We start from the raw sequence: 72,089 nt of genomic DNA, 5'->3' as shown, positions 1-72,089 counted from the left end.
TAGAAACTCACCATGGTATAGCCTTAGTGCAAACTATGAATGCGCAGTGGTAGAATGTGCAAACATTACAAGCTATAAAATAACAATTTCTAAACTAACATATTGTGCATAAATACTCATGCAAGCAGTGCAATAATGATATACACAATTTGCACCAGCTGTAGGCCATCCTAAATATACAAGGGAATTAGGTGCAGAATTACAGCAGTACTACAAATACAAATGTAGGAAAGTAACTATAAGCAACTATAAATAACTAAGCCTCTCTAAACAGCATAAAACTCCCAGTATAAGAGTGCGTGCATCCAAAATAGTAAGTTACTATCTTGGATGCACGCACAAAGTTCCAAGAGTAAAGAGTAAACTTGGTCACCAAAGCCTGTGTCCTCTTCTTGTGTCAGCTACAAAGGGCAGGTGCAGTGTCCACATGCGTGTCCAAGCCCACTGATTGGCTGAAAACGAAGGGCTGTGAATGACAGCTGTGATGGAGAGAGATCCACCCTTAAGGGACTGTGGGGAAAGTCCCGTGCATAGGCATGGCCTTTTTTACAGCTGCCCTTGGATTTCTTATAGAAATCCAAACAACTTGAAAAAGGCTGCACTGGGGGGCTTAGTCTTTAACCCGTCAGAGTCTTAGCCCTGTGTACTCCACGGGAGGGGGGGTTCTACTAAGCTATATGGAATTGTTTTAAGGTCATATCAAGGATCATTTAGCTTTTTGATTTTGAGTTTAAAACCCCTTGAACTATAAAAAAGAAATATTAAACAATTATTTAATAAATTATTTTGGGTCTTACTACTATTAGCACATAGAAGCACATTGAATAACAGATAGTCCCCCAAAGATATCAAAAGGAAGTTTGTTCTTAAGTGTCTCTCCTATATCTGAGAGAGATAAGAAAGATCAGGAAACATTATTATTTTTTACATGTATTTAACCCCATATTTTTGGCATTAAACAGTCTCCATATATAGTACCAGTCAGAAGTTTGGACACACCTACTCATTCAAGGGTTTTTCCTTAGTTTTACTATTTTCTATATTGTATAATAATGGTGAAGACCTCAAAACTATGAAATAACACATGGAATCATGTAGAAAACCAAAAAAGTGTTAAACAAATCAAAACATGTTTTAGATTCTTCAAAGTAGCCACCCTTTGCCTTGACAGCTTTGCACACTCTTGGTATTCTCTCAAACAACTTCATGAGGAATGATTTTCCAACAGTCTTGAAGGAGTTCCCACATATGCTGAGCACTTGCTGGCTGCTTTTCCTTCACTCTTTTGTCTAACTCATCCCAAACCATCTCAATTGGGTTGAAGTCAGGTGATTGTGGAGGCCAGGTCATCTGATGCAGCACTCCATCGTTCTCCTTGGTCAAATAGCCCTTACACAGCCTGGAGGTGTGTTGCGTCATTGTCCTGTTGAAAACCAAATGATAGTCCCACTAAGCGCAAACCAGATGGGATGGCGTATCGCTGCAGAATGCTGTGGTAGCCATGCTGGTTGTGTGCCTTGAATTCTAAATAAATCACAGACAGTGTCACCAGCAAAGCACACCACCACCTCCATGCTTCACGGTGGGAACCACGCATGCAGAGATCATCTGTTCAGCTACTCTGCGTCTCTAAAAGACGTGGCGGTTGGATCCAAAAATCTCAATTTTGGACTCATCAGACCAAAGGACAGATTTCCACTGGTCTAATGTCCATTGCTCATGTTTCTTGGCCGAAGCAAGTCTCTTCTTCTTATTTGTGTCCTTTAGTTGTGGTTTCTTTGCAGCAATTCGACCATGTAGGCCTGATTCACACAGTCTCCTCTGAACAGTTGATGTTGAGATGTGTCTGTTACTTGAACTCTGTGAAGCATTTATTTGGGCTGCAATTTCTGAGGCTGGTAACTTTTTAATGAACTTACCCTCTGCAGCAGAGGTAAGTCTGGGTCTTCTTTTTCTGTGGCGGTCCTCATGAGAGCCAGTTTCATCATAGCGCTTGATAGTTTTTGTGACTGCACTTGAAGAAACGTTCAAAGTTCTTGAAGTTTTACGGATTGACTAACCTTTATGTCCTAAAGTAATGATGGACTGTATATGACATTTGTGTACATTTGTCTTTGCTTGTTTGAGCTGTTCTTGCCATAATATGGACTTAGCCCAATTTAGCCCCTTGTCACAAAACAACTGATTGTCTCAAACACATTAAGGAAAGAAGTTCCACAAAATAACTTTTAACAAGGCACACCTGTTAATTGAAATGCATTCCAGGTGACTACCTCATGAAGCTGGTTGAGAGAATGCCAAGAGTGTGAAAAGCTGTCATCAAGGTAAAGGATGGCAACTTTGAAGAATCTCATCTCAAATATATTTTGATTTGTTTAACACTTTTTTTGGTTACTACATGATTCCATATGTTATTTCATAGTTTTGATGTCCTCATATTATTCTAAAATGTAAAAAATTAAGAAAAACCCTTGAATGAGTGTGTCCAAACTTTTGACTAGTACTGTATATTAGTGTGTAGCCCAAATGGTTCAGACGTTACAGACAGAAGTTGTTAGATCGGCTGTACCAACATTAGACGATCCGGAGGCAGGCTAGGCCCCAGAGACTGTCAGGTGCTCTCCGAGTTGCGACGAATGGAGGGTCATCCAGTGCAGGAGGTTGGCGGCCCTCCAGAACTGGAGACAGCAGCCACCCTGGGTCAGGGAATGGTGGGTCCCACAGGTCAGAGGGCTGAGGGCCTAGCACAGGAAACTTGTGGCCTAGCAGGTCAGGAGGCTGAAAGCCTGGCCAGCTAGGGATCTGCTGGCTGAATAGGTTTGGAGACAACAAGCCCAGTGCAGTTAACTTTGGGCCTAGTAGGGCAGGAGGCTGTAAACCTAGCAGTCTAGGCATCTGCCAACTAACTTGGGCATCTGCCGACCAACTAAGGCAGGAGACTGCAGACCTGCAAACGGGGCAGCTAACTTAGGGCCTAGCTCTTACAGGGGCTCTAAGCCTGGTGGGCTAGGGAGCTACAAGAGCTCCCGACCTGACGGTGGAGCAAACATGGGACATATCTGGGTAAGTTGCTAAGGGCTTGGCAGAGCAGCAAACTTAGGGGCCATTAGTGCAGGGATCATAGTGCTTGGCCCCCAGTCCTATTCCATTCTAAGGCAGAAGTCCCGGAACCTAAGTCAGAACAGTGTGAACCTGCAACTAAGGTCAGAGACTGAAGGCCGGGTAGGGCTGTAAACTGAGACACTACGGGGGGGTATGTGTAAGGGTACGTTTGACATACCAAAGGGGCATGATACTCAAAGCCTACCTGAGGGGCAGGATACTGCTAGGAAGGAAGGGAACTCTGAACCTACCGGGAACAAAGGACACTGGATGTCTAGGTCGGGGGATATCAGGGGTGACTTCTGGTGGGTCACCAAGGGTAATAGTTGGCGAGTCCCCCATGGAGAGGACTGGAGGGTCCCTTGAGGCGAGGTATTGGGGTCCTTGAGGCTGGTGCTAGCAGGTGGGGCCAGCTAGCACCCACCAGCCATGGGCTGACGGAGTGGGCCAGCAGGAGTGGGCTGAGTCCTGGGCCTTGACAGCACAGGCTGAACTTCGAAGACCGGATGGGGCTGATCCCACCAGGCCATGTTGGGAGAGGCCCCAACATTTGAACTGCAGGCTGTTTCTCCATCCTAGGCGTGGATGAATAATCCACCGCTAGCTTGGGCTCCATGTCAGGAGCAGGAGGGGGTTGGTGACTTTGTGGCTGAAGGTTTCAGGGCAGGAGACAGTCGAGCCTCGGACACCCAAGCGTCTGCCTCGACCACCAGGGGGTCCCCACTGCGAGTAGAGGACTACTCTGAAACGGCAGTCAGAACAGGCCCCATGGCAGCACTACTGGAGCAGGAGTCTCTTCAACTATGGCTAGTTGAGGCTCTGGCTGAGGGGGGTGCAGACCTTGGTGTCGTGGACTGTCCACTCCGGAGTTCAGTTGATCTGATGTGGAGCTAGGCCGCTCTGAAGAGCAGAAGCGGACCCGGCACTCCGGTGGCTTTGGTCGCGGGACCTAGCGAGACGTCGGTCAGGGGAGCAGCTGGGCCACCTCTGTGGGGAAGTGGCGATCCCGACACTGGTACAGTTGAAGACGGGAGTTTACATACAACTTAGCCAAATACATTTAAACTCAGTTTTTCACAATTCCTGACATTTAATCCTAGTAAAGATTCCCTGTCTTAGGACAATTAGTATCACCACTTTATTATAAGAATGTGAAATGTCAGAATAATAGCAGAGAGAATGATTTATTTCAGCTTTTATTTCTTTTATCACATTCCCAGTGGGTCAGAAGTTTACATACACTCAGTTAATATTTGGTAGCATTGGCTTTTAATTGTTTAACTTGGGTCAAATGTTTCAGGTAGCCTTCCACAAGCTTCCCACAATAAGTTGGGTGAATTTTGGCCCATTCCTCCTGACAGAGCTGGTGTAACTGAGTCAGGTTTGTAGGCCTCCTTGCTCGCACACGCTTTTTCAGTTCTGCTCACAGATTTTCTATAGGATTGAGGTCAGGGCTTTGTGATGGCCACTCCAATATCTTGACTTTGTTGTCCTTAAGCCATTTTGTCACAACTTTGGAAGTATGCTTGGGGTCATTGTCCATTTGGAAGACCCATTTGCAACCAAGCTTTAACTTCCTGACTGATGTCTTGAGATGTTGCTTCAATATATCCACGTAATTTTCTTTCCTCATGATGCCATCTATTTTGTGAAGTGCACCAGTCCCTCCTTCAGCAAAGCACCCCCACAACATGATGCTGCCACCCCCATGCTTCACGGTTGGGATGGTGTTCTTCGGCTTGCCAGCCTCCCCCTTTTTCCTTCAAACATAACGATGGTCATTATGGCCAAACAGTTCTATTTTTGTTTCATCAGATCAGAAGACATTTCTCCAAAAAGTACGATCTTTGTCCCCATGTGCAGTTACAAACCGTAGTCTGTCTTTTTTTTATGGCGGTTTTGGAGCAGTGGCTTCTTCCTTGCTGAGCGGCCTTTCAGGTTATGTCGATATAGTAGTCGTTTTACTGTGGATATAGATACTTTTGTACCTGTTTCCTCCAGCATCTTCACAAGGTCCTTTGCTGTTGTTCTGGGATTGATTTGCACTTTTCGCACCAAAGTGCGTTCATCTCTAGGAGACAGAACGCGTCTCCTTCCTGAGCGGTATGACGGCTCCGTGGTCCCATGGTGTTTATACTTGCATACTATTGTTTGTACAGATGAATGTGGTACCTTAAGGCGTTTTGGAAATTTCTCCCAAGGATGAACCAGACTTGTTGAGGTCTACGACTTTTTTTCTGAGGTCTTGGCTGATTGCTTTAGATTTTCCCATGATGTCAAGCAAAGAGACACTGAGTTTGAAGGTAGGCCTTGAAATACATCCACAGGTACACCTCCAATTGACTAAATTATGTAAATTAGCCTAATCACAAGCCATGACATAATTTTCTGGAATTCTCCCAGCTGTATAAAGGCACAGTCAACTTAGTGTATGTAAACTTTTGACCCACTGGAATTGTGATACAGTGAATTTTAAGTGAAATAAACTGTCTGTTAACAATTGTTGGAAAAATTACTTGTATGATGCACAAAGTAGATGTCCTAAACGACTTGCCAAAACTATAGTTTGTTAACAAGAAATTTGTGGAGTGGTTGAAAAACGAGTTTTAATGATTCCAACCTAAGTGTATGTAAAGTTCCGACATCAACTGTAGATACGCCTCCTGCCGTGGGGCCTGAGTGACGACAATCTGGTAAATAACTGGGTCACCTCTGGACATAGTGGAAGTCCCAATGGTCCCGTGGAGGTGGCAAGTGCTCTGGCTGGAGAGGCCTGGAGTAGTGTGTCTCATGGAGTAGTGAGCCTGGCTGAGTAGTGAGCCTGGCTGACTCGGGGAGTATAGGCTGTGTTGGCACTCCCAAGGTGGGAACAATGGCTTTAACCGGGGGGCCTATAGTGGTGACGGTCAGGAGAGTAGCGGCAGTAATGGTGCTCCCGCGGTGGTGAGTACACCCTCCTGATCTCTTCCTGCACATGACGCAGGTCCTCGTAAAAGTCTGGGTATCGCCCAACCCTAGTGTGGTCACTCCCTGACCGCTGAGGAGGCCTGGAGCTGGGTTGGTCGACTGTAGGATGTGAGAGGTGCGTAAGGCCTCGCAGCTCACTGGTACGCCATCACTGTAGCCAGGTCACAATCCCAACGATTCGAAGGACCATGAAAAAACGTCTAGCTGTAGCTCGTCTGAGCAGTCGGCTGTGAATTCCCTCACCGCTAGTACGTAGTGCTGATTAAGGTTCTGACTCGCTACAGGCTGTCAGGCAAGAACAAGGCAGATGTGTCCTTATCCAGAGTTGTGTTGTCTCTTGATCACCACCACACAGTTGTGCGCACACACATATCATAGGGGTAATCTTTGTGTTACAATTAGGAATGGACTTGTATAGGGGAAAGGATGTGGCCGACCGCTTAGACAAGCTCCATCTAGCTGTTTTTTCACCACTACTGCAAACTGAAAAGCCCTCCAAGCCTTAGCTGGCTTTGTATTTTAGGCCTTGTCTTTTCCTTACAATGTTTCTGCTTTGCCTCTCCTTTCCCATTCTCAGTACTGCGATTCTTCCTGGAGTACCAGTGGTTGATTGACTTTGCAGTGTATGCCATGGGCATCTACCTTTTCACTGAGGGCTACTTTTGTGTAGTGGACCCTGCCAAGGAGGTCCACATTGGGGCCATCTGGTGTGTGCTGACTGTTCTCTGCTGCCTGTATCCTTCAGTTCACCCTCGCGCTGGAAGCCCAAAATTGTATTACAATTTTGAAAAAGTAATATTATGAACTATTCTTAAGAAAACAGCTCTAAGTACTGTGTTACAATGTCAACTTAGACTAACTGAAGTTGTACTCACTGTACTTGCCAATGTTATTATGTAAAAACTGTGTTCGTGTCACTTTCTACAAAGTGGGACCCTGGTAAATGAATAACCCAAACATGTACTGTGCCAGAAAAATACTCAGATGCATCAATATTGTGCTGCTCCTTGATTGGAGCTGTTTTGTTTCCAAAGGACTGTCCGGTGGTCCCTGTGTTTCCCTTAACTCTCACAGGAAAACCCTCCACTCCCTGATGGGCCACTACTTCAGGTCTGACGAGGGAGGCGAGCGCTCGGTGTGCCTGGCCTTTGGATTCCTGTCTCTGCTGGTGGCCATGCTGGTGCTGGTGGTCAGAGAGGACTACCTGGAGTTTGGCCTGGAGCCTGGTATGTCCACTACATTAACCCCTACTATGGCACACCCTATTGGGCTATGTATAACACATTTATTTAGTTAATTTGATCATTTCAGTTTGGGCTTTTTCATGCTTTTGTATTGCAGGTTTTAACAGTCTTTTTGACAACCTTGAGGTTTTCGCAAAACATCAAGGCTTTGCTGAGTGGTCGTAAGTATCTTTTAGTTGGACAGTTGAATTTTTTTTTTTTTTTCAAAAATGAAAATCACAACTTGGGTCCATAGAATAGTAGCCAGTCATTCATTGACTGACAATATGCTTTTAGTGATCTGTGTTGGCAAATGTGCGCCTTTTAATGTTTGCTATTATATTTGGACTCCCATCAGAGTCCCAGTGACCAAGCTGACTGTGAAGTTGGGTCTGGCTGCCATCTGTGCTTTTATTGGTGCTTTGCTGGCCTTCCCTGGCCTCCGTCTAGCCCAGACCCACCTGGACGCAGTTCAGATGAACTCAGACCGCCCATTCATCCAGTAAGAACACAAACACTTATTTAACTGTGAAACCAAATAACCAACTGGTTACACTCACTTGTAGTGTCTTACTGTTTGGGTATTGTGCTGTTTTCGGCTTCCCTTAGAATGCTGTTGCACATGAGCTTCCTGGCCCCAGTGGTGGTGATCGTGTTGTGGATCAAACCCATTGCTAGGGATTTCCTGGGGAACGCTCCAATGGGGAAGACCTCAGTCACCCTGTAAGTGTGTGTTTGTTTCCTAGACTCCAATATTACAAATGTGACCATTTGGCACCCTTGTGCTGATTCCTTCTGAAAGTGTTAACAGATCTCCTGTGTGTGTCTCTGTGTGTGTCTCTGTGTGTGTCTCTGTGTGTGTCTCTGTGTGTGTCTCTGTGTGTGTCTCTGTGTGTGTGTCTGATATCCCAGTATGTCAAGCGCGGTGTTTGACAGTGTTCGTCTGTGGACAGTGGTGGTGCTGTGCTGCCTGAGGCTGGCCCTCACCCGCTACCACATGCAAGCCTACCTCAACCTGTCCCAGAAGTGGGTGGACCAGATGAAGAAGGAGGCGGGGCGCATTGCCGCCATCGACATCCAGAGGAAGGTCCGACAACACATCTAAATCGCAACATTTTCATGTTAAAGGAATTATTTTGAGTTGTTTGGAGAACCAGATGAGACCTTAAACCCATGAGTCTTTTGATGTTGTTGTCCTTCCAGGTGACCCGTGTGTTCTGCTACCTGACCATAGTCACCCTGCAGTACATGGTCCCTGTTCTACTCATCCTCTTCTCTACCCTGGCTCTGAAGGCCCTTGGTAAGACATGTACAGTACCTAGCATGGCAACAACTAGCTTTGAGGGAACATTTTTTTTATTCATCACTTTTTCTTATATTCAAATAATACTTACATTAATTATACACACTTCATATTTATTTATATACTGGATTCTTCACATATCTCACTCTAATATCTACTGCTGTGCCTATCATTCTTAGCTGTTGTGTAAATTCCACTGATGTACATTTGCATAGATTGCATTTTGATACTGCTTCAGTGGTATTAGGGTTGTTAATTGGATTCATCCTGCCGTTCTTGAGTTCTTGCCTTTTTTTTGTTATATTTTTCTTTACGTTTTAGCTGCTTGACATTTGACTGCGTTGTTAGGAGCTAGTAGCGTAAGAATTTTGGTACACTGCTATAACAGCTGCTAAACTGTACACGAACAACAGATTCTCGTTAGATTTTTAGTGAGGCCTTAGGTGTCCCTCCGTAAATGCTGAGAATCTGCATTCTATAATTTAACAATATGGAGTTATCATAATATACCAACAGTTTCATCACAATGCTTGATCCATGGAAATGTAATGTATTTCAGTTGTCTTTCAAATGTCTTGTTGTAACACCCATTTGTTCCTACTGTTTTTTTTGTTGTATCTTAGGTGACTTCTCGTGGAGTGGCGCAGAGCAGGCTCTGGGGGTGACCCCTGCCCTGGTAATGCCCACGGTCTCTCCCGTCCTGCCAGGGCTGGAGGACGATGAGGAGGGGATGGAGGACATCGAGGAGGACATCCAGGCCACGGTGGCCCGTCTGACCGAGGGCTTCTCGGCCCTGCGCTCCGTCCTCACCCCCCTCTTCTTCAGAGGCCTCTTTGCCTTCCTCACCTGGTGGGTGGCCGCCTGCCAAGTCATCAGCAGCCTGTTTGGAATTTACTTCCACCAGTACCTCATGCAGAACTGAAGAGGACTACACTACCCACAATCTCTAGCTAACACCATCCCAGTGTTCCAGGCAGGTCAAACTCAATACAACATATGGACAGGATGGGTGCTCCTGTCTGTTACTGTAACAAAGGTGTCACCGATATCAAAAGGGATGTGATGGTTTCTGACATGCTGACACCTTGTTGTCCTGTGGGCCCAGTCAGACCCTTAGACCTGGGCTATGATGAAATGCTGTATTATGTGGACTGGATTCTATCCAACTGCTATGTATGACATTTCTCTGTTTTAACAAATGCATTTGAAGCCAGTGTTACTTTTTTTTTTATTTTATCACATAGTATCAGGAAATGTTGCAAATGAGCTGTTTCTTGTAGGAAAAGGTACCACTACTTCCAGCCTAGTTTGCTAGTAGAGGCTGATTTCAGAAGTGCTTGATGCTTTATTTATTTTCGTCCTTTAGTTCTGCTGTACCGTACTGATTGTAATGAACCCGTGGAGTTCAGTCTATTCAGCAGTCATCACCACTCGACCGTCCATTCTCCTTAATCGTTAGTTACCCACCTTTTAAAACAAAGCACTGAGGATATTTTACTGTGTTTAATGGAGGTATTCAGTGAAGAATTCTAAGTGCCTGGAAACTCAGGGATTTTGAGTCAATGATAAGATATCTATTTCTTCTGCAAAATAGTAGACTGGTGATAACAGCGGTCTATCTGTAGCATGGAATAACACTCCAGCCCAGCCTGGATTTGGTAAATCTTACCTGTATTAGCATCCATCTTTCAGTCCCAACAAAGTTTGTCAGTTGAATTTGTTTGAAGAAAGTATTTTCTGTGATTTTGTTTTGCTGCCAAACAATCATTTACACTTAAAGCGTCAATCAGTAGTTGAAACGATAACAAAGCAACCTTCCCCGCCCCTGTTTCGGTAAAAGCTGAGGGATGGGGAGGGAGAAATGTAACCACTCTCAAATGTATAGACAGCTATGGATGCAAGGACTGACCATCCATGATATCAAAATTATAGTTTTAACCATGTTTTGAGGATATATATTAGTTTTTCTATACACTTTGTTAACAAACATTGGAGTAAAACAAGCTTATTTTGGTTCTGATGGGGTACCACAGTTGAACTCAGCTCATGAGGCATTAATAAGTTATATCTTTCAAGAATCTGTGGGTACAATTTATAAGTAAAAACATTTTATGTAGCAACTGCAGATTGCCCCTTTTTAGGATGTAGGCTTAGAACAAATCTTGCCTAAAACTTAAACCTGGGTCAGAAATGATTTGTAGTGTCAACGGTTTGTTTTTTAATTTACTTATTTATACTCTATTGCCTCTGATCATTTTGGAAAGGTACAGGTGTCGTGCTGTTGGACTTTTGGGTCGTTTTGTTTTTGGAAAGTGATTTATGCGTTTAAAAAAATAATAATAATCTGAATGATTGAATGTTTGCTAATCATTTTACGTTGTGTGGTTTGTATGAAATGTTTTTTACAACAAAAGACTTATGAATGCATGGTTTGAACTTTTAGTTGTATACAAAATGTGTTTTATTCTGTTGTCTGTGTGGCAAATGTTACTGGCTTATGAAATTATTAAACTCTTGTTTTAAATCTTGTCTTTTAAATTTTTTTTTATTATTGATGATTAATCACACCTTAGTCATTCCAATACCACATGTTTTAATTATCCCAGCAAAATGTTTTATTTTTAAATTTCAGCTTTTCATTTCTCCCACTGACTTATGTCTTGTATATCATATAGTGTGGGAGATAAGGAAGATAAAAGAAAGGGCTTCCTCAAAGTTAATTCACCATTTGACAAAATACATCATGCATGACAATGGTGTCTAGCTGCTGACTTGACCTTCACCTCTGACCTTAACCTCCAGAGTGGATAATATTTTAATCGTTGATAATTTCACTGCACTTATTCCTCCAACAATCTGATATATTTGCGTTAAATATATTTTGATTTTAGTGTGATCAATTTCATTTAGCTTTTTAGCAATGTGATGTAGCGTCACAATGTAACATTATTCTGCATCTCAAATTGTATCTTTATTCTGGATATCACTCCTACTGTGGAATAATATTGTTAAAAACAGCTTGATATTGTACAGCAAACCTCTGTCAGATATCTCTGGCAATAAGTAACAAAGTCTTCCCTCAGATGTGTCACAGCCAGACTGCAGCCTGCAGGGTGTTAATCAGAGCTGACATGATTTATTGTAGATATTATTTGACTTCCACATCCAGTCAAAACCCACAAAGATGCCCAATTTAGAGAGGGACGGACCCTTGTCTGAGCCTTTATGTGCTGGTGAGTTGGGATATGCTTCAATGGAGGAAATTGTGCTCAAACACTGAGAACTTACCTGAGAGGGGACCAGTTAACACCTTGGAACCTTGTGTATTATGGATGGCTGAGATTCTGATCCTAAATGTCTCTTGCAATAACAGAATAGTTAGACTGTTTAACAATAGATTTTTATATGATGTGCTGGAAAACTTTGAGTGAAATGTTTAACAAATATTCCCCCTCCCTGTTTTATCTCATCATTCATTTGCCTTTGTGATGCTTTTGAAATCATGGAGCCTTTTACAATGATGGCAAAACAGTACTTTGACTTCATTGGGAGAATTTTCTCCCTGACATTCACACCAAACCCCCATTCCGGATTAAGAAATCATAGGCCCTGGGGCTTTGTTGTTACAGCCCCCCCTTCCCAGTACACCACCATTTTCTGTAAACAAATCTGTGCACCAAGATGCAATTTGATGCTGGGGTAAATTTACTGTTGAAGAAAAAGCCCCTTTATAATAAAGCCAAAATGGGACAAAATTCATCCACAGCGATGTGAGAGACTGAACAAAAACTCCAGGAAGCGTTTGGTTGCAGGACTTGCAGCTAAAGGTGGCACAACCAGTTATTGAGTGTAAGAGGGCAATTACTTTTTCACACAGGAATATTGGATGTTGAATAACTTTGTTAATTAAATAAATAAATAAAGTATTCATTTTTGTGTTATTTGTAAACTCAGGTTCTTTATCTAATATCAGGTTATTTATCTAATATCAGGTTCTTTATCAAATATTAGGTTCTTTATCAAATATTAGGTTCTTTATCTAATATCAGGTTCTTCATCTAATATCAGGTTCTTTATCAAATATTAGGTTCTTTATCTAATATTAGGTTCTTTATCTAATATCAGGTTCTTTATCTAATATCAGGTTCTTTATCTAATATCAGGTTCTTTATCTAATATTAGGTTCTTTATCTAATATCAGGTTCTTTATCTAATATCAGGTTCTTTATCTAATATCAGGTTCTTTATCAAATATTAGGTTCTTTATCTAATATCAGGTTCTTTATCTAATATCAGGTTCTTTATCAAATATTAGGTTCTTTATCAAATATTAGGTTCTTTATCTAATATCAGGTTCTTCATCTAATATCAGGTTCTTTATCAAATATTAGGTTCTTTATCTAATATTAGGTTCTTTATCTAATATCAGGTTCTTTATCTAATATCAGGTTCTTTATCTAATATTAGGTTTTGGTTGAAGCTCTGATAACATTCAGTATCAAAAATATGAAAATGGGGCAAATACTTTTCCTTAATTTTGGCGTATACCTGTATGCACTTGTGATAAAACTTATTCCACAGTTATTTTTTATGAACTATTGATCCTCTGTGGATAAATTCTGCTCTCTGGTTTATTTTGAACATCGAGAGATGCTCCTGTGGTTGGATAAAAAATTGAGCCTAGCCCCTGACTCACACAATTGACTAGTCACATTTATTTATTATGCAGTTTATTATATAAAAAATATATATTAAAAAATCAGTTACCCAATCAAGGCAGGGCCCCCCAGTTACCCACATGGGCCCCCTACCTCCTCTCCTCCTCCCATCTGATGATTAGCAGATTAGCAAAGGCTATTTATTTTTTACTATTTGCTGCCTCTTGGGCCCCCCACGGGCCGGGGCCCAGGGGCTTCAGCCCCAGTAAGCCCCTGCATTAAGCTGGCTCTGATTGTCCCTCCAGGTAAAAGGCAAATGCAAAGCGTTGTATATGGCCAGGCAGGCCCAGGCCTCTACTAGCCTCTGACAGGTCTGGGAGAGTGTCCAGCTTAATGAACTGGAAGGTGACAGGGTTGACATATCTATATAATCACATTAATTATGTGCATGTGTTTGGAGGCCCCATGTCTGCCGCCTGCAGCCACCATGGCTGTTGCTATAGGGACCAGGCAGCAACCAGGCAGAGGAGACTTCAGACATGGCCTGCAGACTGTCCCTATCCTCAAGGGAGCTGCCCAGACACGACCCCTGTGACACTCTTTTCATTTGGGGAGCAGAGAGGGTGTGCTGACACAGTGTGGGAAAGGGATAATTCTAGCCAATTTCCTCCTAGTTAGTCTAAATTGCAGGGAAATGCTCTATAGGGAGGAATATAGAAGTGTATTCACTGTATGTGATGTCCAGCTGTGATTGTAAGGCATTGTGTACTGTATGCACACTGTCTTTTAATGTTGAAAGCTTTTTGGCTTTTTAAGTGTTCCTCCATTCTTGTTCTCCCCTCAGCTGGAACCTGGTGGTTTGACAGAGTGGTCTGACATTATAATGAGTGACCAGATGTTTTCAATGGACACATGAAAGATAGATACACATGGCAAATATAATTGTATCTGTCTTCAGATTAATTTACATCAAAGGAAATGCTGTGACTTTTTTTTTTTTTTTAAATATCAGTCAATTAGATGTACAGCCCTCAGGTGGTCAAAATAACATACAAGTCAAATCATGTTTATTAAAAGATAGCCACATCGTTAAAATAAGTATGACGTTATGGGCTGTTTTGATAAATACAGCCATCGCTGATACTATTGATGTGCTGCAATAACCTGTGTTTAGAAAATATGTCATATGTGAATGTATGCAAGAATAATGTTTTTCACGTTCTACATTTATCCACAGTTGAAATATACTGAACAAAAATATAAACGGAATATGCAACAATTTCAAAGATTTTGCTGAGTTACAGTTCATAGAAGGAAATCAGTCAATTGAAATTAATTCATTAGGTCCTATTCTATGGATTTTATATGACTGGGAATACAGATATGCATCTGTTAGTTACAGAGATGCCTTAAAAAGGGTAGGGGCGTGGATCAGAAAACCAGTCAGTATCTGGTGGGACCACCACTTCCCTCATGCATCTCCTTCGCATATAGTTGATCAGGCTGTTGATTGTGGAATGTTGTCTCACTCCTCTTCAATGGCTGTGCGAAGTTGCTGGATATTGCCGGGAACTGGAACACGTTGTCGTACACGTTGATCCAGAGCATCCCAAACATGCTCAATGGGTGACATGTCTGGTGAGTATGCAGGCCATGGAAGAACTGGGACATTTTTAGCTTCCAGTAATTGTTTACAGATCCTTGTGACATGGGGCCATGTATTATCATGCTGAAACATGAGGTGATGGCGGCGGATGAATGGCATGACAATGGGCCTCAGGATCTCGTCAAATTATCTCTGTGCATTCAAATTGCCATCGATAAAATGCAATTGTGTTCGTTGTCCGTAGTTTATGCCTGCCCATACCATAACCCCACTGCCACCATGGGGCACTCTGTTCCCAACGTTGACATCTGCAAACCGGTCACCCACACAGCGCCATACACGCTGTCTGCCATCTGCCCGGTGCAGTTGAAACCGTGAAGAGCACACTTCTCCCTCAAAACTTGATACATCTGTGGCATTGCGTTCTGTAACAAAACTGCACATTTTATAATGGCCTTTTATTGTCCCCAGCACAAGGTGCACCTGCGTAATGATCTGCTTCGTGATATGCCACACCTGTCATGTGGATGGATTATCTTGGCAAAGGAGAAATGCTCACGAACAGGGATGTAAACAAATTTGTGCACAACATTTGAGAGAAATAAGCTTTTTGTGTGTATGAGACATTTCTGGGATATTTTATTTCAGCTCATAAAACATGGGGCCAACACTTTACATGTTATGTTTATATTTTTGTTCAGTGTAATTTGTGTCAATATGGACACATATATACAAATGAATTTCATGTTGTCAACCAGAACTCGAAGTGCTCATATAGCCTCTATGTGTATGTCTTCTATACACTAATGATGCAGTTTTATCTGAATACCATCACAGTCCACTGCTTGAATCTGTCACTTTTGTCAGATAATTAACAACCACTAGTAATGGCTGATTCTGTCCTGCATTATGTCTTGCCTCCAGAGGGATAGTGTGAAATATGTTGCCCTCTTGTGGCCAAAATAGTTAACTTCATTGTACACACAAACCCACAATGAGAAACAAAATGGATACAAGATCATTTTACACTATACTTTTTTGCAGACTTTTTAAACACAAAATGGATAAATGAAACAATAACACACCAAAAATCCAGTGCATAATACACAAACATCATTATAATCAAAAACACAAACTCACACAAGCAATAAAAAGTGTCTTGTTTTTTTCATAGACAAAAGTTAATTTATGCAGCTTCTTTGATAGGTGTCTGATTATCAACATACCTTATTCAAATCAAATCAAATCAAATGTATTTATATAGCCCTTCTTACATCAGCTGATATCTCAAAGTGCTGTACAGAAACCCAGCCTAAAATCCCAAACAGCAAGCAATGCAGGTGTAGAAATATTCCCATTGCCCCACTGCAGGGCTGGATTACCAAACGGGCACGCAGGGGTTGGGGGCCACCTGGAGGTCAGGCTCCCCCCCAGATATCATATGATACTTTAATGTGTAGAATTGCAGGAATTGGCAAAATGTGAACAATAGCATGAGATGAGCTACAAAACGGAACATTTTTCTCTATGACCCATACCAAAAAGTGTAGAATTGCAGAAAATGTGCTTTAAAAATGTATCATTTTCTCTTAGCCTCGTGACAAAATGTAGAATTGTAATATAAGATTTGGTATGGGTCCTTAGATCCTCAAAAGGTTTTTGCTCGGCTTCCGACTACACAGGGTAGTGCGTACAGCCCAGTACATCACTGGGACCAAGCTTCCTGCCATCCAGGATGTCTATACCAGGTGGTGTCAGAGGAAGGCCCTAAAAATTGTCAAAGACTCCAGCCACCCTAGTCATAGACTGTTCACTCTGCTACCGCACGGCAAGCAGTACCAGAGCGCCAAGTCTAGGTCCAAGAAGCTCCTTAATAGCTCCTACCCCCAAGCCATAAGACTCCTGAACATCTAATCAAATGGCTACCCAGACTATTTGAACTGCCCCCCCTATGCATAGTCACTTTAATAACTCTACCTAAATGCACATATTAACTCTATTACCTCGACACCGGTGCCCCCGCACATTGACACATTGACTCTGTACCGGTACCCCCTGTAAATAGCCCCGCAATTGTTATTTACTGCTGCTCTTTAATTATTTGTTATTCTTACCTCTTAGCGACTTACAAATTGGTGCATTCACCTTATGATATCCAGTGGAACAACCACTTTACAATAATGCATCTAAATCTTTTAAGGGGGGGGGGGGGGGTAGAAGGATTACTTTATCCTATCCTAGGTATTCCTTAAAGAGGTGGGGTTTCAGGTGTCTCCGGAAGGTGGTGATTGACTCCGCTGTCCTGGCGTCGTGAGGGAGCTTGTTCCACCATTGGGGTGCCAGAGCAGCGAACAGTTTTGACTGCGCTGAGCGGGAACTGTGCTTCCTCAGAGGTAGGGGGGCCAGCAGGCCAGAGGTGGATGAACGCAGTGCCCTTGTTTGGGTGTAGGGCCTGATCAGAGCCTGAAGGTATGGAGGTGCCGTTCCCTTCACAGCTCCGTAGGCAATCACCATGGTCTTGTAGCGGATGCGAGCTTCAACTGGAAGCCAGTGGAGAGAGCTTAAAACTGCATTGTTGGTTAGGGGCTTGTAAGTAAGCATTTCACTGTAAGGTCTACACCTGTTGTATTCAGCGCATGTGACAAATAACATTTGATTTGATTTTGATTTAAAACTGCACATTTTTTCAATACAAAATATGTTGAAAAGCAGGGGACCTGGAGGTCGGTTCCCCAGTGACCCCAAATGCGGTAGTCCAGCCCTGAGCTTTTTCATTTATTTAAACAAAATAAAGCTCAACTTTATAAAATGGTTATACTGAATATGGACCTTAACTGTTCACAAGGGGGAATAGATTGAAGACGTATAATGATTACTACTGATGGATGATTCTTACATGCCTTTAGATATTTCTAGAAATACATTAGATGCTAAACTTTGGTTTATAGCGAATATTCATATTTAAGAAAATAAACCCATTACATATCCTTTGGTCTTAAATTGATGTCATAATTTTACATGATTAAGGCCAGTGTCCAAAAAGAAATAATTAAACTATGCAGGATATGGTGTAAAAACAAACAGCTTTGCTCAGTATTATTTTAGTCTTAAAAAGCAACACTAAACCTTTATAATGGAACCAATGATCTAAATCCCTGAGAGACTTAAAAATGCACAGATTTTAAATAGAATAATCCATAAATGCAGATTACATTTTTGTTTGTCTGTGATCAATTCCTATCCAGACCAACTTCCCACTCACTATCACGAGGCCATGCCCATTGAGACCATGATAGATGAATAGAACCTTGCTGCTCCCTAATTGGTCTCCTGTGAGCTGACCACTTCATTGATTTTGGGCTGAAGGATAAACTAAGCATTAAAGTTACATATGTACATTAACTGGGGACCTGAATGTGAAGTATTAATCGGAAACACTGTGCTCTAAGTTACGTGGCTAAATGACTGATGCTCTCACCCCTGCTCTGCTCTGTGCTGTAGCACAAGCAGGAGGAGAGAACCGCATTGATGTGTGATTTGACACCCCTCTGAACCAACACAGAGACAAACCAACCAAACCCAACAACAACACACCCACTGTATCTCCTCACTGTATCAAGATCAGAGAGGCAGTGCCACATGTTCATTGCCCACAATGGAGAGTCCAGCCCAGCTCTAAGGGGGGTATTTCTTTCCTCTGGGATGATGTGAACGAGTGAACCCCATCTCCCCATTCTCCTCTCTCTGTGTGTTGGAAGCCATGTGGCAGGATTTTTGTGTGTGGTAGTCGCTGCCAGCTATCTCTGCCACCCATCGCTGATTTCTAATTGCCTCAGGGGCAGCCCTCCTTTCTCCTCTGCCCCGTGCTGAGCCAGGTAGGGAACACCTCCTTTGGGGAAATCCTCTCTCTCATTGGCTGGGTAGGGCTCCTGGGGGGTGTGGTGAGCGGAATCGGAGGTGCTCATTGGAGAGTGCTGCCTCAAGTGGCGCACGGGCGGAGAGGTCGGGGAGCAGATGTGCTCCGGGGAGGAGCGCTCCGATTTGATGCTGAGGTTGAGGGAGGGGTGAGGAGGAGGGGTGGGGGTTGAGGACTGAGAAGGAAAAGAGCACCCTCCACTGGACATCCTGGTACACAGCAAGCGGACAGAGAAAAGAGAACGGTATATGCATGCATGATATAGTATGAAATGAATCCTCACTTGCTATTTTTCCTATAGAGGTCACTAGTAAACACTAGTAGACACACAACACTATCAGGTCCCTCACTGTGCGAAGTTCAACACTGAGTAATTGAGTAAGGTGTATATTGGGTGGCAATATAGTGGTTAGAGCGTTAGGCCAGTAACTGAAAGGTTGCTAGATTGAATCCCCGAGCTGACAAGGTAAAAATCTGTCGTTCTGCCCCTGGACAAGGCAGTTAACCCACTGTTCCTAGGCCGTCATTGAAAATAAGAATTTGTTCATAACTGACTTGCCTAGTTAAATAAAGTATCAGTGGTCTTACGCTGGGCTGAGGTGAGGTACATGCTGCTCCTGTGGTTGTGCTGTCTGCCATGGGTTCACTGTCCCACGCTGTAGACTCACAGCATGGGAGAAACCTGGGTGACTGTAGTCTGGGAGGGAAGAGGAGAATTATTGTAAATCACTAACCAAGAAGCCGGTGAAGATTTAAGAGGAGCAGAGCTGCAGCCTTACCAGATGGTCCAGCAGAGGAGAGGCTGTAGCCCCCGAGACCATGGCTCAGCAGACCTGTTTTCCCCATTGCCAGCATGTGGTTCCCTGGGTGCATGCCCGGGTACAGTAGGCCTCTCTGAACATCACATGGAGAGAGATATTTTTTCTTTGTCTTAGCAGGGAGTCCCATTGAGACTAAGGTCTCTTTCACAAGGGAGCCATGCAAATACACACTTTACAAATAGCACATAATACAAATATACAAGATTACCACAAAAAAAACACACTCAAGAGAAACAATCACATTCCTCAGCAAAGAGGTCCCCAATTAACAATTTGAAATGCCAAAGAGACTGAAGGGATCTCCAGAGTTAGCCATCCCTGAGACTGGGTATGGTAACTCATACGTCTAAAAGTTAGTAATGATGTTAGGTACGGGGGGAAGTTTTTGCAAGAGAGCTTTATAAATAAAAAGAGAGCAATAAATTGACCTCCACAACTTCAAAGAGGGCCGGCATACTTTTTGTTAAAGAATGCGATGTGTACTGAACCTGTCGCCCATAATAAAGCACAATGTGCTATGAAAAACTGCATCTAACGGCTTTAATGTAGTGTCAGCTGCATTCATATAGATGATGTCGCCATAGTCTAAAACCGGTAGGAACATTGACTGAATAATCTGCTTTCTGCTATTTAACGAGTGGCAGGACCTATTTCTATAGAAGAAGCCCATTTTAATTCTCAACTTCTTAACTAACTCATCAATATGCTTTTTAAAAGGTAGCTTTTCATCAATCCAATTGCCCAGATATTTACAAGAGTGGACACGGTCAATGTGGTTACCATCCAAAGTAAATATGCCTAATCTATTCATTAATTACTGGTTGGTCCTCTGATTGTCCTTTCGTAATGGCATCGTCATAACCCTGCTTTCCGATTAGTCCTTCATAAGGATATCATCATAACCCTGCGCTCTGATTGATCCCTTCATAATGAGATCATCATAACCCTGTCCTCTGATTGGTCCTTCATAATTACATCATAATGACATTGTTATGACACTGCTCTCTGATTGACACATCATAATGACATCGTCATAGCCCTGCTCTCTAATTGGGCACTTCATAAAAACATTGTCCTAACCCTAATCTCAGATTGGTCCCTTTGTAATATCATCGTCATAAACATGCTCTCTGATTGGTTCATCATAATGACATCATCATAACCCTGCTCTCTTATCGGTCGATTCGTAATTACATAATCTTAAACCTGCTCTCTGATTGGTCCCATCGTAATAACATCCTCAAAACTCTGCTCTCTGATTGGTCCCTTCATAATGACATCGTCATAACCCTGCTCTCTGATTGGTCCTTCATAATCACCATGAGTGGTTTGATTTTTGATTTGATTTGATTTGGATCTCTTTTAGTCCCCATTTGGACTAATCTTCCAAGAGTCCTTAAATATTAAAATACAATTTATATACGAACACAATTTCACATATAACACACTATTACAAACATACATAATATTCTAACGTAATAAACCAATAAATAATCAATCTAAAAAATATGAATTCTTCATCTACTGTAATCCCACAACATTTCTGTGTATTATATTTAAATTGTTTTAAAATAATGTTTACATTTATATATTGAAAGGTTTCTGATTTGCTCAGTTAATTTATTCAATTTCTTTATTGCTCTAAATCGAAATGTTCTTTTGCCTATTTCTCTTTTCTGTCTGGATAACGCATAGATGGTGGACAATCTATTCCTAGTATTTACGGAATGTCTGTCTCTTACCAACTGATTACCGTTGTGAATTGTACTTGGCCGTTTTAAATGATGTATATTATGAAATAAAATAAGCATGTTTTTTTCAATTATCTTGTCGATTGATGACCAACCAAGAACATTGCGTATGACTGCAACAGAAAAACCATATCTCCACCGTAAAACAATCCTGTGGTAGTGGTAGTGGAACTATGTAGCCTGCAGTACTGCAGTACCTCATGCTAACCTCGCGTTATGACTGACAAGTAGGATTTAAGAGATCCTTACAGAACTGCTAAAGTTGGCGCGTGTGCCACCCATGCCAGGGTGGCTCTCTGTCCGCCGGTTCTCACTGCCCAGATTCAAAGGGGGAGGAGTCTTCATCTCCAAGGCCCGGCTCAGGTTGCCATGGGAGAACATAGAGTTGCCAATACCTGAACAGAGAGAACACAAATAGGAAGTGAGAACAAGATGTTTCACTCACCGACAGAACCCTCAATCACTCTCTCTCAATCTCTCTCACTCCCTCTGCCTGTAAAATACATTTTTTAGGAATCAATTTTGGATCTCTAATAGACGTCTGCCACTTCAGATACTTTAGATTATCAAAACGTACATTATTAATGTCAACCTGATAACGAAAAATGTATTCACACATTAACTTAGTAAGCATAATACGTATTTTTACCATACATTTAGCTCTGATCTGTATTGATAATTGCATATTACAAGCATCGTACAGTAGTGTAGTCTTTCAAAATGCTGATTTAATTGACTACAAAGCTTGGTTGCGATCACACACCATCGAGTGGCATCCCTACGCATGTCTACTAATAACTATAGGGTGTGAAGAGTGAGGGCTTGAGCTGAGCTGAGATGACCAGCAGGTGCAACACACTCACTGCTCAGAAACCACAGATCAGCCTCCAGACGCTGTTTCACTTGTGGGGACTGTTTCAGACAGCACACACATACACACACATACACACACACACCACACACACACACACACACATACACACACACACACACACACACACACACACACACACACACACACACACACACACACACACACACACACACACACACACACACACACACACACACACTCACTCACTCACTCACTCACTCACTTCCTGTGTGCACAGCTGGCTGCACAGCACTGAGGTGGACTCACACTCATGGACACTCATCCATACCAGCCATTCTGTAGACAAATCATGCCAAGAATGGTACCTCTAACCCTCTAGGAATGTTTGCAAAGAGGAACTAGGGGGCCAGGTCACCTGAGTGTGGGGACATGAAGGCAGCATGGCAGTGCGGCCCTGCAGGGCTGGCTGAGCCTGGTCTGGGGCCCAGGGGCTTGAAGGCCGGGGGTCTGTGGGAGCTCTGGCTGGGGTTGGAGGAGTTGGGGTATCCATTCTCACAGCCAGTAGACACCAGGAACTGGGCCTCTGGTGAGTGCAAGGAGGGGGCCTGAGGAGAAATATGAGAGAGTGTCTGTTTGAGTTAAGATTTCAAAGTTAGGTTTATTGCAGCTGCATTGCAGAGCTAAAGTGTCTCTATGAGTACAACATGTGCTCACTGAGTCAAATGAATGGTTTGACTGTTCAATAATTTAGCCATTCTTCACAGAATAAAAGAAATCAATGAAACAACTTTAGTTAATGTACAGCCTTTAGCTCAGACAGCATCTGTCTGATAAGACCAGTGTGAGTACTAACGTAGTAGCGCTGGCGGGCCAGGGAGAGGTCCATGCCCTCGCTGTGTGGGCCATACTTCTCTGCTGCCACCTGCATAGGTTCCTCCGTGTCCAGCAGCTCTGTCCCGTCCAGGCCCAGGCCCTTCCTCCGCAGAGTCTACAGTAGCAGGACAGAGGAAAGAGCAGCACACAGACATTACCTCAAGGATACAGCACTATTTATACTATTGATTCTTGGGGATGTCCTAACAATACAGAAGTGGACTGTACCAACATTGTTTTTTCAATGCTTTGTGGGGGAGCCCAAGTAAGCATTTCATAAACCTATGCATTCCAACGTCAATGCACTCTCAACAGTGTGTCTTTATTGGGAATTCATGTAATTGTAACCTTGCATGTAATTACGCAACAGATTACTATACGTATAGGAGAACATGTTGAGTAACGTGTGGAGCTGTAATGTATTTATACCTCCAGTATGTCTGTGTTGGTCCTGCTCTCGTGAGGCTCGCTGTACTCTGTGTACTTGAGCAGGACCTTGTCCATGTCAGTGCTGGCGTACTGGAACAGACGGTTGGTGCTGTTGAAGATGATGAGGGCGATCTCACAGTCACACAGCACACTCAGCTCATACGCTTTCTTCATCAGGCCAAACTTACGCTTGGTGAATGTCACCTGGGAACAGAAATATATTGGTCCATGTATTATTTGGTCTGTGACTGTTTAACTATACCATGTTAAATGTAATAATCAATCAATAGTGATAGAATAATTAAAGAGTTGTACCTGTCGATTCCGCTGGTCCAGGATACGAGAGATTTGTATTTTTTTCCTTCCCATTGTGTTTACGGTCTGCGTGTCTGACAGATGGCTTAACACTGTGAAAATAGATATATATAAAAAAATCTAAACTCAGTCATTTGAACTCATCCCCTGTTCAGCACAGCATGTAAATGTCATCCTAGTAACTAAAAAGTTTATTTAAGTTAACTTTATTTCATCAGGATATCCCATTGAGTTATATAGTCTTTTGTAAATCTCAAGGCAACATCAACAGCCCATTACACAATCAAACCTAGCTAACTTTCAAAATGCAAGCCATATGGTTGAGACCTCTGGCCGCTTCATAAAGGGTTACGGGTAGGCTCATACACAGTGGTGCCACTCAACCTTATCGAAATAAGAGCACCAACCACCATACAGTATGGGTCTTAACCTTCAGACAATTCTGATGGGAAAATGGCATGTGTTTTGTTTAAGCGACGTAAGTCCCACTCTTCCCCCTTGTCATGCAGCCTGTATATTTATACTCTGATGAGGCGATGGGGGATAAAGTTAGAGCAGTCTGACACCCCCTCAGTCTGGGTTAACCCGGGACCAGAGCTAGCAGGGTTACAAATATAAACCAGTCAGCTTGTAAGGTACAACAGGCCCTGGTGAAACCAGCGGAAGAAAAACAGTGGGTTTTCGAAAAGGGAAAGTTCTACACCACCCCCTCTTCTCCCATGTTCAGGTTCAGAAAAAAAGATGGTAGAGACATACGGGCAGGCCTGCTCATGTCTTAGGTCAGTTAGGATCACCACTTTATTTTAAGAATGTGAAATTAAATATTTCTTTCATCACATTCCCAGTGGGTCAGAAGTATACATACACTCAATTAGTATTTGGTAGCATTGCCTTTAAATTGTTTAACTTGGGTCAAACGTTCCGGGTAGCCTTCCACAAGCTTCCCACAATAAGTTGGGTAAATTTTGGCCCATTCCTCCTGACAGAGCTGGTGCAACTGAGTCAGATTTGTAGGCCTCCTTGCTCGCACACGTTTTTTCAGTTCTGTCCACAAATTTTCTATGGGATTGAGGTCAGAGCTTTGTGATGGCCACACCAATAACTTGACTTTGTTGTTCTTAAGCCACTTTACCACAGCTTTGGAAGTATGCTTGGGGTCATTGTCCATTTGGAAGACCCATTTGCAACCAAGCTAAAACTTCCTGACTGATGTCTTGAGATGTTGCTTCAATATATCCACATCATTTTCCTGCCTCATGATGCCATCTATTTTGTGAAGTGCACCAGTCTCTCCTGCAGCAATGCACCCCCACAACATGATGCTGCCACCCCCGTGCTTCACGGTTGGGATGGTGTTCTTCGGCTTGCAAGCATCCCCCTTTTTCCTCCTAACATAATGATGGTCATTATGGCCAAACAGTTCTATTTTTGTTTCATCAGACCAGACAACATTTCTCCAAAAAGTACGATCTTTGTCCCCATGTGCAGTTGCAAACCGTAGTCTGACTTTTTTATGCGGTTTTGGAGCAGTGGCTTCTCCTTGGTGAGCGGCCTTTCAGGTTATGTCGATATAGGACTCGTTTTACTGTGGATATAAACATTTTTGTACCTGTTTCGTCCAGCATCTTCACAAGGTCCTTTGCTGTTGTTCTGGGATTGATTTGAACTTTTCGCACCAAAATACGTTCATCTCTAGGAGACAGAACGCGTCTCCTTCCTGAACGGTATGACGGCTGCGTGGTCCCATGGTGTTTATACTTGCGTACTATTGTTTGTACAGATGAATGTGGTACCTTCAGGCATTTGGAAATTGCTCCCAAGGATGAACCAGACTTGTGGAGGTCTACAGTTCTTTTTCTGAGGTCTTGGCTGATTTCTTTTAATTTTCCCATGATGTCAAGCAAAGAGGCACTGAGTTTGAAGGCAGGCCTTGAAATACATCTACAGGTACACCTCCAATTGACTCAAAGTATGTCAATTAGCCTAATCAGAAGCTTCTAAAACCATGACGTCATTTTCTGGAATTTTCCAAGCTGTTTAAAGGCACAATCAACTTAGTGTATGTAAACTTCTGATCCACTGGAATTGTGATACAGTGAATTATAAGTGAAATAATCTGTCTGTAAACAATTGTTGGAAAAATGACTTGTGTCATTCACAAAGTAGATGTCCTAACCAACTTGCCAAAACTATAGTTTGTTGACAAGAAATTTGTGGAGTGGTTGAAAAAAGAGTTTTAATGACGCCAACCTACGTGTATGTAAACTTCTGACTTCAACTATATATATATCTTAGAGTCACATTTGGCAGCGATTACAGCTGTGAATCTTTCTGGGTAAGTCTCTAAGACCTTTACACACCTGGATTGCACAATATCTGCTTATTATTTTTGTAATTCTTCAAACTCTGTCAAGTTGGTTGTTCATCATTGCTAGACAGCCATTTTCAAGTCTTGCCATAGATTCTTAAAGCAGATTTAAGTCAAAACTCTAGCTAGGCCACTCAGGAACATTCAGTGTTGTCTTGGTAAGCAACTCCAGTTTATATTTGGCCTTTTGTTTTAGGTTATTGTCCTGCTGAAAGGGGAATTTGTCTCCCAGTGTCTGTTTGAAAGCAGACTGAGTCAGGTTTTCCTATTGGATTTTGCCTGTGCTGAGCTCTATCCTGTTTCTTTTTATCCTAAAAAACTCCCTAGTCCTTGATGATAACAAGCACCCATAACATGATGCAGCCACCACCATGCTTGAAAATATGAAGAGTGGTATTCAAAGATGTGTTTTGTTGGATTTGCCCCAAACATAACGCTTTGTATTCAGGACATAAAGATATTTTCTTTGCCAATGGTTTTGTAGTTTCACTTTCGTGCCTTATTGCAAACAGGATGCATGCTTTGGAATATTTGTATTCTGTACAAGCTTCCTACTATTCATTTAGGTTAGTATTGTCAAATCAAATCAAATCAAATTGTATTAGCCACATGCGCAGAATACAACAGGTGAAATGGTAACTTACGAGCCCCTAACCGACAGTGCAGTTCCAAAAAATATGGAAAAGAATAAGAGATAAAAGTAACAAGTAATTAAAGAGGAGCAGTAAAAAATAACAATATATACAGGGGGGTGCCGGTACAGAGTCAATGTGCGGGGGCACCGGTTAGTTGAGGTAGTATGTACATGTAGGTAGAGTTAATTAAAGTGACTATGCATAGATGACAAGAGAGAGTGGCAGTGGTGTGGAGAAGGGAGGCGGGGGACAATGTGAATAGTCTGGGTAGCCATTTGACTAGATGTTCAGGAGACTTATGGCTTGTGGGTAGAATCTGTTTAGAAGCCTCTTGGACCTAGACTTGGCGCTCCGGTACCGCTTGCCATGTGGTAGCAGAGAGACCAGTCTATGACTAGGGTGGCTGGAGTCTTTGACAATTTTCAGGGCCTTCCTCTGACACCGCCTGGTATAGAGGTCCTGGATGGCAGGAAGCTTGGCCCCAGTGATGTACAAGTCCATACGCACCACCCTCTGTAGTGCCTTGCTGTCGGAGGCCGAGCAGTTGCCATACCAGGCAGTGATGCAACCAGTCAGGATGCTCTCGATGGTGCAGCTGTAGAACCTTTTGAGGATCTGAGGACCCATGCCAAATCTTTTCAGTCTCCTGAGGGGGAATAGGTTTGTCGTGCCTGCTTCACGACTGTCATGGGGTGCTTGGATTATGATAGTTTGTTGGTGATGTGGACACCAAGGAACTTGAAGCTCTCAACCTGCTCCACTGCAGCCCTGTCGATGAGAATGGGGGCGTGCTTGGTCCTCTTTTTCCTGTAGTCCACAATAATCTCCTTTGTCTTGATCACGTTGAGGGAGAGGTTGTTGTCCTGGCACCACACGGCCAGGTCTCTGACCTCCTCCCTATAGGCTGTCTCGTTGTTGTCGGTGATCAGGCCTACCACTGTTGTGTCATCGTCAAATTTAATGATGGTTTTGGAGTCGTGCCTGGCCATGCAGTCATGAGTGAACAGGGAGAACAGGAGGGGGCTGAGCACGCACCCCTGAGGTGCACCTGTGTTGAGGATCAGCATGGCGGATGTGTTGTTACCTACCCTGAACAACTGGGGTCGGCCCGTCAGGAAGTCCAGGATCCAGTTGCAGAGGGAGGTGTTTAGTCCCAGGGTCCTGAGTTTATTGATGAGCTTTGAGGGCACTATGGTGTTGTAACTACAATTGTGGGGTAACTACAATGTTGTTGATCCATCCTCAGTTTTCTCTTATCACAACTATTAAACTCTGTAACTATTTCAAAATCACCATTGGCCTCATGGTGAAATCCCTGAGCGGTTTCCTTCCTCTCCGGCAACTGAGTTAGGAAGGACACCTGTATCTTTGTAGTGACTGGGTGTATTGATACACCGTCCAAAGTGTAATTAATAACTTCACCATGTTCAAAAGGGATATTCAATGTCTGCTTTTTTTCCTAATTTACCAATAGGTGCCCTTCTTTGTGAGGCATTGGAAAACCTCCCTGGTCTTTGTGATTTAATCTCTTTGAAATTCACTGCCTGACTGAGGGACCTTACAGATAATTGTATGTGTGGGGTAGAGAGATGAGGTAGTCATTCAAAAATCATGTTAAACACTATTATTGCACACAGAGTGAGTCCATGCAACTTATTATGGGACTTAATAAGCACATTTGTTCTCCTTAACTAACAACTTTGCCTTGCCATAACAATAGGTTGAATACTTATTGACTCAAGACATTTCAGCTTTTTATTTTTAATTAATAAGTAAACATTTCTAGAAACAAAATTCCACTTTGATATTATGGGGTATTGTTTTTAGGCTAGTGACACAACATCTCCATTTAATCCATTTTAAATTCAGGCTTTAACAAATTTAAAATGTGGAAAAAGTCAAGGGGTGTGAATACTTTCTGAAGGCACTGTATATAATTGCGTTGTAAACACAGCAATATACAAATCAAGATCAAGAACGTCACATTTATAAATGACATTGAGCATAACAATAGTATCCACAATATATCATAAAAAACTTTACACGTAAGATAAGTACATGGTTGAGATCAGAAAAGTAGGTCTAGTACAACTCTCTGCGTCCCTGTCCTCAGCTGGCAGTAACTGACTGTACTGTCTCTACTGATGCAAAGCCCAGAGGAGTTTTCCCTTCTCATATTGGACACGTATGACCTCTATATTTAGAAGCCACATCCAAATGGTGAGTGAGCGGATATGGTGCCGGTGTTCCCACGACCCCCAGAGTGCCCACTGCCCCCTTGCCCACGCTTGGCACACAGGCATTCAGGGCATTTCTGAGGAATCCACCTCTGTGCCCCTATCATTACCTTATAAAGTATCCACTGGACTCAGCCTCTAAGGCAAGACACTTACACCTCAAACTGTAAAATAGAACAGAATCAATCAATGTGTTGAAAAATATCCATCGTTGGTACTCCATTTTCGATGACTGAAACTTCTCTGAATAATAGTGCTTTATTAAGACTGACAGAATTAGAAAGTAGACAAGTCTCCTAAATCTATAGTACAGCGAACTAGTAACAGATACTGGGGCAAAATAGTTGTAACTGCTCAGCTATTGGATTGCACAAACAAAAGGTCCACCAAGAACACACCAAATGACTGCACCAATTATGATTGCATCATCTTGCATTGTACTGAATAAAAAATACTATTGTTTTCTGCAACTGAGAGGAGAACTCTACATGACTAGCATGTACAGTTCTGCAGAAGAGAGCATCTCGCCTCAGATGTAAATGAAGACAGTAGAGGGAAGTGGAAGACCCGAGCTACAGAGAGGCCAGAGAGATCTTTATCACATTGGGGTTTACAGAAAGTTCCTTTCTCTCAGAATTACACACCACACCCCCCCCCCCCCCCCCCCACACACACACACACACACATCAGGCAAATATAGCATTTACCTCCCCTCTAAACAGTGAGGACTTGGCCCTCTCACCGTTGTTTTGATGGTTTCTCAAACCCCCAACGACGAAGCCAGTAAACCTGCACAAGCCTAATGTCAGCTAATTCTGGATAATGCAGTCTACATGACAACCGCCACTTGAGGTCTCAAACAGGCTCATAAAAGTCAAGTTAGAGAGAAATGTACCTGAGTTTCACTCTCTGTAAAAACCATTGGAGTGTTGTTGAGAATGTACATTTGGCTGCCTTGGGGGGGTAGAGCAAATGTTACGGTTTTAATTTCCAATGATCTTGTTCACACACTATAAGATGGAATCCAATTACTTTTTGCCACTCAAGAGGCCATGGTATTCAAGACCAGGAAAATGCCTGTGGTAAGCTATAGATGATATACTGTATACAGTAAGTGGAGTAGAAAATAACACAAGTATTTTGTGTCCTGTAATAGTGCAATAATTGCACTCACACACAGTTGCCCCAGGGTCTCGAGCTCCTAGGGACAGAGTGCAGCTTCCTCTGACACCTTCCCAGAGGCCAGACAGTGGAAACGAGACCATACACACTAACAGAGCAGGCCTCTAGCACAGTCAGGCCCTCTCTCCCAAAGACACCCTGGCTGTCCCCAGGGACACCACAGGGTGAACAACACCGACAACAAACAGTTTTGTCATTACCAGTCAACGCTGTAGCACTACTTCATATGAGTGAGTGAAGGACTTGATACAGAGGTGTGATACTTCTCACTAACACACTGGCTTTAATTATAGCAATTCCAGTGAACGTTAAATGGGAACTTACTCGTGAACACGGATCATTGCTGTAAATGTACATGACAATAACAACTGTGTCATTCCACATTCCATTAAATAAATTAAATGGAAACTTGCTAATGTTCACCCCTTGCAGAAGGAGAAAGCAAACATTTCTCCTTTAAGGCCTATAACTGTGAACAGAGAACCAAACTCTTAGATGAATGCTACCATACAATATTAGCTGGGAAAAAGCATAAAAGCAGAGTGTTTTCAGTATTAGTTTTTGATGCTCCAGTCATTTCAGTTCAATGGCAAGATGAGAAACCAGGCCCCAAAATTGAAAGCAGGAATCCTATTTGCATAACCCAATACATAAAGCCCCCCCCAAGCCAAGGCAAACATGCCGACACGAACGCTTATTGACTCAACAAACCTTGACATAAAATGCAGATTATTATAAAAAAAGTTAACACTTCATTCATTGCTGAATTGATCACAGATTAAGGTTTGTGTGAAATATTCTAAAAGCAATGCAGTGGGCCAATACAGTATCAATTTGCAAGACTGATTTATGGTTAAAAAAATCTATATTTCACCCCATGTTTATTTAAAACTCGAATGTGACACAGCAGGGTCAGACAGTTTATGCGCTTTGTTATTTGCAATGACTCCCTGGCTGGACATTTGCAAAGCAGAGGTGAGGAAATATCTGTCTAATTTTAACAGGAGATAATTAAATTGCCTGTATATTTTGGATTGAGTCAGAATAGACACACACTATGGGCAGGACACCTGATCTTTCTGGAAGAGCTTCAGGATTTTTGTGAACCACAGAGACATGTCAAGACCATAGTGTCATGCCTCAGCTTAGAGACAGAGACAGAGAGAGACAGAGATGTAGTCATGACTGCAACAGGGGCAATAGGTTCAATACTGAGTGCCCAAGTTTAGTGGTTTTATTATAAAACCAAAAGGTCAAAGATGCTCTCTTTTAGAAACAAACATATTGCTGTCCATGGAAAAGCAACTTGAGAACAAGAATAACAAACACAGATGTTGTCAAGTCATGCAAAGAATTTAAACTTTCAGTTCACGATGAACAAATATTTGTTGTAAGCATTGGAAATACAGTATGTCAGTGTTTTACTGGAAATTGTTGAGAGTTAAATATTCTACTTTGAAAATATGTTTTTCTTTATGTATCCTAACCATATAATTTGTGCCTTCCTGTTGATTCTTGCACATTCTCTGTTGGCTATGCTTTGCTCCAAGTTAAGATTTTTGAGGAGCTGAATGAAAGGATAAAAATGGAAGCATAAATAAAATGCATTTAAAGCAGCCACTGGACCAGATTCCACTTTACATATTTGCTCCACGGCAAATCTTTCCTTCATGATAGAAAATCCTGCGTCCCTATTGTGACAGTATAATGTACACCCACTAAGCAACTGGCATCATCTAAAATGAATTTAGTCCATACAAATAGTGTTTCAGTGTTCTCTAGCATTTACAAAATGCTCCATAAAAATATGCATCATTTAAAAAGGAAGTGTACATGCAATGGGAATGAACTACTGTACCTGTATATAGGCCTGATGGACACACACAATACACCCCCCAAATATACATTATTTACCCACCGTATAAAGACTATACAGTGCCTATCATAAGTATTCACCCCCTTGGATTTCTTCAAATGTTGGTGCGTAAGAAATTGTGATTTTTATTTGTAATTTATCTACACAAAATATTCCATAATGTCAAAGAGAAAATATATATATATTTGTTTTACAAATAAATAAAAAATAAATAACTAGAATCTCTTGGTTATATAAGTATTCACCCCCTTTGTTATGGCAAGCCTAAATAAGTTCCTGGGTAAAGATTTGCTAAACAAATCACATATAAGTTGCATGGACTCTGTGTTCAATAATAGAGGTTAACAAGATTTTTTTATGACTACCTCATCTCTGAACCCCACACACAAATTTATGTAAGGTCCCTCAGTCCAGTAGTACATTTCTAGCACAGATTCAATCACAAAACCAGGGAGCTTTTCAATGTCTTGAAAAGAAGGGCACCAATTGGTAGCCACAGCGCATTTGGAAAGTATTCAGACCCCTTCCTTTTTTCACATTTTGTTACGTTACAGACTTATTCTAAAAATTATTAATTTAATATGTTTCCTCATCAATCTACACAATACCCTATAATGACAAATCAAAATCCGTTTATTTTTATTTATTTTTTGCTAATAAAAAAAAAAGATTAAATAAAATACCTTATTTACATAAGTACTCAGAGCCTTTGCTATGAGACTAGAAGTTGAGCTCAGGTGCATCCTGTTCCCATTGTTCATGCTTGGGATGTTTCTACAACTTGATTGAAGTCCACTGTGGTAAATTTAAATGATTGGACCTGATTTGGAAAGGCACACACCTGTCTACATAATGTCCCACAGTTAACAATGCATGTCAGAGCAAAAACCAAGCCATGAGGTCGAAGGAATTGTCAGTGGAGCTCTGAGACAGGATTGTGTCGAAGCACAGATCTGGGGAAGGGTACCAAAAAATGTCTGCAGCATTGAAGGTCCCCAAGAACACAGTGGCCTAAATCATTCTTAAATGGAAGAAGTTTGGAACCACAAAGTCTCTTCCTAGAGCTGGCTGCCTGGCCAAACGGAGAAATCGGGGGAGAAGGGCCTTGGTCAGGGAGGTGACCAAGAACCTGATGGTCATTCTGAGAGAGCTCCAGAGTTCCTCTGTGGAGATGGGAGAACCTTCCAGAAGGACATCCATTTCTGCAGCACTCCACCAATCAGGTCTTTATGATAGAGTGGCCAGATGGAAGCCACTCCTCAGTAAAAGGCATATGACAGCCCGCTTGGAGTTTGCCCAAAGTCACCTAGAGAACTCTCAGACCATGAGAAACAAGATTCTCTGGTCTGACAAAACCAAGATTGAACTATTTGGCCTGAATGCCAAGTGTCACGTCTGGAGGAAACCTAGCACCATCCTTAAGGTGAAGCACGGTGGTGGCAGCATCATGCTGTGGGGATGTTTTTCAGCGGCAGGGACTGGGAGACTAGTCAGGATTGAGGGAAAGATGAACTGAGCAAAGTACAGAGAGATCCTTGATGAAAACCTGTAGCTCAGTTGGTAGAGCATGGTGTTTGCAACGCCAGGGTTGTGGTTTCGATTCCCACGGGGGGCCAGCACAGAAAAAAAAAAATGTATGAAATTGTATGAAATGTATGCATTCACTACTGTAAGTCGCTCTGGATAAGAGCGTCTGCTAAATGACTAAAATGTAAAATGTAAAAACCTGCTCTAGAGTACTCAGGACCTCAGACTGGGGCGAAGGATCACCTTCCAACAGGACAACGACCCTAAGCACACAGCCAAGACAATGCAGGAGTGGCTTTGGGACAAGTCTCTGAATGTCCTTGAGTGGCCCAGCCAGAGCCTGGACTTGAACCTGATCGAACATCTCTGGAGAGACCTGAAAATAGCTGTGCAGCAATGCTCCTTATCCAACCTGACAAAGTTTGAGAGGATCTGCAGAGCAGAATGGGAGAAACTCCCCAAATACAGGTGTCCCAAGCTTGTAGCGTCATACCCAAGAAGACTCAAGGCTGTAATCGCTGCGAAAGGTGCTTCAACAAAGTACTGAGTAAATATTATATTTCAGTTGTTAATTTGTAATATATGTGCAAAAATTTCAAAACCTGTTTTTGCTTTGTCATTATGGGGTATTGTGTGTAGATTGATCAGGATTTTTTTATTTTTTATTTTAGAACAAGGCTGTAACGTAACAAAATGTGGAAAAAGTCAAGAGGTCTGAATACTATCAGAATGCACTGTAGGTCATTTAAAAAAATAAAAAGCAGACACTGCATATCCCTTTGAGCATGGTGAAGTAATTAACTAGGCTTTGGATGGTGAATCAATAGACCCAGTCACCACAAAGATACAAGCGTCCTTCCTAACTGAGTTGCCAGAGAAGAAGGAAACCGCTCAGGGATTTCAGCATAAGGCCAATGGTGATTTTAAAACAGTTATGAAGTTTTATGGCTGTGATAGGAGAGAACTGAGGATGGATCCACAATACTAACATAAATGACAGAGTGAAAAGAAGGAAGCCTGTACAGAATAAAAAATATTACATAACATGCATCCTGTTTGCAACAAGGCAGTAAAGTAATGCTCCAAAAAGGTGGCAAATAAATCTACTTTTTGTCCTGAATAAAAAAATATATGTTTGGGGCAAATCCAACACAACACAACACTGAGTACCACTCTTCATATTTTTCAGCATGGTGGTGGCTGCATCATTATATGGGTATGCTTGTCCTCGGCAAGGACTGGTGAGCTTTTCAGGATAAAAACAAACGTAATGGAGCTAAGCACAGGCAAAATCCTAGAGGAAAACCTGATTCAGTCTGTTTTCCATCAGACTCCGGGAGGGAGACTAATCTTTCAACAAGACAATAACCTACAACACAAGGCCAAAGGTACACTGGAGTTGCTTACCAAGAAGGAAGTGAATGTTCCTGAGTGGCCTACTTACAGTTTTGACTTAAATCTGCTTGAAAATATATGGCAAGACATGAAAATGTCTGTCTAGCAATGATCAACAACCAACTTGACAGAGCTTGAAGAATTTTGAAAAGAATAATAGGCAAATATTACACAGTCTAGGTGTGCAAACTCTTAGAGACTTACTCAAAAAGACTCAAAGCTGTAATCACTGCCAATGGTGATTCTAACATGTATTGACTCCGGGGGGTGAATACTTGTCTAAGCAAGATATATTAGTGTTTTATTTTTATAACATTTACATGTTTTATTTTATTCCATTAATTCCACGTTGGAATTACAGAATAGTCTGTGTACACTGTTGGCAGAAATTACAATTAAATACATTTTAATCCCACGTTGTAACACAATAAACTGTGAAGAACTCCAAGGGGGTGAATACTTATGATAGGCACAGTACTTGTCAGTCATTACTATGATGTGCAGATACATCAATTCGTTGAAAGTGTTATGTCTTGATAGGTACACTTGTGGCATTATTGATCCACTACTGTAAATATGTAAGAATCTCGCCATCCATTTCCTTTCATCTTCAATTATGACACAAATATGATCTGACTTAGGGATGACTCATAGTGGGATAGAGCCAAAGAATGCAAATGTATTATTTGTCATGCAAGGGTTAGGCTTACTTTCCCCATTACTTTCTCTATTGGATGAAGTCTCACGTTTCATCTGCCTGAACAACACAACTAGCTTCTTGCTAACATTAGAAACATCTTTCATTGATCCTATCTCTTTTGACCAAGAGGAACCCATCAATAAAAACAGGCCTCCCGATGATTGACCCTTTGAATGTAGCCTATCAAGTGGAATACTGTGTCAAATATAGCATAACCAGGCACATGACAGTCTTTAGTAAATTATACAACTGGGCAACAGCACTATAAATACAGCTGTGAGGCCTGCATGTGTCGTTGTTAATAATACATAAGACTCCCAAATAATTACTGCATTTCTGATGCAAAAATACTCGGTTAATAATAGTATTTAGGTCCCAGAGTTACTCATTCCTAAGTATCTACTATAAATTAGTTAAACAGTAATAGCATATTACTAGCCTATGCCATAATTTACAGTTTTCTCAGAGTAGCACAGATCATTTTAAGGAAACTCTGAGTGGAGGCAAAATGTATATTGTTTTTGATAAGAAAACAATGACTGCTCCCAGCTCACCTGTTCTTCGATATCTCTCCGGTGTCACGTTCGGCCCTGTTCTTAACTGTAGGTTACTCTGTGTTTGAGCCGGTATTGACTGATAAATAGGACAGCAGTGTCTATATTAAAATTTTTTGGAATGTCTTTAAATAATTCAAGAACTATTCGTTGTCGTTGAAGAGAATACGAGGTGCCGTGGCTAGAAATGTCCACCTGATGCTAGATGACAATGATTCAGGAGCGCTCCTTTCAACCGCGCACATTTCCAGCAGCAACAGCTGGCTGCAGCCCATTTGTAAATGACCATATACCGCCCTTTCGGCTGTGCCCGTTGGCTCCGCCTCCCTGATGGAAATCATTTCAGTTGACGAGAGACTAGAAGGGCCGTTCAATGAAGGCTGTCACAATTGACTACCCAAATACCAGTGGTGGGAAAAGTACCCAAATGTCATACTTGAGTAAAAGATACCTTCGTAGAAAATGACTCAAGTAAGTTACCCAGTAAAATACAACTTGAGTAAAAGTCTAAAAGTATTTGGTTTTAAATATACTTGAGTATCAAAAGTAAATTTAATTGCAAAAATATACTGAAGTATCAAAGTAAAACTAAAAGTATAAGTCATTTCAAATTCCATATATTAAGCAAACCAGATGGCACAATGTTCTTGTTTTTTTTATTTACGGATAGCCAGGGGCACTCTCCAAAACTCCGACAAAATGTACAAATTTAGCGAGTCCGCCAGATGAGAGGCAGGGGATGACCTGGGATGTTCTCTTGATAAATTGCGTGAATTTGGACAATTTTCCTGTCCTGCTAAGCATTCAAAATGTAAGCATTCAATATTTAACGAGTATTTTTGGATGTCAGGGAAAATGTATGGAGGGAAAAGTACATTATTTTCTTTAGGAATGTAGTGAAGTAAAAGTAAAAGTAGTCACAAATATAAATAGTAAAGTACAGATACCCCAAAAAACTACTTAAGTAATCCTTTAAAGTATTTTTTACTTAAGTACTTTACACCACTGCCAAATTGCATTTCAATGTGACATGCTTGCTTCTTAGTTTTTATGTTATTGTTAAATGTGATAGTTTCATTATACACATTACTGTACATGACATGACAAGACATTGATATTATGACATTATTAATACATTATTATTATTATTAATAATAATACATTATGACAAAGTATTAGCAGATTAAAATAGTAAATTATGAAATAATATTTCTAGAACCTTATTTTAGGATTTCACTCACGTGTAAGAAGGCTTTATTCAGTTTTTCTCTGGCTATTGAAGGACATACCAAATGATGCAATGACATGAAGTCATATCTCTGCCAAAGGTTTGGTGATGGAAGGGTGAGCTGCAGTTAGTTTCAGAGTGGGTGGCAAGGAATAAGTTAAACCTAAATATTTCTGAATCTTAAAGCATTGTATTTGGGACAAATCATTCACTAAACCCTAAACCTCAACTAAATATTGTAATAAATAATGTGGAACTTGAGCAAGTTGAGGTGACTAAACTGCTTGGAGTAACCCTTGATGGTAAACTGCCATGGTCAAAACATATTGATACAACAGTAGCTAAAATAAGAAGTCTGTCCATAATAAAGCACCTGTCCATAATCTACCTTCTTAACAGCACTATCAACAAGGCAGGTCCTACAGGCCCTAGTTTTGTCGCACCTGGACTACTGTTCAGTCATGTGGTCAGGTGCCACAAAAAGGGGCTTACAAAAATTGCAATTGGTTCAGAACAGGGCAGCACGGCTGGCCCTTGGATGTACACAGAGCTAATAATAATAATATGCATGTCATTCTCTTCTGGCTCAAAGTGGAGTAGAGATTGACTTCATCACTACTTGTATTTATGAGAGGTATTGACATGTTGAATGCACGGAGCTGTGCGTTTTAATTACTGGCGCACAGCTCGGACCCCCATGCATACCCCACAAGACATGCCAAAACAGACTATGGGAGGCGCACAGTACTACATAGAGCCATGACTACATGGAACTCTATTCCACATGAAGTAACTAATGCAAGCAGTAGAATTTGATTTTAAAAAACAGATAAAAATACACCTTATGGAACAGCGGGGACTGTGAAGCAACACAAACATAGACACATGCATACACACACATGATAACATACGCACTATATACACAAGTACACATGGATTTTGTACTGTAGATATGTGGTAGTGGTTCACCTTCCAACAGGACAACAACCCTAAGCACACAGCCAAGACAATGCAGGAATGGCATCGGGACAAGTCTCTGAATGTCCTTGAGTGGCCAAACCAGAGCCCGGACTTGAACCCGATCGAACATCACCGGAGAGACCTGAAAATAGCTGTCCCCATCCAACCTGATAGAGCTTGAGAGGATCTGCAGAGAAGAATGGGAGAAGGTCAGGTGTGCCAAGCTTGTAGCGTCATACCCAAGAAGACTCAAGACTGTAAAGGGTCTGAATACTTATGTAAATATGATATGTCAGTTAAAAAAAAATAATAATAATAATTATGGGATATTGTGTGTAGATTGATGAGGATAAAAAAAAAAATTACACTACTGTTCAAAAGTTTGGTGTCACTTAGAAATGTAATTTAAAAAAAGCAAAAGTACATTTTTTGTCCATTAAAATAACATCAAATTGATCAGAAATACAGTGTAGACATTGTAAATGTTGTAAATTAACTATTGTAGCTGGAAACGGCAGATTCTTTATGGAATATCTACATTTACATTTACATTTAAGTCATTTAGCAGACGCTCTTATCCAGAGCGACTTACAAATTGGTGCATTCACCTTATGATATCCAGTGGAACAACCACTTTACAATAGTGCATCTAAATCTTATAAGGGGGGGGGGGGGGGGTTAGAAGGATTACTTTATCCTATCCTAGGTATTCCTTAAAGAGGTGGGGTTTCAGGTGTCTCCGGAAGGTGGTGATTGACTCCGCTGTCCTGGCGTCGTGAGGGAGCTTGTTCCACCATTGGGGTGCCAGAGCAGCGAACAGTTTTGACTGGGCTGAGCGGGAACTGTGCTTCCTCAGAGGTAGGGGGGCCAGCAGGCCAGAGGTGGATGAACGCAGTGCCCTTGTTTGGGTGTAGGGCCTGATCAGAGCCTGAAGGTATGGAGGTGCCGTTCCCTTCACAGCTCCGTAGGCAATCACCATGGTCTTGTAGCGGATGCGAGCTTCAACTGGAAGCCAGTGGAGAGAGCGGAGGAGCGGGGTGACGTGAGAGAACTTGCGGAAGGTTGAACACCAGACGGGCTGCGGTGTTCTGGATGAGTTGTAGGGGTTTAATGGCACAGGCAGGGAGCCCAGCCAACAGCGAGTTGCAGTAATCTAGACGGGAGATGACAAGTGCCTGGATTAGGACCTGCGCCGCTTCCTGTGTGAGGCAGGGTCGTACTCTGCGAATGTTGTAGAGCATGAACCTACAGGATCGGGTCACCGCCTTGATGTTAGTGGAGAACGACAGGGTGTTGTCCAGGATCACGCCAAGGTTCTTAGCACTCTGGGAGGAGGACACAAGGGAGTTGTCAACCGTGATGGCGAGATCATGGAACGGGCAGTCCTTCCCCGGGAGGAAGAGCAGCTCCGTCTTGCCGAGGTTCAGCTTGAGGTGGTGATCCGTCATCCACACTGATATGTCTGACAGATATCTACATAGGCATACAGAGGCCCTTAATCAGCAACCATCACTCCTGTGTTCCAATGGCACGTTGTGTTAGCTAATCCAAGTTTATAATTTTAAAAGCCTAATTGATCATTAGAAAACCCTTTTGAAATTATGTTAGCACAGCTGGAAACTGTTGTTCTGATTAAAGAAGCAATAAAACTTTAGACTAGTTGAGTCTGGAGCATCAGCATTTGTGGGTTCGATTACAGGCTCAAAATGGCCAGAAACAAAGACCTTTCTTCTGAAACTCGTCAGTCTATTCTTGTTCTGGGAAATGAAGGCTTTTCCATGCGAGAAATTGCCAAGAAACTGAAGGCCAGCATCCCGGAGTCGATCTTTACTGTTGACGTTGAGGCTGGTGTTTTGTCGGTACTGTTTAATGAAGCTGCCAGTTAAGGACTTGTGAGGCATCTGTTTCTCAAACTAGACACACTAATGTACTTGTCCTCTTGCTCCGTTTTGTACTGGGGCCTCCCACTCCTCTTTCTATTCTGGTTAGAGCCAGTTTGCGCTGTTCTGTGGGAGTAGTACAGCCGTAGTACATAGCGTTGTACGAGATCTTCAGTTTTGTACGTTTTTTTCATTTACAACATTAACAATGTCTACACTGTATTTCTGATCAATTTGATGTTATTTTAATGGACAAAAAATGTGTGCTTTTCTTTCAAAAACAAGGACATTTCTAAGTGACCCCAAACTTTTGAATGGTAGTGTAGTCACAGGAATGATGGTGGTCAATTTAAGACATGTGGGGATTACCAACTGGGACAAGGAGAGGTTGAAAAGGACAGTGAATATTCCTGCCAGCTGTTCACTCCATGCTCCTAGAACGTGCCCTGGTATACCGTCTGGCCCCGCGGCTTTGCGAGTGTTGACCTGATTAAAGACCTTACTCACGTCAGCCTCGGAGAGCGAGATCACCCAGTCCTCTGGGTTGGTGGGGCCCTCACCCACTGCACGGTGTTGTTATTGTCGAAGTGTGCATAAAATGCATTGAGTTCGTCTGGTAGAGAGGCATCGTTGGGCAGATCACGGCTGGGTCTTCCTTTGTGATCCGTAATGGACTGTAGCCCCTACCACATCTGGCGGGCGTCGGAGCCTATGTAATATGATTCCAACTTATTCCTAAATTGTCCTTTTGCTCGGTTGATGACTCTGCGAAGTTCGTAACGGGACTTCTTGTATTTGTTCCTGTCCTCAGCCGTAGCCCTCAAGGTTGTCTGCGATAGCCCCGTGTGCGGCAGCCCTGTCCTTTAGCTTAGCGCCAACCTCAGTGTTAATCCATGGCTTTTGATTGGAGAAGCAGCGAACCTTCACTGTGGGTACAACATCGCCAATGCATTTCCTAACGAAGCTCGTAAATGTTATCGGCTGAGAATCGGAACATATTCCAATCAGCGCTAGCAAAGCAGTCCTGTAGCATTATCTCTGATTCTGATGACCATTTTTCAATGGAGCCGTTGGTGTCACAGGTACACTTCCTGTTTGAGCTTCTGCTTGTAAACATTAAGCAGGAGTACATAGTCATTATCAGATATGCCGCATGGGGGACGAAGGAGGGTAGAGTAACAGTCGTCTAGGACTTTATTGCCTCTAGTGGCGAAGGAGACGTGTTGATGGAAGTTAGGCATCACATGTCTTAATGACGGTGAATTAAAATTGCAGGCAACAAAAAATTCAGTCTCGGGGTGCACGTTTTCCTGTTTGTTTTATACCCTCGTACAGTTTGTTAAGTGCTAGCTTGTTATTTGTCTTGTCCTGAGGTGGAATGTATACAACAGTCACGATAACAGCTGAAAACTCACTCGAAGGTAGAAGGGTCGGCATTAGACCATCAGATATTCCAAGACAGGTGAACAATGGGTCGAGACTTCCACTGCGCAAGAGTAAGCACATGGGGGGGGGGGGGTGTATCTTGTACGAAGGCGATGTTTCAGAAGAGCAGGGAATATTGCAGATATGAGAGTCCTGTTGGTAGAAAATCCGCAATCGGAGGTCATCCATCTTATTATCTAGTGACCAATAGAATGGAGGGAAGAGGTGGCAGGTTTTTCCTTCGCCTTAATCTCGCCAGGACTCCTCCTCTCTTGCCTCTGTAACACCAGCGTTTCCTCTTAGACACTCCAAAAATTGGGTCAGAATTACAGAAAGAGCCCAGGGCAGATGTTGATTACATTCCATGAAAATAAAGTACAAATTAACACCAAAAGCAAAGTTGGGTCGGAGTTTGCCAAACATTGGCCATACAGTACGGTGCCATCTTTACCAGTGTGCAAAGCTCTTAGAGACTTACCCAAGAAGATTCACAGCTGTAATTGCTGCCAAAGGTGTTTCTAACATGTATTGACTCAGGGGGATTAATACTTATCTAATGAAGTTATATTAGTGTTTTATTTTTCATTAATCCTTTTTAAAAAGTACACATTTTCTTCCACTTTGACATTACAGAGTATTTTGTGTAGATCGTTGACAAAAATGTACAATTAAATCCATTTAATCCCACTTTGTAAGACAATAAAATGTGAAGAAATCCAAGGGGTGAGTACCTATGATACCCACTGTACTTAACTTTGAAAACGCATATCATTCAGGATTTTTTATTTTTTTAATTTTTATTTCACCTTTATTTAACCAGGTAAGCTAGTTGAGAACAAGTTCTCATTTACAACTGCGACCTGGCCAAGATAAAGCAAAGCAGTGCGACAGAAACAACACAGAGTTACACATGGAATAAACAAGCGTACAGTCAATAACACAATAGAAAAAAAGAAAGTCTATATACAGTGTGTGCAAATGGCGTGAAGAGGTAAGGCAATAAATAGGCCATAGTAGCGAAGTAATTACAATTTAGCAAATTAACACTGGAGTGATAGATGAGCAGATGGTGATGTGCAAGTAGAAATATTGGTGTGCAAAAGAGCAGAAAAGTAAATAAAAACAGTATGGGGATGAGGTAGGTTGATTGGATGGGCTATTTACAGATGGGCTACGTACAGCTGCAGCGATCGGTTAGCTGCTCAGATAACTGATGTTTAAAGTTAGTGAGGGAACTATAAGTCTCCAGCTTCAGCGATTTTTGCCTATTCGTTCCAGTCATTGGCAGCAAAGAACTGGAAGGAAAGGCGACCAAAGGAGGTGTTGGCTTTGGGGATGACCAGTGAGATATACCTGCTGGAGCGCGTGCTATGGGTGTTGTTATTGTGACCAGTGAGCTGAGCTGAGATAAGGCGGAACTTAACCTAGCATAGACTTATAGATGACCTGGAGCCAGTGGGTCTGGCGACGAATATGTAGCGAGGGCCAGCCGACTAGAGCATACAGGTCACAGTGGTGGGTGGTATAAGGGGCTTTGGTGACAAAACGGATGGCACTGTGATAGACTGCATCCAGTTTGATGAGTAGAGTATTGGAAGCTATTTTGTAAATGACATCGACGATATCGAGGATCGGTAGGATAGTCAGTTTTACGAGGGTATGTTTGGCGGCGTGAGTGAAGGAGGCTTTGTTGCGAAATAGGAAGCCGATTCTAGATTTAATTTTGGATTGGAGATATTTAATATGAGTCTGGAAGGAGAGTTTACAGTCTAGCCAGACACCTAGGTATTTGTAGTTGTCCACATATTCTAAGTCAGAACCGTCCAGAGTAGTGATGCTCGGCGGGCGGGTGAGGGCAGCGAATGGTTGAAAAGCATGCATTTGGTTTTACTAGCGTTTAAGAGCAGTTGGAGGCCACGGAAGGAGTGTTGTATGGCATTGAAGCTCGTTTGGAGGTTAGTTAACACAGTGTCCAAAGAAGGGCCAGATGTATACAGAATGGTGTCGTCTGCATAGAGGTGGATCAGGGAATCACCCGCAGCAAGAGCGATATCGTTGATATATACAGAGAAAAGAGTCAGCCCGAGAATTGAACCCTGTGGTACCCCCATAAAGACAGCCAGAGGTCCGGACAACAGGCCCTCCGATATGACACACTGAACTCTGTCTGAGAAGTAGTTGGTGAACCAGTCGAGGCAGTCATTTGAGAATCCAAGGCTGTTGAATCTGCCGATAAAAATGCGGTGATTGACAGAGTCGAAAGCCTTGGCCAGGTCGATGAAGACGGCTGCACAGTACTGTCTTTCATCGATGGCGGTTATGATATCGTTTAGAATCTTGAGCGTGGCTGAGGTGCACCCGTGACCAGCTCGAAAACCGTATTGCATAGCGGAGAAGGTACGGTGGGATTCTAAATGGTCAGTGATGTGTTTATTAACTTGGCTTTCGAAGACTTAGAAAGGCAGGGCAGGATGGATATAGGTCTTTAACAGTTTGGGTCTAGCGTGTCACCCCCTTTGAAGAGGGGGATGACCGTGGCAGCTTTCCAATCTTTAGGGATCTCGGACGATATGAAAGAGAGGTTGAACAGACTGGTAATAGGGGTTGCAACAATGGCGGCGGATAATTTTAGAAAGAGAGCTGATCTGTACGGGTCCAGGTTTTGCAGCTCTTTCAGAACATCTGCTATCTGGATTTGGGTGAAGGAGAAGCTGGGGAGGCTTGGGCAAGTAGCTGCGGGGGGTGCGGAGCTGTTGGCCGGGGTTGGGGTAGCCAGGAGGAAAGCATGACCAGCCGTAGAGAAATGCTTATTGAAATTGTCGATTATCGTAGATTTATCGGTGGTGACAGTGTTACCTAGCCTCAGTGCAGAGGGCAGCTGGGAGGAGGTGCTCTTATTCTCCATGGACTTCACAGTGTCCCAAAGCCTTTTGGAGTTAGAGCTACAGGATGCAAATTTCTGTTTGAAAAAGATAGCCTTTGCTTTCCTGACTGACTGCATGTATTGGTTCCTGAGTTCCGTGAAAAGTTGCATATTTTTGGGGACTATTCGATGCTAGTGCAGTCCGCCACAGGATGTTTTTGTGCTGGTTGAGGGCAGTCAGGTTTGGAGTGAACCAAGGACTATATCTGTTCTTAGTTCTACATTTTCTGAAAGGGGCATGCTTATTTAAGATGGTGAGAAAATTACTTTTAAAGAACGACCAGGCATCCTCTACTGATGGGATGTCAATATCCTTCCAGAATACCTGGGCCAGGTCGATTAGAAAGGCCTGCTCACTGAAGTGTTTTAGGGAGCATTTGACAATGATGAGGGGTGGTCGTTTGACTGAGGACCGATAGCGAATGCAGGCAATGAAGCAGTTATCGCTGAGATCCTGATTGAAAACAGCAGAGTTGTATTTGGAAGGAAAGTTGATCAAGATAATATCTATGAGGATGCCCATGTTTACGGATTTAGGGTTGTAACTCTAAGCTTAGATTGTGGGACTGCCGTTGGTGTTAAGCATATCACAGTTTAGGTCACCTAACAGAACGAACTCTGAAGATAGATGGGGGGCGATCGATTCACATATTGTGTCCAGGGCACAGCTGGGAGCTGAGGGGGGTCTATAACAGGCGGCAACAGTGAGAGACTTATTTCTGGAGAGATTAATTTTTAAAATTAGAAGCTCGAACTGTTTGGGCATAGACCTGGAAAGTATGACAGAACTTTGCAGGCTATCTTTGGAGTAGATTGCAACTCCTCCCCCTTTAGCAGTTCTATCTTGATGGAAAATGTTGTAGTTGGGTATGGAAATCTCAGAATTTTTGGTGGCCTTCATAAGCCAGGATTCAGACACGGCAAGGACATCAGGGTTGGCGGAGTGTGCTCATGCAGTGAGTAAAACAAATTTAGGGAGGAGGCTTCTAATGTTAACATGCATGAAACCAAGGATTTTTCGGTTACAGAAGTCAACAAATGAGAGTGCCTGGGGACACGCGGGGTCTGGGTTAACCTCCACATCACCCAAGGAACAGAGGAGGAGTAGGATGAGGATACGGCTAAAGGCTCTCAAAACTGGTCGTCTAGTGCGTTGGGGACAGAGAATAAAAGGAGCAGATTTCTGGGCGTGGTAGAATAGATTCAGGGCATAATGCACAGACAGGGGTATGGTGGGGTGCGGGTACAGTGGAGGTAAGCCCAGGCACCGAGTGATGATAAGAGAGGTTGCATCTCTGGACGGGCTAGTTATGCTGGGTGAGGTCACCGCATGAGTGGGAGGTGGGACAAAGGAGGTATCTGAGGCACTTTGAATGGGTCTAATAACTATCCTAAACAACAGTGTACAAGGCATATTGACATTTGAGTGAGGCATAAAGCGAGGCATAAAGCAATCACAGGTGTTGATTGGGAGAGCTGTCACGACTCCCGCTGAAGTTGGTTCCTCTCCTTGTTTGGACCGCGTCGTTCAGACTATGGACTTTTGGGAAAGACAGGGAGTCCCTCCAGCGCCTCCACCAGCACAACAGGGGTCACCACTACTCGCCCCTCCTGCACCCGGTCCCAGTGGGATTCGTCTCGCCCTTCCCGGGGAGTATGATGGGGCGGCGGCACGCGGTTTCCTGCTGCAGCTGGACCTGTACCTGGCGACCGTCTACCCGGCTCCTTCGGGACGTGAGAGGGTGTCCGCCCTCGTCTCGTGCCTCTCGGGGAAAGCCCTGGGTTGGTAGAAGGAGGATGCGGCGCTGGACCACTTCGAGGAGTACACCCGCCGCTTCCGGGCAGTCTTCGACTACTCGCCCGAGGGTAGAGCGGCGGGTGAATGTCTCTTCCACCTGAGGCAGGGGACGAGGAGCACCCAGGAGTTCGCCCTGGACTTTCGGACCCTGGCCTCTGGAGCGGGATGGAACGACAGGGCCCTTATCAACCACTATCGCTGCAGCCTGCGCGAGGATGTCCGTCGGGAGTTGGCCTGCAGGGATACCACCCTCACCTTTGACCAGCTGGTGGACCTGTCCATTCGCCTTGATAACCTGCTGGCCACCCGCGGACGTTCAGTGAGGGCTCTGTTGGTTCCCTCTCCCAGCACCACCGCTGCGGTGCCTATGGAGCTGGGAGGTGCTGCGCTCAGGGAGGCCGGAAGAAGGACCTTCACGTGCACCATCTGTGGCCGCAGAGGTCACACTGCCGGTCGGTGTCGGGTTGGTTCCTCTGGGGGTCGAAGCAGCAGGCAGGGCACTCTGGCGTCACCCCAGGTGAGCCTGCACCATTCTCATCCAGAGCCTTCTGTTGCACACCTGTTTTTGCATGTTAACTTTCCTGAGTTTTCCCCGCATTCCCAGCATAAGTCGCTCGTCGATTCAGGTGCGGCTGGGAATTTTATCGACAGAGCATTCGCCCATAGTTAGGGATCCCTATTGTTCCAGTGTTTTCACCCTTTCCTACAGACCAGGTTCCCAGAATGTGAAGGCAGACGCACTGTCCCGGCTGTATGACACAGAGGAGCGGCCCATGGATCCTACCCCCATACTCCCGGCCTCCTGCCTGGTGGCGCCGGAAGTATGGGAGCTGGATGCTGACATTGAGCAGGCGTTACGTGCAGAGCACGCTCCTCTCCAGTGTCCCTCTGGGTGTCTGTACGTTCCGTCTGCTGTCAGTGACCGGTTGATCTATTGGGTCCACCTGTCACCCTCCTCTGGTCATCCAGGCATCGGTCGGACGGTGCGCTGTTTGAGTGGGAAGTACTGGTGGCCTACCTTGGCCAAGGACGTGAGGGTTTATGTTTCCTCCTGCTCGGTGTGCGCCCAGTGTAAGGCTCCTAGGCACCTGACCAGAGGTAAGCTACACCCCTTACCCGTTGCACAACGGCCATGGTCGCACCTGTCGGTCGATTTCCTCACTGATCTCCCCCCCACACAGGGGAACATCACGATCCTGGTCGTTATGGATCGTTTCTCTATGTCCTGCCGTCTCCTCCCTCTGCCCAGTCTCCCTACGGCCCTACAGACTGCGGAGGCCTTGTTTATGCACGTCTTCTGGCACTACGGGGTGCCTGAGGATATAGTGTCTGATCAGGGTCCCCAGTTCAGGTCGAGGGTCTCGAGGGCGTTCATGGAATGTCTGGGGGTCTTGATCAGCCTTACCTCAGGTTTTCACCCCGAGAGTAATGGGCAGGTGGAGAGAGTGAACCAGGATGTGGGTAGATTTCTGCTGCCTTATTGCCAGGACCGGCCGGGGGAGTGGGCGGCGTTCGTGCCCTGGGCCGAGATGGCTCAGAACTCGCTCCGCCACTCCTCCACTAACCTCTCCCCCTTCCAGTGCGTACTGGGGTACCAGCCGGTTCTGGCGCCTTGGCATCAGAGTCAGATCAAGGCTCCTGCAGTGGACAACAGGTTCAGGCATGCAGAGGAGACATGGGACGCCGCCCATGTTCACCTCCAGCGGCCGTGCTGCGCCAGAAAGCCAGCGCAGACCGTCACCGCAGTGAGGCCCCGGTGTTCGCACCGGGGGACCGGGTCTGGCTCTCGACCCGAAACCTGCCCCTCCGCCTGCCCTGCCGGAAGCTGGGGCCGCAGTTTGTGGGGCCATTTAAAGTCCTGAGGAGACTGAACGAGGTTAGTTACAGGTTACAGCTTCCCCCCGATTACCGTATTAACCCCTCATTCCATGTGTCTCTCCTCAGGCCGGTGGTGGCTGGCCCGCTCCAGGAGTCTGAGGTGCGGGAGGTTCCTCCGCCCCCTCTGGACATCGAGGGGGCCCCGGCGTATTCCGTTTGCTCCATACTGGATTCGAGGCGTTTGGCGAGGGGCCTTCAGTACCTCGTGGAGTGGGAGGGGTATGGTCCGGAGGAGAGATGCTGGGTTCTGGTGGAGGACGTGTTGGACCCTTCACTGCAGCAGGAGTTCCACCGTCGCCGTCCGGATCGCCCTGCACCTCGCCCTCCGGGTCGTCCCTGAGGCAGGTGTCGGCGCGCTGCTGGAGCCGCGCGTCAAGGCGGGGGTATTGTCACGACTCCCACCGAAGTCGGTTCCTCTCCTTGTTCGGGCGACGTTTGGCGGTCGACGTCTCCGATCTTCAGGCCATCGCCGCTCCACCTTTCATTTTCCATTTGTTTTGTCTTGTTTTCCCACACACCTGGTTTACATCCCCTCATTACTCTACGTGTATATTATCCTCTGTTCCCCCCATGTCTGTGTGTGGTATTGTTCGTTCGTTACGTATGTTACGCTACAGCCTGGTTTTTCGCCGGGTATTGTTGTAACCCGTGGTTTTGTTATTTGTGCGCTATTACTTTTTCCCTTGGGCTGGAGTGTTGTGACGCAGTTGCGTCCAGCTGTTTTCCTCTGCCTGAATAAAGTATGCCTGTTCACTCATCTCTGCTCTCCTGCACCTGACTTCCTTCGACCAGTTGCGCACACTCTGATAAGAGCTAGCTAAGACAACAACGGGTAAGACAACAACAGCTAATCAGCTAAGACAATGTACAGCTGTCCCTGATTGAGAGCCATACCAGCCCAAAACAAAGAAATACAAAAACATAGAAAAAAGGACATAGAATGGCCACCCAAATCACACCCTGACCAAACCTAAATAGAGACATAAAAAGGCTCTCTCAGGTCAGGGCGTGACAGGCTATAAGGTCTAAAAAAAATAGCAGATCCGTGTCACATTTAATTTAAAAATGGAAAAGAGATTGAAAATAAATTGAAATATATACAAAAAAGACAAAAAGTAAACGAGAGGACGACAAACCACGTTTGCTACGCCATCTTGGAAACATCTTGTCCTGCAGGCCATTGATACTCTCATATACAGTTACTCTTCAACTTCATTCCACTTGAAGATGTTCTATTGCAACTTGCCCATCTTTGTGTTAGGTGAACACACACACACACACACACACACACACACACACACACACACACACACACACACACACACACACACACACACACACACACACACACACACACACACACACACACACACACACACACACACACAGAGATCAGACACAAGATAAGCTACACAGTAAGCCTGGTCTTGGTCTGTGTCGTTCATAGATATGCTATTTTTGACTATTGTGCTTTCTGTGCCCTTTTCTGATAAAAACATAGGTAAACCACAGAGAATATGTCTATTGATGGTCACTGTCTTGGGTTTTCAAAACAAAATGTTCTTGGTCAGAGATGTTCTAATGAAGGCCTATCATTGGTATGCCATGAGTTGGATTGTGCATTAAAATACCATATTTTCTTTACATTAAAAATAAGCTACTGTAGTAACCCTTTCATTTTGTCTCACAGCACATCCTAGGAGCTCCCTATTTGCTCACTTGCTTGTTGACTCACTTACATTGGCTGTGTGTCAGTAGATAGATAATTTAAGGTAAATGATCAATAGTGCAGCCTAAGAATAGAAGGGAATAGTGGTGGATAAAAAGACAAAAACAGAAATGAACTGATCAAAAGAAAGGAAGGCTACTGAACTTTAAACGATGTGATGATGCATGGGATTTTCTAAAAGTTTTCTATTGATAGGTAACTTTGATTCCTCCTTCACTTTGTCCAGTTTCTATTTTGGTCCATTTCAATAGGTGAGTAAATATACTGGCAATAAGTGGATCCCATATCCAATAGCGCTGTACTTACTCTGCTGTGTTACAATCTCTAAACACACTGCATTGAATCTCACTGCCTACTAGTCCTACTAGTCTTACTTCTATTGGTTCTGCCTGATTTTGTTAGATCTACAATAGCCTTCTTACCATTTGACTGATCTCACTCAGCTAATCAAGGCTTTGACTCTTCAATAATACAGCCACATCCCTTAGGCCAAACATAGTACTGTCATAGTTTATTATATACAGTATCCATTTGTCACTTCAAAGATGCCAAAAGATAGTATGTGGACTATCTTAATGGATATATTTAGAGGTAATAACTCAATCATTTATACGAGCTACACAATTCTTGACTATTTTTGGGAGGTGGCACATTGCTTTCATTACTCCTAAAAATAATTTAAGGACAAGTGTTATTAACATCGAGCAATCACACAGAGACACTCCTAACACACACAGGCACTACGCACACACACGCCACTCAAAGACACACACAAACACACCAATGTGCGCTCACACAAGCACACGGTTGCACACATACACACACTTGATGATCTTAAAGGAGGCCCTTTATGATGCAAGAATTAGCAACATCTCAGAGGGCCGCTTCCACCCCTGCTATAGGCTGCATCCCTGTGTGCAGCTAGATTCACCCAATTCAGTGGAGAATAAACATAACCATCACATGTAAATAAGAGTAAAACCACCTGCTAAGAATCATAGAAACAGTGTTGACACTTTGTCTAAAGGTTATTCATTATGTAGGATATACTGTATGTTAGTCGTTTCGATGCAGTAACAAAGTTTACATATCAGTATCGTGGCCATAGCATGTATGCCCACAAGCATTATGAATCACATTAAAAAGAGAGTACATTCTAAGACAGATGAAGGAGCCTTTGGAAAGTGTTCACATTTAGACTTCTTTTTTGTTTTCCTGAAACTGCTCACTTCTGCTTTCGACAACATCAGCGGCTGCCATTTTAGTGTGTGTGGTGGGGCTGTCGAATTCAGAAATAGACTCCATGGTCAGTGTGCATGTGTGAGAGCAATTCTTTGTTGTGTGCACTTTCATAGCCGCGAGCTTATCTCCATCAGAACAGCATTGAGCCAGACCTTTACCCCAAACCCCCAACCTTTAGCTGCTCTACAGTTGTCCTACTGTCTTCAAGATAGAGTCAGACAATCACATGCAGAGAACATTTCCCTTACCCCTCATTGCTAGTGAGACCTGCATCAGTACATTTAAAAAAGTATACCTTAAATAAGCTTTGGTTTGTAGAGCTTTTGGGTGTTGTGGAATTTTACATGTGCTATAGCCTACACTTCTGAATCGATCAAATACAACAACAAAGTTTTGTTGCATAAAATCAAAACGGTATTCTATTTGTTTACTATATCAAAAAGACCATCCATGTACTTAAAGAAACTTCAGAAATGGAGGTGAATTTAATGACCCAAAGTGGCATAGCCATAGTCTATATGGATGATAGACATAAATAGTAGGCCTATTTAATGTACAATAATGTTTTCAAATGTGAAATGGATTAAGGTTCCTATAGGGGCCAACAAGGAAAGGTGGGTGAGTGCACAGCGCAGTAGCCTCAAACCAACAGAGCAACAGCAGTGCGCTGTCTCTTGGTATTTCAGTGTTTGTTTCCAAGGCAACCATTGAAAAGTTAATTGGATTCAAAGGGGGAGATTTCAAGGATGAGAGAGAGGCCAAATTCTCAGGGTTCACTCCTGTCAAAATCCTTCCATGATACAACGACTCCCATCGTTAGGACAACGACTGCCATCGTTAGGGCGGAGACAAGACCATACAGTAGGCTGTGCGTACATAGCTAAGTGGTCTCAGAGCCACTTGGCTATGTCACAATGGGACACCGGACTATCGCTTCTCATCGTCTAGGACGCAGTGGTGTAAAGTACTTAAGTAAAAATACTTTACTATTTATATTTTTGACCATTTTTACTTCACTACATTCCTAAAGAAAATAATGTAATTTTACTCCATACATTTTCCCTGACACCCAAAAGTATTCGTTCCATTTTATATGCTTAGCAGCACAAGACAACATCCCGTGTCATTCCCGGCCTCTGATCTGGCGAACTCACTAAACACACGATTTGTTTGTTGGCTATCCAAAATTTCAAAAAACAAGAACATGGTGCCGTCTGGTTTTCTTAATATAAGGAATTTGAAATTATTTATACTTTTACTTTTGATATTTAAGTATATTTTAGCAATTAGATTTACTTTTGATACTTAAGTATATATAAAACCAAATACTTTTCGACTTTTACTCAAGTAGTATTTTACTGGGTGACTTTTACTTGAGTCCTTATCTATTAAGGTATATTTACTTTTACTCAAGTATGACAATTGGGTACTTTTTCCACCACTGTTAGGACGCGATAGTCCAGCGTCCCATTTCGAAATACAGTAGCTACAAGGCTCTGAGCAGATGGAATACGCACCTCCCTACAATTCCCAACCAATGCGTCTCTGGTACACATCCTCTATTCATTTGAATGTATTGAGAGTTGGAGAAATTGCTTGAGTTGTGCTGATAGTTAGAAAAGTAGGCTATAAAAGTCAACCGTCCAATATTCTAGAACACTGCCGTGCATACATGTACACGTTTTGGACTATGATAAACCCTTAAGAAGCTCTTGCATGAAACACAAAACAATAACCAATATAGACACTATTTAGTTCAGCCTGGTCTCAGAGAAAGCATATTATATGTTACTAAAATCAGTGAAACTCTGTTTAGTATGATATGTTACATTAGGCTATGTTATTTGAGCCATTTAGTATGAGAAGGGAAAGGTTGCATGTTCAAATCTCATCACGGACAACTTTAGCATTTTACCTAATTAGTAACTTTGCAACTACTTACTACTTTTTAGCTACCACTTAGCATGTTATCTTAGCATGCAACTACTTGGCATGTTAGCTAACCCTTCCCCGAACAATAAATGTAACTGTCACGTCCTGACCTTAGAGAGCCCTTTTATTTCTCTATTTGGTTAGGTCAGGGTGTGATTTGGGTGGGCATTCTAGTTTTTCTATTTCTTTGTTGGCCGGGTATGGTTCCCAATCAGAGGCAGCTGTCTATCGTTGTCTCTGATTGGGGATCATACTTAGGCAGCTTTTTTCCCACCTTAGTTTGTGGGATCTTGTTTTTGGTACTGTGCTGTATGCCCTACTGAACGTTACGTTTTCATTTGTATTTGATGTCCATTTAATAAATGTAAAATGTACGCCTACCACGCTGCACCTTGGTCCGATCCTTCCATCGACGAGCGTAACAGTAACCCTTTAATCTAACTCCTAACCTTAACCCCTAGCCTATACATAAAACATATAATACGTTTTGCTCTGTGACCAGTTTGCAGCCAGCTGTTTATTGGGATTCATTTCCAGGAGGCTTCTATTGCTTGATTTACAGGTAATGCCTAATTATAGAGGTTAAAGGTATCGAGAACGGATTCATGTCTTTTGGTGGATCCTTATTCATTTTCAATAGCATTAAACTGCACCAAATATATAACTGTAGCCTAGACTAACAAATATAAATAAAAATCATAGACCTGGTCACAATCAAATAGAGGCTGATGTTTTTGGGACCAATGTTTTCTTCACATTTCAAATGTATCTGAAGTATAAATTCAAAGCGCACTACTGCAATTGTTTTAACATGTTTAACAAATGCATTCATGCGGGGGTAATTCATGTTTTGGAAAGGAAAGTGAACAGTTTTCTAAAGATTGCAAACAGTTTTCCCTCCGGCAGGGGACTGCTTCGGACGAGCATCTTAACGCATTGTTTTGGAGAATCCAATTGAAAAACCCATTGTTGTTGCGAAGTTTTTAATCCGGGGATTTTAAAAACATCACATGCTCGGTGGGGGGTCGGGTGCTTGTGCACAACACGCAAATAACACGCAAATTCTCTCAATCCCAGGTTTCTTACTTTTTCCTATTCACAATTGTGTCAACTCTTTACAGATACAGTATATGGCAGACTGAAGAGGTTGCGAAAGATAACGCGTGTACGAGGATAAAGGAGATTCCGACCGGGATAACTTTTTCCAAAGATAGGTGCGCCCATGTCAGTCTGTGATTTATAGCCCAAATATGAGGTACGTTTATAGCCAGCGGTCTTTGATGGTCCTGTCTTCATTAGGGATCCTATCTGGGATTATGTCTCTGCTATCAGTCGTTCTGATTTTCCAGATACAATCACAACAGATTGCTGTGAAGGAATCACCCCCCAACATCTCCATCGTGCCAACTAATGTTTGGGCAGTGCTGATGCCAGTGTCTACAGTGCTCTCTGCTCTCTCCCTCACGCTCAATTTGAGCTCTGTCGTGGTCTGCCTTCTGCACAGCTACTTTACAACCGAGATATGCAGAGGAGAAGATACAGAAAGGTACACATCCATCAACATACTTTAAGGATAATGTATTTGTTGTAGGCAAGAATTGTATCACTGATGCACCTGCAGTTTATTTTGTTGAATAACATGCTTCGGTTATATTAAAGTTTGACATTGACAGAAATTAAAGTAAGAATATTACATTCTTCTAAATTCACCACTTTCCGTGTGTACCAGGTGTAGACAGAGGCTGCTTGACCGACCCCAGTCCCATCTCTGAACTCAGTATGCGTTCGACAAAACAATAGCGTTCCCTCGTTGTACACGCAGTGCACAGCCTATGACCTCAGTGGCCTAGTTCTTTCCCGCGTTGGGTTAGAATTGTGTCTGTGCTTTTTATGACTTTCATATAGATCTAGCCTCTGTGCACTCCAGTGCAAGTAATGACAAAGCATTCTATTAACCAACTAATTTGAACCTTGAAATTATTTATTTATTTTGGTGCAAATAAATAATTGTGAACTAATTGAACAATACCCATCAACATATGATCATGTCATCATTGTCACTGCTTGCATTTTCTTCATTTCCTCCCATAGAGCAGACTGGTTCCTATTCCATAGCCAACATGTCCGACATGTGGCCATTGGATTATTTTGCCTTGGGGTTTCAGTATACTTAGCAGGTAAGACTGACAAAAAATGTAAACAGTAAGGGCCATAATGAACTCTTTGAATGAAATGTTTTACAAGTGGCACCACAAACTCATTGGCTATATCATGAGTAACAAACTGCAACATATTTGGTAGTATTTTTTGTTGTTGTTGCTGTTGTAAGATTTAATTTGATATTTTCGAAACAATACATACACATACAAACATCATACAAACATTAACTACATCACACCTTCCCAGACCCACTAGCACAAACCCCCATCTCCAGCATCTGCATCACTTTCCGCAACACGGCCTGAAACTGCACCATTTTGTTTCTTGCCCGCACACTTTTGATTATTTAAATAATAAATCATTATATTTTTCTGTTGTGCTAATGATGGTGGATTGATTTCTATGTTTTTAGTACATGTTTTTTCAAAATGAGAAGAGAATCGTCCAACAAATCGGGTATCACTATACCCCCACATGCTATGTCTTGAAATATGCAAACAGATTGATTAAAAGTACATTTACATTGTAATACTTCTGACAGCCACATTTCTAGCTCCACCCACAACTTCCGGACTTCATAGCGTTCCCAGAAAGCATGGATTATTGATTCATTATTTGTTTTAGACTTAAGACATGACCCTACCTTGTGCTGTAGAATTTGTGAACTTTTGTCTCTTGTATAATAAATTCAATACATTAGCTTCCATTTTCGTTAATTGTAATTTCTTTAGTTATGCTCCAACTTTCCCTCCATCTTGTGCCAACATCAGTTCTTAAATCTTGGTTCCAACAGTTTTTTTTTCTTCTAAGTGCTTGTCAGTGGGATATGCTCTCTGCAAGCGTTTGTATATCCCTATCATATGAACTTCCTTTTCTGACTCAAATAAGATTCCCTCAAGGTTGCTCTGAGGTCTAAATGATTTAAAAGCAACATTTTGTGATATGTAACTTTTAAGTTGCATGTATTTGAAACTATCTACATTGGTCAGTCCAAAATTACTTTTTAATTCGGTCATGGAAATAAATGTATTTTCTGTTACCAAGTAATTTACGGTTTCTATGCATTTAGTTTTCCATGTGAACCAATTTAGCAGTGAATTCTGAAAAGCGATCCAAGGATTGTTCCATAAGGTTGTGCTTTTAGGAAGTGATATTGGTTCTTGTAGAAAACGTACATTTTCTTCCATGTTATAGTGTTCTTAACTATGAAGTTATTAATGTTCTTATCTTTATCCTTTGAAAATAGACACGTAAAAACATTCTGGGGATGAGCATGCACATCTTCAATATGTACCCATTGTTACTCTTTAGTGCATTTAACTATATGTCGCAAGTAAAAGCCTTGGGTAGAGAGTTGAAACAATTCCAAGTCTGGAATATATATTTGGTAGTATTATAAACACTGTAGTCACCCCACATAACATCATGTGAAAGCACTTTTCATTTAGCTAAAGCAGATTAATTTATCAGACATTACATCCGCTCAGACCAACTGCTAAACAATAACAGCTTGTACCAAATAGAGCTTTGCGTGACCCTAGAAAGGACAAATTCATTCAGATTTCTACAAATATACTCCAGTTAATTTGCAGCAGAGGCAAAAGTCACTGCTTTCAGAGTCCCTTCAACTGATTGATACACAATGGCGTATTTGACAGAAGTGCATTACTGACGTGTCTTAAGGCAGGTCCTGGCAAGGCAAGCTGTTGGCTTTCCATTCCAGTGAATGCCTAGTTCAGGTGGGAGGCAGTGCACCATTGTAATGGAGGGTGGATGACCCCCTGATTCCACAGCTCCCTTTCAGAGGGAGCTGTGCAATTCCACAACGTCATCATCATATCCCAGAGTTGTGCTTCTCTCCTCCCTCCTTTAGCACTCCTGGTCTTCAACTGCTGAAAGATGACCAAACATTAGTCAAATAGAGTAAAATACACACTAAAAAAACAATGGCAATGCACTACAATATTTAGAGTTATTCATCCCTGGGAGAAAAAGGGACCTGAATGGTGATCTTTCTCACAGTGTAATAAACTAGTCTTTCTGTACCTGTCACTCTGTGGCGCTCTCTCTTTATGTCCGTCTCACTCTCTCTCTGTCCCTTTATCTACTGCAGCTATGTCCATCTACATGCTGCTGGTGTTTGAGGTAGAGACAGGCATCGCCAGCGCATGCGTACTGGCCTCAGGAATCCTGATTCTGCTGGTGATCGTGATTCACTCACTGGTCAAAGCTGCCCGCACCGCCCAACACTACCATGGTGGGGAGCACACTGACAGAGTGTACCAGAACCAGCACGGAGGGTGCACCCCTGCCGCCCGCCACGGCGAGCTCCAAGACGGGGACAAACCCAGGAGGCACCGCAACAACTCCCATCTCCACCGACAGTTGTCCTACCCTCCCTGTACTGACCCAAAGCAGCATCACCAGCATCATTCCCCATCCCATGGCCCACAGAGTCACGGCAGTGACAAGGACGGCTACAATAGTGGTGGGAGTGGGGGTGGCTTGAGAATGCACAGGACCCTGTCGACAGAGTCAGGGCCGCTGCAGTCTCCGTCTAAACCATGGAATGGCATTAACAATGAGATGAGAAGCGTGCTGGCCCGCAAGTCAGGGGCCTCCAGTAAAGACTCTACTCTAGTGTGAGATGCACTGCACAAGTCATCGCAGTTAGCACAAGACTAGTTCATTACGCCCATACTATCTACCGTTCTGAAGAATATGGATAGAATATGGATAGAAAATAGCTGAAGCTATATAAAAGGTCTGAGCTATCCCTCCATGACCCAGGCACCATTACTACCATTACTGTACATTTCTATATAGTGGAATTGTCATTTTAATACACCTTTCTTAACATCCCTATTGACTTTTTACACACAAACCATGTTTGATTCCATCACTATTAAGCCCTCTGTAGAATGTTTACTTCCTGGTATTCCAATGGAACATATTAGTGACTTACTAGTTACAGCTAATGCTTTTATTGCGATGTGATTATACAATTTAAAGATTTGCTAATAAATGCTTTCATTTTCAAGTGTTTGGTAAAGACCAAGAATGATCTATGAAATATATAGCCAAAACTGTATATTGCACAATGTATAGAGACATTCTGTAGTGTCTAGTCTGCATACTGTAAACAAAACATTTTTCATAACTGTGAATAAACTCGTTTTTAAAAATCATTTCAAACCATGAGTATGTTGTTACAAAACACACTGTCCTAAAACATAAAGTGGAACAGTTGATGTAAACCAGTAGTCTAATAGCACATTCAGGTTCATTCTAGTGCACTTTTCCAGATTTTCAAGTGAGTGCCTAGAAGTCCTTGTGGCCGAGTTAAAGCTGAGTATAGCTTTGAGTGTGATGCCTGAGGAACGACTAACCTTGGACTGTCTTTCAGAAGTCAGGAGGAAGTGGATGGGGTAGAGTGTCAGGAGGAATGGGAGAGGGGGGGGGGTTCGCTTCATGTGAACTGTGTGCATGTGACAATGTGGGGGAATAAGGAAGAAAGCGTAAATCTTAGAGAAACATAAAAATGGCAAATAATCATGCAAAGAACGTGTGATGAAAGAATGAAAGAAAGGATGATGATTGCAAAGAAAAAAAAAAAACGCAAGAAATGGTGGCCCATGTCTATGAACAGGTTATCTTGGCTTTCACTCAAAATAAGTTTATCAGCCTCATCAACTCCACCCTTTAGCTTGAGCAGGGAAATGTAACAAAATATATATATCCTCAGCTGTGGTGAATGGGGGTTTGTGGGCAATCAGACAAATGAAAGATACACAGAATTGTTCATGTGTCCCAGAGTCAAGGTGAGTGGAATTGGTTGTTTACTGCCTCCTACCTGCACCACTGGGAGATGCTGATCTGCACCTTCATGCTGATGGCTGAGCCCATCTATGCTTTTGAAGTGCAGGCTGCTGTTTGTCATGCTTTTCACTGCACTGGAAATGAAAAGATGAATATGTGTTAAATAAATACAAGGGCGATTCCATGCCAGCAAAAAATATTTTGGCCAATTCTTACATAGAAACTTAATTGGGAGGAACAATGTTTGATATGCTTTTTACATTTTTATCACAAAAAGAAAATGAGAAAATCGTGATAAAGTGGACATTTTAGGCCCGTTTTAGTCTTACATATGCCTAATGTAAGACCGTATTATCCGTGAACCGTACATGATACAGACAATATAAAAGCGTCATTATACTCCTTATACTTATAGTGTGCTCTAAAATTAGGACTATGTCTAGATTCTGAAATAAAAAATGTCACATTAATTTATTCAAGATGATTTAATTACACACTATGAGGATGGAATAATACTATGACATTTTGAAAATGATGACAATGCCCTTTTAGTGTAAAAGCTCTTTGAAAAGACCGCCTGAAACTTCAGTCTGTTTTGGTCCATAAGTATTTAACCGGTTGGTTATGGCAAGCCTAAATAAGGTCAGGAGTAAACATTTGCTGAAATCACATAAGTTGCATAGACTCACTCTATGTGCAATAATAGTGTTTAACATGATTTTTGAATGACTACCTCATCTCTGTACCCCACATGCAATTATCTGTAAGGTCCCTCAGTCGAGCAGTGAATTTAAAACACAGATTCAACCACAAGGACCAGGGAGGTTTTTCCTATGCTTTGCAAAGATGGGCATCTATTGGTTGATGGGTAAAAATAAAAAAGCAGACATTGAATATAGCTTTGAGCATGGTGAAGTTATTAATTACACTTTGGATGGTGTATCAATACACCCAGTCACTACAAAGATACAGGCATCCTTCCTAACTCAGTTGCCGGAGAGGAAAGAAACCACCGAGGGATTTCAGCATAAGGCCAATGGCCAACACTAACCTTATTTACAAATCAAATCAAATCGTATTTGTCACATGTGCCGAATAGAACAGGGTAGCCTAGTGGTTAGAGCATTGGGCTAGTAACCGAAAGGTTGCAAGTTCAAATGCCTGAGCTGACAAGGTACAAATCTGTTGTTCTGCCCCTGAACAAGGCAGTTACCACTGTTCCTAGGCCGTCATTGAAAATTAGAATTAAGCTTCTGCAAAGGACAACAGAAAACACACATCTTTTAAGAGGGAAATCATAATGAGTAAATTGGACACACCTGAGCGTCATTAATGTCTCTAGGATGGTCTCTGCCGCCCTCTGGTGACAGGTGGAACCATGACAAAATCTACACTGGAGTTGCTTACCAAGAAGGCAGTGAATGTTCCTGAGTGGCCAAGTTACAGTTTAATCTGCTTGAAAATCTATGGCAAGACTTGAAGGCACTATATAGGTCTAAAAGAGACTAAAATGGCCCCTTTCATATATGATTTTCGCAAAAATTATTTGTGACACAAATGTCAAAAGCATGTAAAACATCCTTCCTCTTAATTAAGTTTCTAAGTGAGAACTGCCAGACTAATCTGATACACAAAATAATTTTAGCTTACGCTGGCGTGGAATAGCCCACAATATTAAGTTGCAAATAAATGTTGTCAATATAATTAAAAACCTATACAGTAGACTTAGCTATAGGTTACCTGCATGCATATTCTACAGTGTAGATTGCTCCTCCCAGAGCTGCATATCTGTCTGGGAGAGATGAGCGGAGATAAATTAATGTTGTTACTGCAAAAGTAGCTACGATTTTTTAGATGTGCGTTTTTGGACAGACCAGCAATATAGCTACTGTAAAGTAACAAATGTCTATCTACATTTATTATCCTTAGTAGTATGCCTTAGTAGTATCCTAAGTAGTATGCTTATTATCCAGTAGTATGTAAGCTTTTGCTTTGGAATCACCACTTACTTCATGTAGCACTAGTTCTGGAAGGGACCTTCTAAAGTGCTCTTGCAGTCGATAAAGAGCCACTGATGGCTAGTTAGCCAATATGTACAGGCTCTCAGTTAATGTTTCAGTCACTGCAGAGATAACCATACAATAATATAGCTAGGTTTACCAAAGCTATGTATGGTTAAGACAGGTATCATTAGCTAACTAGCTACTTAACGTTAGCTGTTTAGCTACCGTAGCTAGCTAATGTGCAGCCAGCTAAAGTTACTAGCGAGCTGGCTTGCTAACGTTAGTTAAAGTATTCGCTAATGACCTCTTTTAACATGAAGTTGAACCTCCTGGTCCTCCCATCTTATATGCTATACTGTATACAGTACCAGTCAAGTTTGGACACACCTACTCATTCCATGGTTTTTCTTTATTTTTACTATTTTTCTAATATGTAGAATAATAGTGAAGACATAAAAACGATGAAATAACATATATGGAATCAAATAGTAACCAAAAAATGTGAGATTCTTCAAAGTAGCCACCATTTTCCTTGATGACAGCTTGCGCAGTCTTGGTATTCACTCAACCAGCTTCATGAGGTAGTCACCTGAAATGCATTTCAATTAACAGGTGTGCCTTGTTAAAAGTTAATTTGTGGAATTTCTTTCCTTTTTAATGCGTTTTAGCCAATCAGTTGTGTTGAGACAAGGTAGGGGGTATACAGAAGATAGCCCTATTTGGTAAAATACCAAGTCCATGTTATGGTAAGAACAGCTCAAATAAGCAAAGAGAAACGACAGTCCATCATTACTTTAAGACATAAAGTTCAGTCAATCAGGAAAAGTTCAAGAACTTTGAAAGTTTCTTCAAGTGCAGTTGCAAAAACCATCAAGCGCTATGATGAAACTGGCTCTCATGAGGACCGCCACAGGAAAGGAAGAATCAGTTACCTCTGTTGCAGAGGATAAATTCATTAGAGTTACCAGCCTCAGAAATTGCAGCCCAAATAAATGCTTCACAGAGTTCAAGTAACAGACACATCTCACCATCAGCAGTTCAAAGGAGACGCGTGAATCAGGCCTACATGGTCGAATTGCTGCAAAGAAACCAAAAGGAAGAAGACACTTGCTTGGGATAAGAAACATGAGCAATGGACATTAGACCGGTGGAAATCTGTCCTTTGGTCTAATGAGTCCAAATTTGAGATTTTTGGTTCCAACTTCCATGTTTTTGTGAGACGCAGAGTAGGTGAACGGATGATCTCGGCATTGGTGGTTCCCACCGTGAAGCATGGGGAGGAGGTGTGATGGTGTGGAGGTGCATTGCTGGTGATACTGTCTGTGATTTATTTAGAATTCAAGGCACACTTAACCAGCATTGCTACCACAGCATTCTGCAGCGATACGCCACCCCATCTGGTTTGCGCTTAGTGGGACTATCATTTGTTTTTCAACAGGACAATGACCCAACACATCTCCAGGCTGTGTAAGGGCTATATTACCAAGAAGGAGAGTGATGGAGTGCTGCATCAGATAACCTGGCCTCCACAAATCACCTGACCTCAACCCAATTGAGATGGTTTGGGATGAGTTGGACCGCAGAGTGAAGGAAAAGCAGCCAGCAAGTGCTCAACATATGTGGGAACTCCTTCAAGACTGTTGGAAAAGTATTCCAGGTGAAGCTGGTTGAGAGAATGCCAAGAGTGTGCAAAGCTGTCATCAAGGCAAAGTCTGGCTACTTTGAAGAATCTAAAATCTATTTTGATTTGTTTAACACTTTTTTGGCTACTACATGATTCAATGTGTTATTTCATAGTTTTGATGTCTTCACTATTATTCTATAATGTAGAAAATAGTAAAAATAAAGAAAACCCCTTGAATGAGTGGGTGTGTCCAAACTTTTGACTGGTGCTGTATAATTATATAGTTACAATGGTTACATTAATGTAAAATCGTTAGCAGAAATAGTCAGAGGGACTTCTGTGTTATTGTCATGTGCACCACAAGTCATGTTCGGGTTGCAACACGAGCCGGACATTTTTTATTAGATATTTCCTTTCTCGACGTAACCCGCGTTAAATGGCGGACTGAGACAATATCGTAGATCAGTCAAACATAATCTAATACATTAGGAAGTTGGAGAGAAGCATGCAACATTGATGTTGCTATTTAATCCGATACATAGTGTGAACTGGACATATAAAAGCATTCTTTGCGACCTAAAGGTAACAATGAATATTTGTATACTGTGCCATTGAGACTTTACTATTTTGCATGAGCTGATGGGGAATGGTTTTCCATCATTTCAGTTTTGAAAAGTAAGCCAAACAGTGAGATAATCAGACATAGTGCATTTGTTCCATATTTGTTCTTCTGCTGGCCAAAGCTTACTCTAGATGGTCATTTTTACTACTGCATCATTGATTGTATGTTGTTTTACTCCATGTGTAACTCTGTGTTTTTGTATGTTGTCGAACTGCTTTGCTTTATCTTGGCCAGGTCGCAATTGTAAATGAGAACTTGTTCTCAACTTGCCTACCTGGTTAAATAAAGGTGAAATAAATAAATATATTTCGATGTTGATTCAAGTGACCATGGATGGTACAGGTGGTGATGAGATACCAGATCTTGCAGCCAGTATACACATGGTCTCAGATGATGGCCTAGCAGTGGAATCCACTACCTTACATGTCTACCAGGGGTGTCCAGAGTACGGGTTAAATGGCATGATTGTCAGTCCTACAACATCAACATATGTTGGTTTTAAACGCTCTATAGCATTTCTCATACAGTAATCACACTTGTCAATTTGTCTACAATAAAGGGCTGCGCCATTTTCAGTTTGCCTAAATTGTCAAATGATCATAGGCATCATGAAATCTCTGCATTGCTCCTTGCTACCAGGTGTGATGGTGACTACAGAGAACATGAATTTGGATGTGAGTTTGTTAATACTCCAACTCCCCCACTAATAGGCAGCGTGGGAACGAGGTCACAGTCCGACCAGCTACTTAAAATGAAACAAAATAAAATCTTATTGGTCACATACACATATTTAGCAGGTGTTATTGCGGGTGTTGCGAAATGCTTGTGTTCCTAGCTCCAACAGTGCAGTAGTATCTAACAATTCAACTTGAGACGGTATGGATGTCTGAACTCAGGAAAAAAATATGCAAAATACCTTAAAACACTGCTGTGTATACACACTAATCCATTAGGTAATGCACTGTTACAGGAATGGCCCAAAATGACCCCTCTGTAGTTTTATGTCAGTACTGTAGGCTTACTATATTAGTATATAACTGAGGGAGATTGAAATATTATGCATATTACTTGGTATAATATATGGACAACTAAATGTACATAACACTGACCCTTTATACTGATGTCTCATCTGTTTTGTCCATCCATCAGCTAGCTGCTCAGAGGGAGGTCTCAGGTGGCTACAAACCTCAGCAAAGGTGAGAAATGTCCACTGACCAATGGTGCAAAGACTAGAATTTGCCCGACTTGTGTAGCCTGGTACAACCAGCATGATCGCTATGACTTGTGTGCTGTGTCCTGTGTAATAATATACTGAACAAAAATATAAACGGAACATGCAACAATTCCAAAGATTTTACTGAGTTACAGTTCATATAGTGAAATCAGTCAAAGTAAATAAATTATTTAGGCCCTAATCTATGATTTTCACATGACTGGGAATACAGATATGGATATGTTGGTCACAGATACCTTAAAAAAAGGTAGGGTCGTGGATCAGGAAACCAGTCAGTATCTGGTGTGACCACCATTTGCCTCATCCAGCACAACACATCTCCTTCGCATAGCGTTGATCAAGCTGTTGATTGTAGCCTGTGGAATGTTGTCCCACTCTTCAATGGCTGTGCGAAGTTGCTGGATATTGGCAGGAACGGGAACATGCTGTCGTACACGTTGATCCAGAGCATCCCAAACATGCTCAACGGGTGACATGTCTAGTTAGTATGCAGGCCATGGAAGAACTGGGACATCTTCAGCTTCCAGGAATTGTATACAGATCCTTGTGACATGGGGCTGAGCATTATCATGCTGAAACATGAGGTGATGGCGGCGGATGAATGGCACGACATTGGACCTCAGGATCTCGTCAGCAGCATTTGGAGAGAAAGCCATGGTGGATTGCCTCCTGGAAAACATCAGGGACATTTCTAGAGACGTTCATTGAATTCAATGGTTAGTCATATACTGGGTGGTGGTTGATTGTAACCTGTCTGTTATGTCCTTGTGTAGTGTGTCTCAGGAGGCAGATCCTAGTGCTATAGCATGGGAGCGGGAGAGTGCCTTGACCCTGGCCAGCTCTGGAGGCTATGCAGTCATAGTGAAATATCTTCTCCAACATGCAATAGATATTAATGCTTATGACTGTGTAAGGTTGTAAATTATATAATTAAATGGTGTAAATAACTGCCCCAGGACTCTTGATTCCTTCAGAAATAACACACATTTTATTAATTGGATGTCTGTCGTGTTTAAGAATGGTGGTACCCATCTCCTCTACGCTGTTTGCGGGAACCACATAAGCTATGCCAAGGCCCTCTTAGGTACGATGCTTCATACCCCTGCACACGATGAATTAATTAAACTGAAGGTAATTTCCAAAACCAAAGTACCGTAGTCATCTCAGTGGCACAAATAAATATGGTAATGTGATTTTAATTCAGATAGAAGGGGCAGACATGAACATTGAGGCAGATTCTGGGTATAGTCCATTTGCCCTCGCTGTCACCATCAGACACAAAAAGGGAAGCACCCTCTCAAAAATGTTTTGTATATTAAGGACGTTTATATGTATATTTTTACGACAATCATACTAAGTTTAAATATCTATTTAAAAAAATGAAGTGACTGTAAACAAATAAAAACAAATTGCTTAAGAATTTTACAATGGTCATTTGGAAGGGCAAATCAAATAAGGCACAAGAACATTTGAATAGGCATGTGGTTGCGTGACCTTAAAGCCTGTAAAGCTGCAATAAAAATCCAGATTCTGAGTTTGAGCCAAGTCCTCCTTTTTCCCCTTGTTGTTTCTGTGATGCAAGCAGGTGACCAACTAAAAAATGTCCTCACCAAAAATAGTCAGATATGGTTCCCATTCCAAAGTTCATGTGGGTGGTACAATCTTCCAGCAGTCATGTTATTCAATGGCACTACACCCTCTTTCCCTATAGGTCTCGCTCTCTCTCATGCAGAAACAAAAACGTCACAAAGCTCTTTCCCCCAGGACATCCAAGGAGTAAACAATTATTCGCCCAAAAAAGTCAGCACTGTTCTCAAACACTATTTTTAGCCTGTGCACCATGTTGGCCTCCTGAATGGGAAAGCTGTGGGTGTGGAGTTAAGAACCATATAAGTAGGTGAACTGCAGTGGACAATATTGTTTGAAAGCTGCTTTGTGTACTCTATGTAGCATTAAAATCAAAATTTCTGTATTACAGTATACAGTGCCAAGCATAACTTTTCTGTACTATTACAACGTACATTTCTGCAACTATTACAAGACTAGTTGTAATAGTTGAGGTAGCTTGTACATCAGGCTACCTCACGCTTAGGGTGGCCACATTTAAAATACCAAATGTGGGACAAAGGGATGATTTCGCAGGACATTCGCGACAGTGTAGCCTAAATGAATAGATTGAGTGGGTGTGTCAAAAGGAGTGGGTGTAAGGAAAGTGAATCAACTAATTGGGCAGATTTGTTGCCACTCGGGACCGTTTTGCGTGGCTGATTGGGCTGCACGATGAGTCGATAAGCCAGCAACCAATGCACTGGTGTTGTATCGACGTGCCTGCCAATTTGAATTGCTTCCTACTGGGTATCACGCTCACGTCGCGGCGGTAACGTAGCCATTTTTTCTCCCACATGACTTAATTTCAAGTAGGATAGCAGCCTACACAAGAAATAACTAATATTGATAACCATCTAGATGTCATCTTGATACATACAGTCTACTACTCAATGGGGAGGGCAAGAATGACAACAACACCGGGAAACAGTGCCCTTCGCTCCCGCTTGACAAGCGCTGCTGTGCGGCAATGGCGTGGGAACAACCTACCTTGTAGCCAAATATCAGGGTGACAGTCACAGTAAGCACACACATACAACCCATGAAGCAACAGATCCCTCCCGTCAGTCGTTTATTACTGAAAATGTAAAAATGTTTGTGCAAAACTAACAGTGAAATACGACGCCGACTCATCCTCTGGCTTAAAAACAGAAGTCCAAACTCTCGCGGTACGGTAGCTCAATGTACGGTAGTTGCGTGGTGAGAGAGAGAAAAAAAAGGCTAAATCAAAACCACACGCCCACTACTTTCCTTTTGACACACCCACTCGCCCATTCTCCAGTCACCATATTGGGATGCAGCTACCCCCTTCTCAGTTTAGCTGGAGTTTAGACCGAAAGGATATGACACCGGCATACGTCTCGCGCTGCGCATAACATCAGAACTCAACAACAATTGGAGAAGTGTTTAACATCGCCAGTAGCGTTGCAAACAGTGTTGCAGTTCTTGATACAAACAGGTGTGCCTGGCACCTACCACCATACCCCGTTGAAAGGCACTTAAATATTGCCTTGCAAAAGTATTCAGACCCCTTGGATTGCTTAACATTTTATTGTGTTACAAAGTGGGATTAAAATGAATTGTCATTTTTTGTCACCAATCTACACAAAATACTGTCAAAGCGGATTTTTTTTAAAATTCATCGTAAAAAATGAACTAAAATACAGTCGTAGCACAAGTATTCTGCTCCCTTAGTCAATACATGTTAGAAACACCTTTGGCAGTGATTACAGCTGTGAGTCTTCTTGAGTAAGTCTCTAAAAGCCGTTTGTACACCTGGATTGTGCAATATTTGCCCTATTAATTTTTTTTTTTTAAATGTTCAAGCTTTGTCAAGATGTTGGGGATCATGGCTAGACAGCTATTTTCAGGTCTTGCCATAAATGTCATGCAGATTTAAGTCAAAATTGTAACTTGGCCACTAAGGAACATTCACTGTTTGTTGTTAAGCAACTCCACTGTAGATTTGGCCTTGTGTTGTAGGTTATTGTCCTGCTGAAAGGTGAATTCCTCTCCTAGTGTCTGGTGTAAAGCAGACTGAAGCAGGTTCTCCTCTAGGATACCTTCCTGTGCCTAGCTCCATCCCATCTCTTTTTATCTGGAAAAACTCCCCAGTACTTGTCGATGTCAGGCATACCCATACCATGATGCAGCATGCTTGAAACTAAGAAGCTGATCTGTTGTGTTGGATTTGCTGCAAACATAAGGCTTAGCATTTAGGCAAAAACATTTATTCCTTTGCCATGTTTTGTTGTAGTATTACTTGAGTGCTTAGTTGCATACAAGATTCATGTTTTGTAATATTTTCATTCTGTATATTTGTACTCTTCTTTTCACTCTGTCATTTAGTCAATATAAAGTTACTACAATGTTGTTGATCCATCCTCAGTTCTCCCATCACAGCCATTGAACTCTGTAGCTGTTTTAAAATCACCAATGGCCTCAGTAACATCCCTGAGCAGTTTCATTCCTGTCCTGCAGTTCAGAAGGATGACCATCTGTAATGTGTCTGGGTAGTAATAAATAATCCACATTATAATTATTAACTTGACCATGCTTAAAGAGATATTCAATCTCTGATTTGTCATCGTTGCCCATTTACCAATCACTGCCCTTCTTTATGAGGCTTTCAAAAAGCTCCCGGGTCTTTATAGTTGTATTTTTGCTTGAAATTCAATACTTGACTGAGGGACCTTACAGATTTATATGTATGGGGGACAGAGGAAGGGTTAGTCATTCAAAAATCATGTCAACCCCTATTATTTCATAGATTCCATGTAATTTCTTATCTGATTTGTTAAGACAAATTTTACTCCTGAACTAATTTAGGCTTAACTAAACAAAGGGGCTGAATACTGATGCAACGGCTATATTGGAGTTATAGACATGTGTATTACACATTTTTTTCATTGACAGTATTTTGTGTAGATTGATTTAGTAGTTATTTTTTTGTAAACAATTTTAATTCCACTTTGTACCAATAAAATGTGAACAAATAAAAGGGGTCTGAATACTTTTGCAAGACACTATCTCATCAAAAGTACAACTTGACTGCAAAAGATAGGTTGGAATGTCTAACTGAAATACTGGACAAATCAACCTTTTTTGTAATAAATGAGTTTTGTTTGAATTTATTGATAAAATGCGGGACATGATTGTTTGGTTGCGGGACAAATGGCCAAAATGCAGGACTGTCCAGCACAATCCGGGACATGTGGTCACCCTATTCACGCTACAGAAACAGGAGATTGGCCCATAGGGCAGGAGCCTTCCTGGCTCGGACAAGGCTTACTTACCAACTCATTTTAACTGGTATGATTTTTAGAGACATTTAATAATACATTGAAGGATATTTGTAGTGAGCTGTTGTCTTCGGGGTAAAAATGTGTGATTTTTGCCAATTCCCCAGCTTTTGGGCTTCCTGAGGGGAAAACAAGTAGAAACATTTTAAGGATTGTTGACATGGACAGAGTGTCTCTTTTTAAAAACATATGCTATTAAAGCATAGTATGACAATGTTATAATATAAATCATTTCAAATCACAACTTCATTGTGACGCACAAGCATTTCGCTACACTCGCATTAACATCTGCTAACCATGTGCATGTGTGACAAATACATTTGATTTGAAAAGAGTGTGTGTGGTTGTGTATTACCTTCCAATCGGCATGTTTTTCCTGAAAAGCCTCCTTGGAACTGCACCTTTAATTCTGACACTCTGACGGGCTGTGGGAATTCAAGAGTAACCCACTGAGAATCACCCTGTAAAAAGGGAAAGTAGTGACAGTGTTATGGGTAGTCAGAATATGGTCCTCTGTAGCTCAATTGGTAGAGCATGACTGTATGTCACTTTGGATAAAAGTGTCTGCTAAATGGCATATATTATTATTATGTTAATTGTTTCAACCTGAGCTCAGCAATAAGTACATCTTTCCCTAAAACTCAAAAGGCTCGGCTGCCATAATGTGGGCACCGCAGAGCCGGCACGGCATATGGCAAATAAAATAAAATAAATACACCTCAATACAGGGATTTTATTTTATTTATCTAGGCAAGTCAGTTAAGAACAAATTCTTATTTACAATGACGGCCTACCCCGGCCAAACCTTAACGCTGGGCCAATTGTGCACCGCCCTAATTGTGCGCCACCCTATGGGACTCCCAATCACATCCAGTTGTGATACAGCCTGGTATCGAACCAGGGTCTGTAGTGACACCTCTACCACTGAGATGCAGTGTCTTAGACCGCTGCGCCACTCGGGATGAAGATGTTGCTGTACTCCTAATTATTCCATTATCCCAACTGACAAATCGAGAAGATTGAAATAGTGCTCGTTTTTAATTAAACTGCCTTTTTCGTCCTCATGCTAGGCTAGCTAGGCTAAAGCAACCCATTGGATTCCATAGCTACTCAACCCAACACGTCGCATTTTCATGGAATCCAATGGGCTGCTTTAGCCTAGCATGAGGATGAATAGGGCAGTTTAATTCAAAACTGGCAGTAGATCAATTTTCTCGATTTGTCAGTTGGAATAATTAGGAGTATAGCGATATCTTCCATCCCTGGATTGAGGTATGTTTTTTTTAACCATATCCCACACCGGCTCAACTGTGCCTATATTATGGCAGCAGAGCATTTTGACCTGTAGGGAAAGATGTACATTGTTGAGCTTAGGTCAAAACAATTCTGGCTATCCTATGTCATGGGGTAGCTACTAGCTAGCCTCTGGCAACAGGCTTTCACCTCACCTTTGTGAGCAGAGGCTAGGGGTAGCCAAATAATAATAATAGTATTAATATCATAACCACATAGCGCATCCTAATGATCTCTCCTCCAGGTGTGCACTCAGTCACTACTCCCCATAAATTGAATTAGATTGATCTTGGCCTGGGATAGATCCAAATACCAGTCATTTACTTTCAAATTCATAAAGGGAAGTGAACAAGTGCACACTTCGTGGAGAAGGAGAGGCAATAGAGACGCACGCGAATGTGCCGATGCTGGCCCTCTTGCGGTATGCGCGGCTATATTTTGATTGTAGATACCTGGTCAGAGTTCCAGCAAGTTTCTTCATTTGAGTCAAACATGTACTTCTTCCCAAATTGCTTGACATCTCTGTTTAAAACCGAGCTTACTCTGTAGAAAACAAAAAGACACAGCAATTTTACAGTCATGACATCATCATGCTGCAGCAGGACTGCTACATGTTCATTCTGAGATGTTAAAGAGAGATTTCAACATTGAGCATAGCTGAGGAAGCCTCAATTCCATTCTCTTCTATCGAGGCGTAGTTGGTCCGAGGACCTTACATGTTCTGTTTAAAGGCAATTTGGCTCTGGAAGCCAAAACCTCAATCTAAACTTGAATCCATTCTCAATTGCGGTATGGTTCTAGAAACATAAATTCCTCTACTTTCAAATCACATCAAAATAATGATTATTTTAACACAGTTGCAGCTGACAGTATTTACAAAGATTTATTTAACTAAACCAAGATAAGACCACAGCCTGTCGTTTCCAGTGGCCAAAACAAGCAAGGAGGGGGCAGAGCTAAGCAAGAGCTAGCGAGATCCTATTGGCGCGTTCTAGCATCATCTGCATATTTCTGTTAGGAACGCCAACTTTGAAGCGCGCGTGTGCAATAACTCAATTCGCCTTTGCACTCTTTCTAAACAACGTGATTTTTAAACATTTTTGCAAAGGGTAAAGTCTATAAACTTTAGTCCACTCTGTTCATGACAAATTCCAGTTTT

The 72,089-nt window shown here is 42.3% G+C and overlaps 4 protein-coding genes across 4 annotated transcripts in view; 2 read left to right on the top strand and 2 right to left on the bottom strand.

Annotated features, from left to right (window-relative positions):
- LOC106613730 (transmembrane protein 161A) overlaps positions 1-11,119 on the top strand; it is a 21,697-nt gene extending 10,578 nt beyond the window's left edge. Inside the window, exons 5-12 of the mRNA XM_014216285.3 lie at positions 6,647-6,803; positions 7,144-7,295; positions 7,411-7,474; positions 7,651-7,794; positions 7,902-8,015; positions 8,205-8,379; positions 8,496-8,592; positions 9,219-11,119. Of these exons, the coding sequence (XP_014071760.1) occupies positions 6,647-6,803; positions 7,144-7,295; positions 7,411-7,474; positions 7,651-7,794; positions 7,902-8,015; positions 8,205-8,379; positions 8,496-8,592; positions 9,219-9,517 (1,202 nt within the window). The 3' untranslated portion in view covers positions 9,518-11,119. The remainder of the gene's footprint in view (positions 1-6,646; positions 6,804-7,143; positions 7,296-7,410; positions 7,475-7,650; positions 7,795-7,901; positions 8,016-8,204; positions 8,380-8,495; positions 8,593-9,218) is intronic.
- A 3,172-nt stretch (positions 11,120-14,291) lies between these two features.
- On the bottom strand, positions 14,292-36,551 carry LOC106613729 (myocyte-specific enhancer factor 2B). The gene is made up of 9 exons (XM_014216284.3): positions 36,274-36,551; positions 23,800-23,891; positions 23,485-23,688; positions 23,036-23,170; positions 22,598-22,787; positions 21,597-21,742; positions 19,555-19,669; positions 19,364-19,472; positions 14,292-18,984 (listed from the first exon to the last, which is right to left on the bottom strand). The coding sequence occupies exons 2-9, from the start codon at positions 23,851-23,853 to the stop codon at positions 18,657-18,659; spliced, it is 1,281 nt and encodes a 426-aa protein (XP_014071759.1). The 5' UTR covers positions 23,854-23,891; positions 36,274-36,551; the 3' UTR covers positions 14,292-18,656.
- Positions 36,552-54,320: 17,769 nt separating this feature from the next.
- On the top strand, positions 54,321-58,372 carry LOC106613727 (transmembrane protein 221). The gene is made up of 3 exons (XM_014216279.3): positions 54,321-54,814; positions 55,360-55,445; positions 57,542-58,372. The coding sequence occupies exons 1-3, from the start codon at positions 54,519-54,521 to the stop codon at positions 58,072-58,074; spliced, it is 915 nt and encodes a 304-aa protein (XP_014071754.2). The 5' UTR covers positions 54,321-54,518; the 3' UTR covers positions 58,075-58,372.
- Positions 58,373-65,697: 7,325 nt separating this feature from the next.
- Positions 65,698-72,089, bottom strand: part of nr2c2ap (nuclear receptor 2C2-associated protein) — a 7,242-nt gene continuing 850 nt past the window's right edge. The window contains 4 exon segments of the mRNA NM_001140885.2: positions 65,698-66,596; positions 69,689-69,756; positions 69,993-70,098; positions 71,383-71,473. Of these exon segments, the coding sequence (NP_001134357.1) occupies positions 66,474-66,596; positions 69,689-69,756; positions 69,993-70,098; positions 71,383-71,473 (388 nt within the window). The 3' untranslated portion in view covers positions 65,698-66,473.

Source organism: Salmo salar, chromosome 10 (assembly GCF_965601325.2).
Source record: "Salmo salar chromosome 10, fSalSal1, whole genome shotgun sequence".
Lineage (NCBI taxonomy): Eukaryota > Metazoa > Chordata > Actinopteri > Salmoniformes > Salmonidae > Salmo > Salmo salar.
Note: the sequence above shows the minus strand (reverse complement) of the source record. Positions and strands in the feature narration are given on the sequence as shown.

Coding starts and splice junctions, on each gene's coding strand:
- LOC106613729 (XM_014216284.3), bottom strand. CDS start 23,853: ATGGGAAGGAAAAAAATACAAATCTCTCGTATCCTGGACCAGCGGAAT. Junction 23,171..23,484: donor CCAACACAGACATACTGGAG/GTATAAATACAT, acceptor CTGCTACTGTAG/ACTCTGCGGAGGAAGGGCCT. Junction 19,670..21,596: donor GCGCCAACTTTAGCAGTTCT/GTAAGGATCTCT, acceptor TGTGATGTTCAG/AGAGGCCTACTGTACCCGGG.
- LOC106613727 (XM_014216279.3), top strand. CDS start 54,519: ATGAGGTACGTTTATAGCCAGCGGTCTTTGATGGTCCTGTCTTCATTA. Junction 54,815..55,359: donor AGAGGAGAAGATACAGAAAG/GTACACATCCAT, acceptor TTCCTCCCATAG/AGCAGACTGGTTCCTATTCC. Junction 55,446..57,541: donor GGTTTCAGTATACTTAGCAG/GTAAGACTGACA, acceptor TATCTACTGCAG/CTATGTCCATCTACATGCTG.